The sequence below is a fragment of the Vombatus ursinus genome, unplaced genomic scaffold, assembly GCF_900497805.2.
Source record: "Vombatus ursinus unplaced genomic scaffold, bare-nosed wombat genome assembly UNPS02014775.1, whole genome shotgun sequence".
In the NCBI taxonomy this organism is placed as follows: domain Eukaryota; kingdom Metazoa; phylum Chordata; class Mammalia; order Diprotodontia; family Vombatidae; genus Vombatus; species Vombatus ursinus.
The window spans coordinates 9,881,769-9,952,249 of NW_020954553.1; the positions used below are offsets into that span (position 1 = coordinate 9,881,769).

A 70,481-nucleotide genomic window follows, 5' to 3' on the forward strand; every position below is an offset into this window, starting at 1 on the left:
GGGAGTGCATTCTAGGCAGGAGTGATGCTTAATGCAAAGGGATGGAGATGGGGGAAGGAAGGCTATAGTTGGACTGGACCATAACATGCAGGAAGGGGAATAATATATGAGGCTTGAAAGATAGATTGGAGCCAGGTTGTCACGAGCTTTAAAAGCCAAATAATGTGTTGGTATAGTCATTTCCTCTGACAATATTTTCTCCTAGAGGCAATGAGAAGCTAGTGGAGTTTGTTGAGGGGGGCAGGGGAGTGATATGGGTCAGAAGAACATTTTTGGCAGTTGGGTGGAGGGAGGACTGGTGTGGCAGAAAGAACAATTAGGAGACTGTTGCAATAATGTGGGTGAGAGATGATGTTCCCAGTGCTTAACGCTCCATCTCCTGCATGAGCCTTCTCCCGGGTGCCTGGCTGCCTGAAAACATTCCCTCTTTCTCCACACCTCCGGGCTTCCCTGGCTTTCTTCAAATCTCAGCTAAAGTCCTACCTTCTGCAAGAAGCATTTTCAATCCCCTTTAATGCTCACGCCTGGCCTCGGTGGATTATTTCCAGTTGGTCCTGTCTATACATGCTGTTTGCGCGTTGCCTCCCCTATGAGAAAGGGAACTTTTTGAGAGCAGGGAATGTTTTTTGCTCTTTTTTGGTATCCACATTGATTATCACTGAGCCTAGCACCAGAAGGATCTTCTGAAATGCTTGTTGACTGTCCAAATTAGTAGCAGCGTAAGCAGAGAAAAAATGTGAGTAGCAGGGAGAGGCTACATGGGCCAGAATCACCCAGGAGAAGGCAGGGAGAGTTTGCAATACACACAGAGGTAGAAGGGTTGCTGGCTGAGGGATGCCCCCCACCTCCCACCCATGTCTTCCTTTTGTCTTCTATGCCAGAAAACCCTGTCTGAAGGAGGAAGTAGGTTTAAAGCTGGGGCTGGACACCAAGATAGTAGAGACAGGTGCTTCGTCCCCACCCCGGCCCCCCAGTTCCATGTAAATAAATGGAGTGATCTTTGTCATGGGAAAAAAATACTTTATCCCTCAACGGCAGAGAGACAGCCATGGTAAACTTCAGTCCTGGGCCATTTCCTTCCTCGGAAATAGGTGAAGATAGATGACTTTTTTCCTTTCAGTTACTTATTCAATCCCCATATTTACTGAGCCTATGCTGTGTGCCAAGTGCTGTACACACAGCTGGGGCTGGGCTTGGGGAGGGGTGGGGCGGGGGAATACAAAATTTAGATAATCTGTGCTTGTGACGTCTAGTAAGGCAATACTACCTTGAGGCACTAGGTAGCTCAGTGGTTAGAGCACTGACCTTGGGAGTCAGGAAGACCTGTGTTCAAATCCAGCTTCAGACACTCACTAGCTACACGAACCTGGACAAGTCACTTAACCTCTGTTTGACTCAGTTTCCTCATCTGCAAAGTGGAGATAACAATAGCCCCTACCTTCTAGGGTTGTTATGAGGATCAAAGGAGTTATTTGTATGGGGCAGCTCGGTGGTGTAGTGGATAGAGCTCTGGCCTTGGAGTCAGGAGGACCTGAGTTCAAATCCAACCTCAGACACTTGACACTTACTAGCTGTGTGATCCTGGGCAAGTCACTTAACCCCGATTGCCAAAGCAAAAAACAAAACAAAAAAAGGAGATATTTGTAAAGTGCTTCCTAAAAGTGCTATTTAAATGCTACCTATTAACATATAACACACAAAAACTTATGAAACAAAATTCTATTCAACCACTTTTTAAGCACTTGCTATGTGTGGAGTATGGTGCCAGGCTCTGGAGATACAGACACTGATAAAACAGTCCTTACCTTCAAATAGTTTACGTGGGGGGGCAGGGAGAGATAGTTTTTTGCTTTTTTTTTTTTTCTGCTTTTCCTCCCCCCAACATCGCTACTGTGGAAATGCTTTGAATGACTTCTTGTGGATAATGGGAATGTTTTTCTTGCCTTCTCAATGGGTGGGGGAGGGAGAGATTTTGGAACTGAAAATCAAAATTTTTTAAAATTAAGAATGGAAAAAAAGAGAAAGTGATGAGGAGGGAAAGCATTCCAGGAATGGGCCTTAACAGCTGTTCAAGAAAAAGAATTAATAGTAACACCAGACTATGTGGTTTAGGTTCAAGTCAGCCAGAAATCATTTTATTTTAATTAAACCTTAATCTATAACATTAATCTAAGACATTTCTAGCTTGGCAAGAGATGTCTAGACTGGCAGAGCTCTCCATGCCCTCTGCTGTGACTCTCTGCCCAAGACGATTTCAGGTAACATTTATAGGAATCTTGAATAGGAAAATCTATCTTAAAATATAGTCTGGGTTAATATTCCAGAATTAAGCAACGAAGTCATCGCCCCATTCCTTCCTCACTTGGAAAGTTAAACTAAGAGAAGTCTTCCCCAAAATTTTTATCTTAATCTTTTGCCTCTGAAGAGAGCAAGTTTATTTTCTAAGAAAAGTCTTTTTGTTCTTTTATCCCATCCTAACACCCTCCTTTCTTCTTCTTCCAAAGAGGTTTAGTGACTTGCCCCGGGTCACACAGATAGTAGGAGTCTGAGGTCACCTTTGTTTGTGTTTTTTTTTTTGTTTGTTTGTTTTTGGTTGATTTTTTTTTTTTTTTTTGGTGAGGCAATTGAGGTTAAGTGACTTGCCCAGCGTCACGCGGCTAGTAAGTGTCAAGTGTCTGAGGCCAAATTTGAACTCAGGTCCTCCTGACTCCAAGGCCAGAGAGCTATTCACTGCAGTCGCCTACCTGCCCCAAACTTCTTCCTTTCTAAAAGTCTGAAAACGGCACTTGAGAGAACTATTATTTCTCAGTATTTCTAGATATACTCAGAAGGCTGTTTTCACTATGCTTCCACACGGTTTATGCAAAGGCATGGAGGTGAGAAATGGGGTATTATGTGCAAGGAACGGAAAGAAGATCAGTTCGTATGGAACAGAGTACATGAAGTAGAGTAATTTGAAATTAGTCTAGAAAGACATGTTGGAGCCAGATTATAAGGGACTTGAAATGTCAGAGGAATTTAACTTTATCTTAGAGGTAATAGGAAGCTACTTTTTGAGGAGGTGGGTGATGTGATCAAACCTCTGCTTTAGAAGTGTCAGTTTGGCAGCTATGGAGAAATGGATTGAAGAATGGGAAAAACTGGAGACAGGAATGCTAATTCGGAGGCTATGGCCAGATTCCAGGTAAAAGGTGCTGAGGGTCTGAATTAGGGTGACAGCCCCGTCCATAGGGATGGAGAGAAAAGGACGGATACTAGAGATGCTGACGTTGGGCTGAGCTAGAGTGAAGAGCAGGGAAGAAAACTCTGTACTCTATTTTAACAGGAGTCGATCAGAAACAATTTATTAATATCTGAGTGTTTCTGTTTGGATGTCAGCTCCAAAGGCATAGGGGCAAAAAGGGGCAGGAGGGTGCACCCAGAAGAAGGAGAGTAGTTGACTTTGGTTTTGTTTTTCCCAGTATCCTTGGAGGGTTGTCTGGCTCTGTACACCCATAGGAAGCCTAGGTGAGCTTGAGTCAAGGGATGGGTCTTGGAAAGCCTTGACCTCCTCATCCCAGCATGCTCTCAGTGTATTCTGTGATTGTTTCTTATCTGCTTAGGCATTTTGACACTGAGCTGATGAACTGGCTGTCGAGCTGGAAGAATTCCTACAAAAGGCATGAAAGATACAAAATCTCCCTTTCTTCCCATGTGGCTTTCAGGTGGAGTAGAGGAAGAACTTCTCTGGGCCCCCAAGTGGGGAGAAAGGTCTCAGCCTCCCTCCCTCACTCCTCTTCTCTCTCTTTTTTTTAATTAATATATTTTTAAATTAAATTTATTTTATTTTTATTATTATTTTAAGTTTAATTAATTTATTTTTATTAATTTATTTAATATAAATTTATTAATTTATCAATTTATCACTTCCATAAGCTTTTGAGTTTTAAATTTTTCTCCCCCTTCCTTCCCATCTCCCTCCCTAAGATGGCGTGCAATCTGATATAGGCTATACATATACATTCTTATTAAACGTATTTTCACATTAGTGATGTTATAAGTAAGAATTAGAACCAATAGGAGGCACTGCCAGAAAGAGGAAACAAAACACAACAGAAGAAAAAAAATAGCAAATAGTATGCTTCAATCTGCCTTCAAACTCCACAGTTCTTTTTTTGGATGTGGATAGCATTTTCCATCATGAAGCCTTTGGAGATGTCTTAGATCCTTGTATTGCTAAAAAGGGTTAAGTCTATCAATATTAGTACCTAACTGATTATGTTATTCCCTTCTTGAGCCAAATCTGATGAGACTAAGGTTCAAACAATGCTCATCTCCCTCTCTTCTTTCCCTCTGCTGTAATAGGTTTTTATGCCTTTTCCTGTAATGTAATTTACCCTTGTCTGCCTCCTCCTTTCCTTTTCTCTCAATACATGTTCTTAGTTAGATCAGATTAATCCACTTACTTGGATCCATTTAACCCACTTGATTAGATTTTTTTTTTATCATTACATCAAAGTCAATTTATACCCACCCCCTCTATGTATACCCCTTTAACATGGTGTAATAACAATACAGTTCTCAAGTGTTATCTTTCCTTGTAGGAATGTAAAGAGTTTGCCCTTATTAATCACATGTTGTTACTTTCTGTCCCGTTTACCTTTTTGTGTCTCTCTTGAGTCTTGTATTTGAAGATCAAATTTTCTGTTGAGCTCTGGTCTTTTTATCAGGAAGGTTTGGAAGTCCCCTATTTCCTTGAATATTCATCTCCTCCCCTGAAAGATCATGCTCATTTAGGCTGGGTAGTTGATCCTTGGTTGTAACCTCACTCCTCTTTTCACTCCCCGCCCCCAATACCTGGCTCCGAACACCTGGCACCTCGTTTTCCTTTGTTTCTTTGGTTAGTGTTTGTTTTGTAGATGAATAAGAATCTGAGACACAGCGGAACAGACCGGGTCCAAACCTTCTGACCTTCTAACAGAGAAAAAAGGTCCAGAAACCGTAGTCTGTGGTAGAGTTTGAGCAGCTGGACTCTACGGGGGACGTCCAGCAACTGGAGTCCATGGCGGGGTCTGCGCTTGAGGCTGGAAAAGATCCCGCTCTGAGGAGCTCCAGCGGCTCTAGCAGCACGTAGGACGTCTAGTCCTGCCCGGGAGGGACAGAACGGGCCATCCATCGGCTGCCTAGAACTTGGGGGGGAGGAATGTTTGTGGCAGTCAATTTACATGAGTTCACTCTCTTCTCCCACCGAGACCGCTCGGGGCTGTGGGGGATGTTTTTGTTATTCGGGGCTCACTTTTTTTGTTTCCAGTAAACATCCCTTTGTTAAAGTGAGGCGAAGTTAACTGGTTATCAATTATATTGAGGCGCTGTGGAGTGAACTGATATTCAAGTCAGGCCAATAAGCATTTACTAAGAGCTTAATAAGTTCGGAGCTCTGTGCTATGCTGGGGGCACATGCACAGCAAAAAGAAAGTCCTTGTCCTCAAGAAGTTTACATTCTAACAGGAGAGGACCGCACACAAGTTTGGGGAAGGGGGAGGGAAGGCACTAAGGGTAGAACGTGTTGGTGAAATCCTCACAGTGAAGAGTAGCTGCCCCCACCCTTCCTCAAACTGAAGGTTTGGAAAGGAACTCACCTGTGGGAGAAGGGGACAACGGACGGGGAGGCAAGGTGGCTCGTTCAGAGAGTAGGGCACTAACAATACTAATACCCATTAGCACATAGTAGCTTCTTCATAAATGTTGATTGATCGATAGCATTCCTATGGCATTTTAAGGTTTACAGAGTGCTTTACAATATTATTTCATTTGGTCCTCACAACAATCCTGGAAGGTTGGTATTTTGATTATCCCCAATTGTACAGGCGAAGAAACTGAGGTACACAGGCTAAGTGACTTGTCCAGGGTCACACAGCTAAATAAGTAGCTGAGACTGGATTTGAACTCATCTTCCTGACTCCGGGTTCCAGTACTTGATATAATCATCAGTTAGATAATATTGAAGAGAGAACTGGCCAAGTGATATTGGTGGGTACATACTAGCTGAGAAATCAGGATCTTCAGTGTTAGGAGAATTACCTCAACCCCTCAGAGTTACCCCTAGAACCTTGAGGGCAAGATACAGGCACTCTGGGGACCAATGCAAGTAAGGCTAGGGGGAGCAGGTTCTGAGCCTAGGCTGCTTTTAACACATTTTTCTTTATTTTTAATTCTGAAATTAACAAATACCAAATAAAATTAATATTACCATACACAAAATACAAAGAGTTATTATTATCAGCGCCTCCTTAATCTATCTGGCTGTTCACTTCTCATTCCCAAATGTTTCACAAGCTTTGATTAAATGCCCAATATGTGGGAGGCACTATGGAGGCCTAGGGTTATATGACATAATTCCTTCCTTCAGAGAGCTTACATTCTATAAGGTGAGATGTAATGGGGAAAGGAAAGATCCAGACAAAAGCCTTTAGCAAAATGTGAAGGCCAGAAGAGAACTCTTTCAGCCAAAGGGAGATTGGGAAAGATTTGCCAAAAGAAGCCATGGCTGAACCTTAGAGAAAGGAGAAAGACAGAGGAAAAGGGAGTGCATTCGCACCAAGGGAAGAGCTTTCACGAATGCACGGAGGTGAAAGATAACACATCAAATTTGGGGAAGGGCTAGTGATTCAGTTTGGTCAGAATTCAGAGTAAATGAATGTGGGTAAGATGAAATGAAGCCGGAAACACAGGTAGGAGCCAGATCATGGAAGGGCTTGAATCACAGACCCGGCCCAAGGAGTTTCTGTTTTATCTACCTGGAGAGCCTCTGAAGATTTTTGTGCAGAGGCGGGTGACAAGGTTAGTGCCACAGCTTAAGAACATTATTTTGGCTGCTATATACCACAATGCACTGGGAAGAGGAGAGACTGAAGAGCAGGAAACCAGGGAAGAGGCCAGTATCATGGCCAGATGGGAAGGATGAGGGCCTGAGTTCGAGGGAGTCAAGAGTATGGATATGAGAGATGCAGCAGAGATAACATGGAGACCAAATTCTACATGGCAACTGATCACATCTGGGAAATGCAGGTGAAAGAAGAGGATTATTTTACTAGATTAATAGCATCTTAGTATGAAAATACTTTTGACCTTGAGGACCCACTGAAAGGGAATCTGGCGACACACCCCCCCACCCAGGATGCAGGGACCACATTTTGAGAACTGTTGGTATAATGGAAAGAGCCCTGGATTTGGAGTCAGGGGATGCCGTTCAACTGACTATGCGGCTTTAAGCAAGTCCCTTTATGCCGCTGGGTCTCAGTTTTCTCATCTGCAAAATGGGAGGGTTGGACTTAGCTTTTTATCCATCTCCTTTCCACCTCTAAATCTCAGGGATGACTCCCTAAATGTGCTGAGAGGAAAGTCCTTTGTGAACCTTAAAAGGTTATAGAAATAGCTTTCTTTTGGGGGGGGCAGTGAGGCAATTGGAGTTAAGGAACTTGCCCAGAGCCACACAGCTAGTGAGTGTTACACGTCTGAGGCTGGATTTAAACAGCTCCTCTTGACTCCAGGGCCGGTGCTCCATCCACTTCACCACCTAGCTCCCCCTAGAAATAGCTTTCTATTTGGAGAGGATGCTCACCAGCTTTCTTTTTATAGCCCCAGAGTACAGGTAGCACTTTCATTGTTCAGACCTTTGAAGTCTCTGGCATATCAATCAATTGACAAGTATTTATTAAACACCTACTATGTGCCAGGCCCTGTGCTAGGCAGGGGATGCAAGCACAAAGCATGAAACAATCCCTACTCAAGCCCTAGATGCTTACAACTGAATGGGGGAGAAAAACAAGAATATATTTAAAAAATTTTCAACATTACCCTAAAGGTGATACATACATATATATGTATACATATAAATTATATAATATATAATTATATATAATATATATGATATATTCATTTGATCCTTACAACTATCCTGGAAGGTTGGTGTTTTGATTATCCCCATTGTACAGATGAAGAAACTGAGGTACACAGGTTAAGTGACTTATCCAGGGTCACATAGCTAAGTGAGTATCTGAGACTGGATTTGAATTCAGGAATAATGTATATAACATTATAATTATAAAATAGTGTATATTTTATATATAATAATAATATATAAAGGAATTTATATATGTATATGTGTGTTTGTGTGTGTGTGTATAAATACATAGGAAAGGTACAAGCTGTCAGGGGAATAGGAAAGGCTTCCTACAGATGCTGTCTGAGCTGCATCTCAAAAGGAGAGCCAAGGTGAGGAGGGAGAAGTTAGGAGGGCACGCATTCCAGATTGGGCCATAGCCAAGGATTCCATGGAGCCAGCTTGTACCGGCTCTTGAGAGACTGGCTGTTAAATTTTCAATGTGAGCATTTACACTGGGGAAATTGGCAAATACAAATCCGGACTTGATTTATTGTTTTTATTGATTGTTTAGACTTAAGAAAGTGGTGGAGAAAATCATAAGGCAGATGACGCTTGAAAGTGCTGGGTGTTCAATTCTCCCCTGCCCCAGGCCCGTTGCTGACCATCCACTAGCTTGCCCCGGGTAGGGCAGGTGCCCCGGGTATGGCGGGTGCCCAGGTAGGCTGGGAGATGGGGACGTCTTGGGCAAGGAGCAGAGAGAAGTCTAAACTGGCCTTCTGCCTCCTCCTCCTGGAGGGCAGGAGTTGAGTCTTTGCCTTTCCTCCTACGCAGAGCTCCTACTTATTGCACTGGCTGCGGGCGTCCATCTTCCATTGCGCCACCAAAGGGATTTTCCTGAAGCTCAGGTCTGAGCTCAAGAAACTCCAGTGGCTCCCTATGGTCTCCAGGATCAAATACAAAAAGCTGTGTTTGGCATCCGAAGCGCCCTCCCAACCTTCTTACACCTGGCTCCCCAGTAGGGACACTGGGCATCTCTGGGCTCTGGCTGTGCCCCATGCCCAGAACCCTCTCCCCCTCCGACCTCCCGGGCTTCTCTTCAGTCCCAAGTAAAAGGCCCCCTCCTACAGGAAGCCTTCCTCGCGCCTCCCTTCTCATTTCCTGTTTGTCCCATCTATCTTGCTCCCTACGTAGTGCTGGCATCGTCTCCCCCATCCTTTTGTAAGCTCCTTGACTCAGTGCGGCGCCTGGCATAGAGTGGGTGATTAATAAGTGTTTATTGATGACTTAATATTTGATTGCCGTGGGACTGAAGGCTGCAAGCCACAGCAAGGCTGGAAGAGTCCTCCCTCCAACAGGGCGAATCTGTGCTGCACCTTAGGGCGGTATCACGGTCTGGGGCACCGGGAGGGGAAGTGATTTGCCCAGGCCAACAAAGACATTCTTTGTGAGTGGTGGCACTTGAACCCAGGTCTTCTTGACGCCCACGCTCCCTCTTAGTGCAGAAAACGGCATACAATAAATGCTGACCCCAGCACTCCGTCTTAGGGCAGCGGGCAGGACAGTGGGGCCTTAATACGTGAATGCTGACTTTTTTTTTTTTGGCAGCAGTGAGTACACAGTAGGTGCTCAAATGTCAGTCCCCGAGCAGGCACAACAGAAGGCACTTAATGAACGTTGACGGTTTTTGACGGCAGGGACGTTCAGCAGAGGTTTTTAATCGACGCCCGTCCCAAGCACGGGGATCCAACCGACGCCTTGCCAACGGTCTTCCAACGGCCCCTCCCCGCCCCCACCTCCTCTCCCAACTGCGCCCGCGTGCAGCGGCGGCGGAGCGAGGGGGCGCGGTGGGGATGGGGGAGGGGAGGCGGCGGCAGGCGCTTGGGTCCTCCGGGGCTGGGGGGCGCTCTGGCCCCGCGCGCGTCTCTCGTTGCCTCGCCGGCTCTCGCCCGCTCTCGTGCACGCTCTCGCGCTCGCTCGCTCTCTCGCTCGCTCGTTCTTCTCGGTCGCACGCGCCGCCGGGGCTGCGTTTCGCTGCGCCGCGCTGCGCCGCGCGGGGTTGGGCTGCGCCGCGCTGCGCTGGGCTGGGCCGGGGCGGGCCGGACGGCGCCGCCCGGGGCGCGCCGTGCCCTTTGACCGGCGGCGCTCCCGGGGCGGGGGTATAAATGGGGCGCGGCGGCCTCGCGGCTGTCTCTCTCTCTCTCCGCTCCTGCCCCTTGGGTCGGCGCTCCGCGGCCTCCCACCGGCCCCCCCCACCCCCCGCAAAAAAAACCCTAAAAAAATAAACCTTGCAAGTGAAAGCCGAAGAACGGACGCGGACGCGCGGAGAGACCGCTACCGCCGCATCGGGGGCTTGGCTTGAGAGCTCCGGCGCCGAGAGAGACCTTTGCCCTGCTCCGCCCACCCGTCCGCGTGTCCGGCCCCCGCGTGTGACTTCCGTCCGTCCGCGCTCCGGTACCGCGTGTCTGAACCCGCTCCTCCCCGGTCTGTCCGAGCCCGGCCCCCACGTGTGTGTCCCCCGCGTGTTCTCTCTCCGTTCCGGCCCGGCCCCCACGTGGCCGGCCCCCCGCCTTCCTCCTCCGTCTCCGGCCCCCACGTGTCCTTGAGCCGTGTGCCGGCCCCCTCCCTGCGCTCCCTCCCCACGTCCGCGGCCCGCCGCGCTCCCCCACGTGGCTTCTCCCCCGCGTGCTGCCGCGGCTGCTGCTCTCGAGCCGGCTCCGCTCCGGTCCCCTCCCTCGGGGAAGGAGACAGCTGCCCCCGCCCGCCTGCGGCGTGCCGGCGGCCCGCGTCTGAGACCCCAGCCGGCCGGCCCGTCCTCCGGAGAAGGGCCTCCTCCCGGGGAGGGGGCGTCGAGCTCGGGCAGCGCCCGGGGGCCGCCGCAGGGGCTGAGCCGTGGGCGCCAGCCCCATCTTGCCGTGCGTGTGTGCCGCCCGACCCGCTCGTAACATGCCACTGTGATCCCGGACGTGGGTTCCACGCTCTCTGAGGCTCCGTAGCCTGCCTGCTCGGCTCGGACTTCGTCTGGTCCCTCGTCTGTTGCTAAATTTTGGCCGCGGCCAGAATTTTAAAAGTCGCGTCTTTTTTTCTCTTGGCCTTGGTTCCAGAAAGAGTTCCTCCTGGCGGGGCTCGGGGTGTTGGGGGGCGGGGAGATGAACACTGCTGCTAGCAGTTACCCCATGGCCTCCCTGTACGTGGGTGACCTGCACTCGGATGTCACCGAAGCCATGCTGTACGAGAAGTTCAGCCCCGCCGGCCCCGTGTTGTCCATCCGGGTCTGCAGGGACATGATCACCAGGCGCTCCCTGGGCTATGCCTATGTCAACTTCCAGCAGCCGGCGGACGGTGAGTGTGTGGGGGGCGGCCCGGGAAGAGGCTCCGCCGAGCCTGCGTTTGGTGGGAAGGGCTCAGGTTTACAGTCTGCAAAGCCCTTACCTTTAAACAGCCCTTCCAGGTAGATAAGGTGAGTAATACTATCGCGTTACAGATAAAGCTAATGAGGCTCAGAGATTATGTGGCTTGACAGTGGCCCCCCAGCCGGTTGGTGACAGAGCTGGGACTCAAATCACAGGCTTCTGACTCCCAGCTCTTTTCACTATGCCAAGGTGCTTCCCCAAAAGCAACTTACATGATTTAACAATTCATTCACTAACAGGTAGGTGGCTTTACTGATAACTTGAGTCTTGAGACTTGGGATTTTAATCCCAGCCCCAACACTTAGTAACTGTCCCCTTGAATAAGTCTGAGCCCAATTTCTATATCTGTAAAATGGAGATTATGTGTAATATACACTGTTTGCACCCCGGTGGGGGAAGGGGTGGGAATAAGCCTTTATGTAGCTAAGTAAGCACTTTAAAAATAACTCGTTTGATCCTCACTATAGCCCTGCAAAGTATTGGTCAAGTAGTGGTTCTCCTGCATTCCCACTATATTTTAGAGGATTTCCCATGTGAAAAATAGCTTTAGTTCTGAGACGCTCAGTGGGCTATGTAGAACAAGGAAGTGAGGTCTAGAATAAGAGTAGAACTATGTTTCTCACTCATCTGCCACACTTGAACAAAACTGAACTATCCCACAGTCCTAAAAACCCAAGAGCATTTAAAATATTAAGTTACCATAGTATTGAACTGCTGATTATTAGCTAGCCAAAGAAGTAGGGAGAAGGTGCAGCCATTTTGCTGATTAAAATTTCCATCTGCATCTTGGTTTGCACACACAGACCCCTCCCCCCTTCCCAGGGCACATGTGTAACCAATTGAACACAATTAGCAGTTTCTACACTCTTGGACATAGGAACAGAAAAACTCTTATCCAGATGGGGGAAGTGACCCTCTTGTTAAACTGGTAGTTGAAATGTTTTGTCTCTTTTTTTATCTCTTACCCAGTCAGGTAAAGGGGACAGTCCACAGGTCAGCCTTTCAAAAAGAGTGCCTTGTGCAACGTCCTCCTGAACCACAACACCAGTTTTGTCTGCTCTTTGGGTGTTTAGAGGGAATGGAGCAGTTAAAGCTGGAGCATCATCTAGAGAGGGGGAAAGCATGATGGTAACAGCACTGGGTGCAGGTCCTAGCTTAGCCACTCACTAGCTTAACTTCCAGGCCTCAGTTTCCCAAACTAAACTTTGGGAATATTTTATCCTACCTTAGGGCATCAAATGAGAGAGTGTATTTGAAAACATTTTGTAGCCATAGAGAATTTTCTATAAAGGCTATCTTTGGACTAGATGACCTAGTTCTTAACATTGTAAAAGTTGTGTTAACAATAATACAAAACGAACGTTATTTGAAAAACTGTTTTAAAACTTGAGGGGAGGAAAATCTAGATTCATATTGGCCCCTTTGGCAACAAGAAAGCACACTCCCAAGTTCTTAGTTACTGATATCCCTAGTTAGCTAATTGGGAGCCTGAGGCCCAGAGAATGTTATTTATTCAAGGTCAGAGTAAGACAGTGGAAATAGAACCCAGCCTTTTGCCTTCTCATTTAGGGCTCTAATCAGTAGTGAGATGTAGCCTTTTTTCTTGAGCACAGTGTGATTTTGAACCCTACTAGTACAAACACAAAAGATTGGGGGAAGTAGCGCTAACAGGCTAAACACGGCCTTTTTAGGGGGAATAATGCTCTCTTTGGTACATGTGTTAGCTACAGACTGCCTGTCACCTTTGAACAAAAGTACTGTTCAGTTGCAGATAACATAAGCTATTGGTTTGTGTCTTTGCCAAGACATACTTGGGCAGGTCCTCTGCCTGCTATAAATAAATGCTGCCCACTTTGACTGAGTTGTCTTTAGAAGTGCCTTCTTGAAATCCTTTTTTTCAAAGTTATTGATTCGTATCATTGAAATGAAATCCCTTGGTGCCAGTTATGTTAATTGTCCATGTTATACTAGGGGTTTTATTACTAAATACAAATATATAATAGAGTTTCAGGACTGTATTTCTGCTACTCCTGCACACATTTTTATTCTCATTTTTCTGTTTGTCCCTAACCCCACTCTAGAGTAAGTTGAACCTGTCGGGTTTTGCAACCATTGGGTAGAGAATATAACTTTCCTTAGCAGGTGTCGGTAATTTTGATGAAAAGGATACGTTTTCTATAATTTGGACCCTGTTTTTCTATATAAAGTTGAATTGACAGGAGTTTTAAAGCGAAATAAACCTTTTCCCCCGTGTTTAATATGCGACTGGAAATGAGTATAGTCTATTCTGAATTTAGTAGCATTTTTAGGCCATGGTATAGGACTGAATGGTGAATTCATCACTTTTAGGGCCACAGTACTAATTTTAAATTTGGAAATGTACTTATTGATTCTTTAGGGGCTGTGAGAACTGGAAATGTGCCTTTCTATTGCATTTTTTGGTGAAAGAAACTGAAAGAACCAAAATAAGAATTTTGGTGTTTGATCCCTTTGATGGTGTCTCTAATTGGAAATGTTCTCAGCTGGAAATTTCAAACTATCTGAAATACACTTAATACTCTGAAGATATACTGATTGAATGGGGACAGTAGGTCTAACTTGAACTGGTACTGGAGAAGGAACTCTGGACTGTCAGAAATGAGCCATCCCTTTGCCCAGGAAAACTCTTATTGGCCAGAGTGCTTAGAGAACAGGGGAAGTGATCTTGTTAATGACGGTTCAAGCCTATGTTTATGCTGCCTTTGTGTCCTGAAAGACTGAGAAGTGACTTCCCCAGTCACTAACTAGTCAGGGCTGTGCTGTCCAGTGCCTTTACCAGGCCTTTTCTCCCTGATAACTTTGGAGTGTATTTTTTTCTAAAATGTACAAAGTGAATATAGTGGAATTTTTCTCCAATCTTACTGGCTCGGATATTCTCGTTGTTCAGGACTAGATGTAGAAAATTGGACATTTAGGCTAAGTATCTATCCAGCCCAGCATCAGCCACAGATGGTGTTGTGTGTGCGCATGCATCCCACTTTTAAGTGGAGAAAACCCTAATGGGATTTTGTTGCCCCAATCCTTTTAGAAGTACTTTAGGGGAGTTCCCTAAATTCATTTGATACCATTTTTAGCATGGGGCCCTCTGATTTCATTGGTATTAAGGAGCTTCCAGAGGATGAAATTCGACTAATGCAGATCAGTACCTCTGCAACTTTTAAAGACTTAGCGGCCTAGGACTAGAACAAGGAGTGAAGCAGCCTGACCAGGGCCACAGGACCAGCACGTGTCATCCTTGGGAGGCTCCACATCCCAGCTGTGGGTCCCCTGGACTACACTGTCTCAATATTCTGCATAACTGAGATTGATAGCCTTCAAAAGTAGGAGTTGTGGCCTCAATTTTCCAAGAAAGAAAAATGAGGGGTATTGGGAAGTGGCAGGAATATTAGGTCTCTGAGGATTCTCTGGAAAGCTGCACGAGTAGGTCTGAACTGTAAGATTTGTGAAATGCTTTACATACTATCTCACTGGATCCTTAGGAAGATCTGAGTTAGGTGCACTCTATGGAAGAGGAAACTGGGGTTGGAGGCAATTGTGACTAGCATAGGGTCACAGAGCCAGTGAGGCAGGATTCGAACTCATAACTAGTATGTTCTCAGGGAATGAGCATAAGCCTGAAAGAGGCCTCAGGAATTTGAGGGGACCCTGAAGCTTCATTCATTATCCATGACATGGAAGTAGAAGGAACCCCAAGAGTACCTAGTCAGGCTCCATTTATAAAAGCGGAAGCAGAATTACCCAGGGTTCACTGACTGGAGATCCATCATGCTTTCAATTTTGTAGTCTTAATTTGTTATTTGTCTAATCAGAAGAGCAGGCCATCCAATGAGATTTTTGAAGTGCCTTTATGGTAAGATGGACAGTAAGATTACCAAGAACATATTTGAACAGGAGTATTTTGTGTCCTGGACCCTCTTGGCAGTCTGAAGCCTAGGGATTCCTTCTGAAATTAAGAACCCCTCACCCTATGATAGTTATGGCCTTCCAAAGCAGACTGGCTTAATGGCCACATTTCACCTTCATTTTCACTTAGTCCTCCTATCATCATCTCTTCCTTTTCTTCCTAGCTGAGCGTGCCCTAGATACCATGAACTTTGATGTAATTAAAGGCAAACCCATCCGTATCATGTGGTCTCAGCGGGATCCCTCATTGAGGAAATCAGGAGTTGGGAATGTTTTCATTAAAAACCTGGATAAATCCATAGACAACAAGGCACTTTATGACACCTTTTCAGCGTTTGGAAACATCTTGTCCTGCAAGGTAAGCAGTGGTTATTCTTGAGGCAAAATGGACGTTGACTTTAATTTTTAGTAAAAAGCAGGGATGATGGGGCAGTGTAATGAAATTTAAAAGCTTCTCAAAAGGCTAGAGAAACACTACTCTTAATCTGCCAAGGCTGTCTTTGAGGAGACAGTGTACTATTGAAAAGAGGCCTGCACCTGGGAGTCAGAAGACCTGGTCTGCTGTCCTCTGGCAGGCTGACGGATCCAAGGAGAAAAGGGTTAAGTACTGGATGTGTACAATGAGTCCTCTTTATGGAAACCCTGAAAATCTAGAGGCAAGGAGAGAGCCCAGAATAGAGCCCTTTTGCATGGGCTTGGATCTTGCAGGCCTTCCTTACCAGCTTGGGCCTTTTCCCTAACTTGTATTCACTTTCAGTCCTTCAGTTTTGTTATTTTTGTTTGGAACTTAACAAATGCCTGATAAAGGAACATATCCATTTCTCTGGATTCTCTCAGGATCATTACCGTCCCTCCCACCCCCACGTCAGCTGCCAACCCTTCCCTTTGGTTATCTGGCCCTGCCTCCCCACACTCCCAGATACCACCCTACCTTGGCCCCCATCTCCCTGTAGATGTGGCTTTCTGACTTCTCCCCTCCAATCAGTCCTTCTCAGAGAATCTGATAGAACACTGGGATAGTCCACTCTTACAATGAGTCCTTCCAAGGCTCTTGATTGTCGGTTAAGACCATTTACAGCCTAGCTCTTATCTTCATGTCCAGCCTCATCTTAATCCAGTCCACTACAAACATCTTTGCTTTTAAACAGCACTCCCATAGGCTGAATTCTTGTCTCTTCCTCACACTCCCAATCCCTTCTTTTATGGCACAGCTCGTTTCACCTCCATGTATGTCACTTTCTCCATCCCTGCATTCTTAAATCGTAAACCCTTAGAGGACCACGGGTATCTTTGTATTAAGAACTTAAATGTTAATTGAATTAAGACAGTAACTTATTTGCCTGTATTTTTTAGGTGGTGTGTGATGAGAATGGTTCTAAAGGCTACGCATTTGTGCACTTTGAGACCCAGGATGCTGCAGATAGGGCCATCGAGAAGATGAACGGCATGCTTCTCAACGACCGAAAAGTGTGAGTGTCACAGCCAGAAGCAACAACCATCGCATGAACCGTGGTGCATCTCAGTATTAACAGGGACACACAAGGCTACTGTTGCTCTCGGCCCAAGCCGTGGCCTCCTACCTCTCCACTACAGGGCTGGTGAGTCTCCCTGCCCAAGCCGTGGCCTGCACAAGGCGGGCTCCCTGCCCAAGCCTTAGCCTGCTACCTCTCCCTTACAGGGATCAGTGGGCCTTTCCTCTCCTGAAAACAAGAGGATGGCTAGATGAGGGCCCTGAGCTCACTCTGAATCGGGTTTATGTTGATGTCTTGGACCATTTGGGTCACTTTTAAATACACATTAGTGTGTTTAAAACAGATTCTTGTTTTTAATGAAAAAGATAACACCTTTTTCTGTAAGCTCAGGCTATTTCCCCATCATGGCTCTTGGCCTTTTTGTTATAAGAAGAGTTCTGGCCTAGTTGCAATGAATCCTTTTAAACTGAAACATAACAAATCAAGTGTGTTCACCAGTCCCTGTATTGTAGGAGTTGGTCTTCTAAGCAGAGACCTCGTTTTGGAGTGGTTATTTTAGGGTGGAGACGGTTGGGTAAAAAGCAGAGGGGTAAGGGTGGGGGGCAGGCACTTCACTAATGTTTGTATCAAGAGCAAGGAAAAGGTCCGAACGGGACTATAACAAATGGAACCTCCATGTCATCTCTGCGCGCACCTGGCTGGTAGAGGGGTGGGGAAGGCAAGTGTGGTGGTGGCAAACTTGGCCCCTGGCATTGTGGTGTGGTAGAATGAGCTAGGAAACTTGCTTTGTCATTAGTACAATCAGACAAGTCACTTTCCTTTTGTGGACCTCAGTTTATGATTCATCTATGAAAATGAGAATATCTGGGGTCCCTAAATATTTCCATGCTGTGGTTAGGTGCTGTTGCCGTCTGGTGAGATTGGGTGTATGGTATGAAGGGTAGCAGGTGGGAGGGACAATGTGACTAGCTGCTGCTGGCCCACAGAACCCAAAGGTTGTGGTACAGTGACAGATGTGTTAAATTGTGATCTCTTGGTGACTTTTCTGAGCCTGGCTTCGTGTACCCCTTTGCTATAAAAGTTGGTGGAACACTGAGGCTTGCCACTGTCATCGTGTGACTTGTCTGCCAGCGCAGACTGAGTGATTCCTGGCAGCGGCCCACTGAATTGAGCTCTTGCCACTGGCAGAATGATTTCCTTTTTCACTTTCCAGGTTTGTTGGTAGATTCAAGTCAAGGAAAGAACGGGAAGCAGAACTGGGTGCCAAAGCTAAGGAATTTACTAATGTTTATATAAAAAACTTTGGAGATGACATGGATGACGAAAGATTGAAGGAACTTTTCAGCAAATATGGTAAGTCTGTGACTGGGGTGTGGCAGTCTGTCTGATTCTGTCCTGGACCACCTGCAGTGAGGTTTGGAGGCAAGTAAGTTCCATTTTAACAAAGTCGGTTTAGAACAAAAAGCCTTGTCTTGTATCCCTTTCTCACTCCTCCAAAGCTGGTTGCTTTTCGGCTTAGTTTTCTTCAGTGTGTGGTTGTAGTCACTGTGATATTTGTTCTGACTAGTTCTGGCTCTTACCACTTCATAGAAGTCTTCCCCTTGTCTTTGTAATCTTATGTTACATTATGCTCAATTATACCCATCACGTAGAATGTTTCCAATTTTTTTCTGTTTGTCCTTTTTTCTTTTTCATGGTATTTAAATTCTCAGCGATGGGATTTACTAGGTCCAAGGATCTGTTTATATTTTGTACCAGGTCTGCTGTCCCGCAACAGTTCTTTAGCCTTGCTAACATTGAATTAACATCATTTTTGCTCTTAATTAACCAATCCGTAGGGGAAAGGTGCGGGATGTTAAATATTGATTTGCATTTCTCTTATTAGAAAATGAGTATCTGTCTATTCATCTGGTTTGTTTATTCCACCTTCAAGAACTTTTTAAAGGAGTCTTCTTCATGAATGCTTGGTGTTGAATTTGTTTATTGGTTTTACTGACTGCTTTGCTAATGATGCTTTCCTTACCTTAACACAGGTAAAACTCTGAGTGTAAAAGTGATGACAGACTCTAGTGGAAAATCCAAAGGCTTTGGTTTTGTGAGTTTTGAGAAACATGAGGATGCCAATAAGGTGAGATCACATGCAGGGGGCCTCTTAGGGACTAGAAGGGTTTTTTAAAAAGGAGTTAAGAGACTAAATGATAGAGTAAGCATTTTTGAGTAACTGTCTAGATAAGGCAGCTCACTGGTGTAGAAGTGAGACAGAACGCTGATAATGAAGGTGAGCAGTGCATTAGAAAGATGTCAGAACAAGATCCTGGGGTCCAGAGGGAGGGTGACCAACAGCAGATCCAGGGGGTCTTCCTCTCGGGTCACATAGAAAAGCTATTATGTCTCTGATGGAAATAATTGAAATCTTAAGAGGCTCTTCTTGTAGTGAGTACTTCTCAAACAGGTTGTATGGGTTGTACCCAAAGCAGTGATCTTAGAACAGATACATAGTTGAATTTGTCTTAGGATAACTGAACTCAGAACTTAACTTTTCTTACCCAGGCAGTTGAAGAAATGAATGGAAAAGACATCAATGGGAAAATGGTATTTGTGGGCCGGGCACAGAAAAAAGTTGAACGCCAGGCTGAATTAAAACGGAAATTTGAGCAGCTGAAACAGGAGAGAATTAGCCGCTACCAGGTGAGATAAGATCCCATTGGCACACTCTGGGTAGTGACTTCCAAATAATAACCTAATAGGGTGATGGAGACTGATAATGTTAGGTTCTGTTTTTCAGTTTGTTGACTGGATGTGCCCTTAGATAATTTGCAATTCGAACACGGTGTATTTGACATGAGGGTGTTTTGCTTTTTGGTGTTTTCCTTTACTTGTCAATCATACATTTATTAAGTAACCCACAGCCAGGCACTGTACCAAGTTCTGGGCATACAGAAAGAGACAAAAGACAGTCACTGCCCTCTAGGAATTTAAATTCTAGTGGGAGAGACAACATGTACAAACAAGCTGTATACAGGATAAATGGGAAATATTTAGGAGAGGAAGGCACTGGAATGAAGCTGGGTTAGGGGAGGCTTACCTGTGGAAGGTGGCATTTTAGATAGGACTTAGAGGAAGCCAAGGAGCTCAGTAGTCTGAGGAGGGAGAGAGGGTTCCAAGCGTGGAGGACAGCCAGAAAAGTCACTGCATATGTTTTTGATTCTTTTTCTGTTATTATTATTATTTCTAATGGTTCAATAATAGATTGTGATAAAATTACACAGTATATGCAGCCATTCTGCAGTTGCTGGGCAAATAATTTGTTTCCAGCTTTTTTTTTTTTTTTTTTTACCATTACAAATAATGCTGTTGTACATATGTCCATCTTTGAACATGTTTGATGTCTCCTCCCTCTCCCCTCCTGCTTTTGAAACCTTTTCTTGACAAGAGAGTTGCCCTTTGAGGGAATGGTTAGGAGTTTACACATCAGAGGAAAACCTATAATAATTGTAATAATGGTTTGACTCTTGATAGCTATCCATGTTGTTTCCTTTAGGGGGTAAATCTCTATATTAAGAACCTGGATGACACCATTGACGATGAAAAATTAAGGAAGGAATTTTCTCCTTTTGGATCTATTACCAGTGCCAAGGTAGGTTTTTTGGTTGTGTTAAATCAAGGTGGCTAAATAGGTATCTTCCTGGAAGATAGGAACCTCAGGAAAGGACGTCCTATCTAGCCCAACCCAAAAGGGTTGAATCCTGCCCAGGGTATTCCTTTCAAGTGGTCATGGAGCAGCCTTCGGAAAGGCAGCCTACAAAGAATTCCTCCTTTTAATGCTCAGCATTTACCCCAACTGCTTGCCTTCTGGGAATAGAACTAGGACCATTGGGTAGAAAAGTTACAGAAAGTCAGGTTTTGGCATTGCAGTTGTAAAATGTAAACAAGGGAAGTCTGGGTTACTGCTCGCAGAGACGCATCGTGCTTCAGCTGTAGAGGTACAAGAGGTTTCTAAGGTCCCTGCCCAACTCTGAGATTCTGTGTCTTAGAAACCACTTTCTTGAGTTTCAGTTAGTTTTCTTTTTAAATTGATTTTTTGTTTTCAGTATTCACTTTTGTAAGATTGAGTTCCAAATTTTTCCCACCTTCCTAAGGTAGAATGCAATGTGATATAGACTATACGTGTCCAGTCATCTTAAATGTACTTCTGCATTACTTATGTTGTGAAAGAAGAATCGGAACAAAAGGAGGAAGCCATGAGAAAGAACCAAAAAAGAGAAAATAGTATGCTTCGATTTACATTCAGACTCAAATTCTTTCCCTGGATGTGGATAGCATTTTCCCTCAGTGAGTCTTTTGGAACTGTCTTAGATCCTTGCATCGCTGAAAAGAGCCAAGTCTAGGAAAGTTAGTCCTTACGCAGTGTGGCTGTTAATGTGTACAGTGTTCTCCTGGTTCTGCTCACTTCACTGAGCATCGGTTCATGCAAGTGTTTCCAGGTTTTCCTGAAACCTGCCTGTTCACCGTTTCTTATGGAGCAATAGTATTCCAGCACATTAATATACCACAACTTGTTCAGTCACTTCCCAGTTGATGGGCATCCCCTCAATTTCTGATTCTTTGCCACCACAGAAAGAGCTGCTATAAATAATTTTGTACATATGTGTCCTTTTTCCATTTTTATGATCTCTTTGGGATACAGACCCCAAAGGTATGCACAGTTTAATAGTCCTCTGGGCATAATTCCAAATTACTCTCCAGAATGGTTGGTTCAGTTCACATTCCACCAGCAATGCATTACTGTTCCAGTTTTCTCACATCTTCTCCAACATTTGTATTCCTGTCTTGTCATGTTAGCCAAGCTGATAGGTGTGAGGTGGTACCTCAATTGTTTTAATTTGCATGTCTCTAATCAATTATAATTGCTTTTCAAATTACTCTTTAACAACAAGGAAGAATCTTGGGATTATGATTTATATGGCAAGACCTTTGATTTGATTTTTGGAAATGGACCAATATCTTTGGCATCTTAAACCCTAAAATTTTTTTGAGTGGTCAGGTATCTTCTATTTATGTATATTAATTTTTGGTCAAAGTTGAGGGAGTCCTAGTACTCTGTAAACTAGGTAGAGCTCATCTTCCTTCATCTTGCTGGAGAACTGTTGGTGGCAGGAGAAATTCCCCCTTCCAGCCAACGCCTGCTCCTAACCCCCCATCTCTTTGGCCAGCGGCATTTCTCATAGGAAATTGGTCTCATGGCTTGGGGATGGGCTGTGTGTGCCTTAGCCCAGTTGCGCTCCAGGGACATCAACTTGTAAGTAGTGCCTATTGCCAAAAAAGGAAGGGAAATCAGCCCCTCAGGATGCCAGCAAGAGTGGTGGTTGCACGCCACCTCGCCCCCTCCTTCCCCACTGGCCATAGCCCAGAAGCATCAGTGGTCTGGCATGAAGAGTTGCACCTGCATCTTTCCCATTCTTGGCTGCTTTGTGCCTGTCTGGGGACAGGTGGTGCTACAGTATAAGCAGAGGAAATCCAGACAGGTTACCTTCTGTTTACTTTGGGGCTTGTCTCTACAACTCTGCCACACATAGGACCCTAATGTACAGAAGTGCCAGCAGGTGTCATTGTCAAGCAGGCCTGAGGGATGGGCAGTGGGTCAGAGGAAAGTGAGGCCCACCTGACATCCTGCTCTTCCTGTGGATGGCGGTGTCATTACAAACTGTATTATTCATGTGTTAAAAGCAAAGATCTTTTCTAGCTCTCCGTAATACACTAAAGTCCACTGGATTTGGAATTCAGATCTGGGTTCAAATTTGGGCTTTTTTGAAAGTCTCAAGTGAAAAAGGTGTCAGGATATGTACAGGGTGTAGAAAACAGACCTCTTCACGACAGGCAGAACTGAGGCATTTTACCTTGTGGTAGAACAGCCACCAGCTTGGAGGTGTAAGCAAAGAGCAGTGGAGATGGTGCTGACTGGTATTGGCCTGGGGGTGGGAATGTGGGGTAAGATGTGAATCTCTGATTAACAGACTAGGCTAGGATTGAACTTGGAAGTGCATCAGAGCTTCGAGTTCATTGGGAGTTTTAGTCTGGGATCTAGGAACTTGTTTTTATCTATCATTATATCATTGTATTGCTGTATAATTCCTTTTCTTCAAAATGCAGTGTATTAATTTAAAAACACTTTGAGCAGGGGTCCTTGGGCTTCACTAGACTGCTATAGAGGAGGAGTTCGGACTTGAGGGCATTTGCACAGGCATTTCTGTCCTCATTTCCTTACCCCTTTCCTTGGTCTCGAAGACCTTGACGCCACGGACAAGGAAGAACTCAAGTTCACTGACTACATTCTATGCAGAATTTAATCCATAATTCCTTTATCACAGTTTGTTGGGCAGGCATTTGTGCTGTCCATCTCTTTATTGGTGGGCATGGAATCTGCCGTTGCTGGCAGGTTGGCCAAAAGAGATGGAAAGTCAGAGTTGGAGATTGCTTCTCGGATTTGTTTCCAGTGTTGGACCCACAAATTTGCTTTTGTTCTTCGTTTTTTTTAAGGCAGTTGGGATTAAGTGACTTGCCCAGGGTCACACAGCTAGTGTCACATGTTTGGTCTGAGGCTGGATTTGAACTTGGGTCCTCCTGACTTCCAGGCCGGTGCTCTATCCACTGCACCACCTATCTGTTCCATCCCTTTTGTTTTAAACAGCCCCTTCTGTCCGCACATCTATCCCCATCCCTCTTCGACTTCACACAATTGCAAATTGAAAGTTTTTTTTCTGGATGTGTCAGGCTTTTAGTGAAGATGAAAAAATTCACCTCTGCTCAGGCAGGACCAGGCAGTAGGATACTGTGATGTGATTCTCCACCTGCATATGTGAGGAAAAGTAGAGAGAAAACATTACTGATATCCAGGACTCTGTTCCTCAAATAGCAAACATATTTTGTGAGAAAGCAAAAACACAGGAAGACGATAGGTTGGTAGAAGGGGGAGACGTACTTGAGGAAGCCTTGTTTTCGATTGTGGCATAAATTCTAAGGACGAGGACTTGGCTTAATGCCTCCAGAGTTCTTCTGGACTTAATTACCAATAAAACTTGCGTCTTAGGTGTTCTGTTTTGCTAACATTTCACCTTCATTTTAGGTGATGCTCGAGGATGGGCGAAGTAAAGGGTTTGGCTTTGTCTGCTTCTCCTCTCCTGATGAGGCTACCAAAGCAGTGACAGAGATGAATGGGCGCATTGTGGGCTCCAAGCCCTTGTATGTCGCACTTGCGCAAAGGAAGGAAGAGAGAAAAGCCCACCTGACCAATCAGTATATGCAGCGTATTGCAGGAATGAGAGCCCTCCCTGCCAACACCATCATCAATCAGTTTCAGCCAACTGGGGGCTACTTCATGCCGGCAGTGCCCCAGGTATCTTAGAGTGGTTTATAGGAAGGAGACTTTCCAAAAGGGGGTTGGAGGCCAAAATGGAGGATCTAGAGGTTTAGAAAGAACGTGGCTAATGTCACAAGACTGCCACCTGAGAGGATCCAGGCTGCTAACTGCGATTTGGCAGATCCAGAGACAGCCTGTGGTCAATGGGTAGATGTGTGACTGGAAAGCCTTGGCTTGCCCACCTACCAACACTTGGTCTAGTGCATTTCCTTTGGGGTGATACATGGGATGAAACTCCCAGGTTCTTAAAGTTCTGATTTGTACATACAGCATAGGTGTATGGTAATATAATTCTGTAGGCTATAATAATGCTGGTAAATGTTTGACCTGTGAGATAGGACAGGTGGGCGTGCAAGGCTGTGTAAACCTGGTAAGGGAGCTCCAGAAAGCAGAGTGACATTTTTGCTGATAATAAGGGACTTGCAGGGTATCTTTCTTGTAGTCTTTGAGAAAATGATGGGGCTAAAGGAGAGAAGTGTATAAAGTAGTAATGATTTAGGATTAAATGCATGCAATTAAAAGGATGTTTTTGTGGGTTTTTTTAATCAGGCTCAGAATAGACCTCCTTATTATGCTCCCAATCAAATAGCCCAGATGAGACCTAATCCGAGATGGCAACAAGGTGGAAGACCTCAAGGTAAGCTGAGAGATGAGCTGTATTCAGTGTTGTGGAGAGGTAGAGAAGGCAGGTTGTGTTGCTGTGTAGTCAGGCACGTTCCAGAGTGGGTTAGCCCAGCACTTGGAGCCTACATGGTTCCATACTATCCAAGGCTGGGCAATTCTCAGACACAGTGTGACAGATGTTCATTCTTTTAGCATGTGATCCCTTTATTCCAAATTGACAGCTTTCTAGGCCGAGAATTGAGCCAGTCCATCAGCTCCTAAGTTGAAAACCTAAGTCTTTTGCCTAGGTTTGTTGGTTGGTAATCACTTCAGTAACTTGAACCCAGATAAAAGGAACATATAATCAGAAAATTACAAGTAAATACAGATAACTGCACATTTCTGTTCACAAAGGTCATAGTACAAGCGCATTAACTACAAGCGTGCTTCTGGGGTTCTGACCAACTGGTTAAAATACAGGTGTAAAATTATATCTAAAGACAGTGAAAGATGGTCTGCATCCTTAAAATCAAATTTTGCTTATACCAGAGATGTATGACAGCTACAGGATTCAAGTAATGAGTAGTAAGGGCTCAAGAAATTGAACCTGATCAAAAGACAGTGGAAACTTTTTTTTTTTTTTTAATGTTTTCACTGAGAGAACACATTGACTGCAATGAATAAGGATTACTGCAGAGGGGACATATTTAAAGTGAAGTCATGTAACTGTGTCCAATGTGGATTAATGTATGTAAGTGGCATGGATAACGTCAGGTGAGGGAGATGACATTACCAGCTGAGATTGAGGAAGAGACCAGGATTTAAAGACTTTTCCCATGATTCCTTTTGCCTTATCCTTTTCCCCTAGTACCCACACAAATTCAATTTTTTAATTGTTTGGAATTTTTCTTTGTGTTTTTTGTGTTTGTTTTTTGGCTAGGCAGTGGGGTTAAGTGACTTGCCCAGGGTCACACAGCTAGTAAGTGTCAAGCGTTTGAGGCTGGATTTGAACTCAGTCCTCTTGACTCCAGGGCCAATGCTCTATCCTTTGCACCACCTAGCTGCCCCCTATTTTTTTCTTTATGCTTGATGCTGATTTCCTCCCCGTTAGGCTTCCAAGGAGTGCCAAACGCCATTCGCCAGTCTGGGCCACGTCCAACTCTTCGCCACCTGACTCCAGCCAGTAATGCCCAAGCTTCTCGAGGTCTCCCTACTACACCTCAGCGAGTGGGTAAGTAAATACAAGTCATCAAGTGGAGGATGAGTACTGGATTTAGGCATCAGGTGAGAGGAGGCTTCGAGTGGTTCTGCCCCTATTTTGTGGAGGTTAGGGGGAGGGGAGGCAGGGTCCGGCTGCTCTGATCTCCCAAATTCTAGCCCTCTTGCGGCTTAGGTCCTGTCAGAAAGGACTTGCTTCCTTCTATGTTAAAAGTAAATTTTGTTAAAGATTTCCCAGTTAGATGTACAAATTTTTTTTTAAGATTTTGGTTTCCAAATTCTCTACCCTCACCCCTCTTTGAGAAGACAAGCAATTTGATTTCATTTATAAGTGTGAGGTCAAGCAAAACATTTCCATATTAGCCATGTTGCAAAAGAAGACACAAAATAAAACAAGAAAAGTAAATTGAAAAAAGTAAGCTTCAGTCTGCCGTTAAAGTTCATCCATTCTCTCTCTGGAGGTGAAGAGCATTTTTCGTCATGGGTCCTTAAGAATTGTCTTGGACCATTGTCCTGATCAGAGAAGCTAAGTCTTTCACAACTGATCCTCATGCAATATTGCTGTCACTGTGTGTGGCGTCAAATTTCCTCATCTTGTAAATGGTCTCTTCTTGGCCCTAGGTCTTTGAGCCTATGAATTTGAATCCCACCCCTGCTCTACCTGCTGTAGGGCCTCCCTGCATACAGTTAAGGAAGTGGAAGTCATGCATCGCCTTTAGGTTTGGGTCCCTTCTAGCTCCAAATGGTCCTAAGTTGTGGAGGCATATCTGTTAAATTTCATTAAGAAAATATATATATGAACAAGACAGTATTTTCTGTTTTCTGGCACCTTTGTCAAAAGCACTTTGGTATTCTTTGATCTTTTAAATCTGAGTTTGGTAAAGTGGGAAATACATGGGATCTGAAGTCACAACCTGGTCTTAAAAATCCCTGCTCTGGTCAGCTTTACGTTGTGTTTCTCTTCCTCCCTCTCCCCACACTGATAGAGGGGGATGGAATAATCGAGGCCTACTTCAGCTTAGCTGCCCAAACTCCTGCTTTGGTAGGATTCAGCACTGAGCTGGGCTTTTCTGAAATGGGGCCAAGTATGTATATAAGGCACAATAAATTTAGACCCAAAGTAATTGTGGGTGAGTGACTTTAAAAGGAGTCTAGTTTCTTTTTTTGGTGCTGAGAGTAGTGGAGATCCTTGAGCGTTTTCTACATAGTACATGTAATTTTGAATTTACAAAAGAATCATTAATCGGTTGACGTGGGCCTGCTTAGCATAGTCTTGTTGGCAACTCATCTCCATTCACAGTGGTATTGAGTTTCTTGGTTCTTTGCTGAAACCGAGTCTTTTTTTGGTGCTTTCTTTTTAGGGGTGCCCCCTGCTGTGCAAAATTTATCTCCTAGACCTTCTGTAGCTACCCCTGCACCAAGAGCTGTTCCTCCTTACAAATATGCTGCAAACGTCCGAAGCCCCCATCCAGCTATCCAGCCTTTGCAGGTAATAGGGAAACCTCTGTACTGACGTTAACCTGGAGGGGTTTCTACTGCATTTTGAAAGGGTGCCTCGCTCTGCTAGTGATGTGAAAAGTGATCTGGAGCAGGAACTGAACCTTGGTCTTGAGTGTAATAATTGCAGTACCTACTCTTGGCTGCAGCCTTGGATCATTGCTTGTGGGCAGCAATCCAGGTGCTTTGCTGAGCCTCTTAATTCCTCTGACCCACAGACGCCTCAGCCAGCCGTCCATGTGCAAGGCCAGGAGCCCCTGACAGCTTCCATGCTGGCCGCTGCTCCTCCTCAGGAACAGAAGCAGATGCTGGGTGAGTGAGCCTTGCAGCACTTCGGGGCGGGGACTGGGAGCCACGTCCCAGAGTGGGCTCTCCACGGGGAGCCGGGCTGACCTACATGTATGGTAAATTACTTTTGTAGGAGAGCGTTTGTTCCCATTGATTCAAACCATGCACAATAACTTAGCGGGGAAGATTACAGGTATGCTGCTAGAGATTGATAATTCAGAACTGCTGCACATGCTGGAGTCTCCAGAATCCCTCCGGTCAAAGGTAAGTCAGCTTGGCTTCACAGAAGGGCATTATTAGAATTAGCAAAGGGCAGCTTGTGTACTTTCTCCGTAATGAAAAGAAGACCCAAGTGTGAATTATTGCCCTGTTGCTACTCCAAACACTTTGGACTCCTGTCTTCTCATCTGTGAAATGAAGTGGTGAGATAGGTCCTTAAGGTGTGGGATCTTGTCCTGTGGCCATAGAGTAGCTTCAAACAGGACTAAGTTTTGGGGACACTGTATATATATTACAACACAAGGTCTAGCATAATACCCATTGCTTCCATTTTGGGTTTTGACTCCAGCCAATTGGACGTTGCTTTCTCAAATCCCATTATCTTGTATTTCTTATCCTTGGGTCACCCCCATCTTCCATCTTCCATCACTTCTCTCAGCTGAATCCAATGAAAATAAAGACAAACCCTTCCCAATCTGCCTCCATCTACTTCTCCTTGAGTAGAACTATATGTTATATATTTACTTTCGCACAGTATCCTGTGCATAGTAGGTGCTTTAAAAACATTGTTGTGCAGAAAATATTCTGGCCTAATATATTGGGCCCTGGAGGTGTCATGCTTGATGCCCCAGAGACTGTAAGACAAAATCTTGACTGAGGTCAGTTAAGAATATTTGGATAAGTTGGGCATGGTAGCACATGTGTGCAGTCCTTATCAAGGAAGCTAGTTCTGGTAGATCATGAGAGCCAGGGAATTCTGAAGCCAATTGGAGATCTTCACTAAGTCCAGAATCAATATGGTGATCCCTCAGGCACTGAAGGCCATTGGGATGCCTAAGAAGGAGGAAATGACCTAGGTTAGAATCTCAGGTCAAGGCTGTCATACTACAGTAGAGGGATTAGGCCCATGGGTGACCTGCATTTCCAGCCTGGATAAGATTAGAGAGACAGTCTCCAAAACCAAAAATATTTAGACAACTAGGTTTGACAGGCAAGAGCTATAGCTCAGCTTTTCCTGGTTCTCAACTACATATGTGTCATAACAAACAAATCTCTAGAGGAAAAGAGAAAGGATGATGTTTCTAAGTAATTCAAGCAATTGATCCAATGCTTAGTATTTGGATGTTAACAAACCAAAAGTATTAAAACGTTAAATTCCATCATGGGAGTATTTGTGATTGTGGCAGAAATTAACTTACAAAATTAAATTGATGCAAAGCTGTTGCCATGTACATGTTCCAATTGTTCCATGCAATTTAATTTATAATTTACATAAATAAAGCATTTGAATGTTTAAAAAAAAATGTTGAATAGCATTAATTGAACTTAATGATCTAGCTTTGAATGAGTATCTGGGCCTCTAAGCTGGAGCTGAGGTTGTCCCATATTTAATGGGGACACTTATGGGGATTCCAGAAATCTAAATGGCAAGGGCATCGAGGGCAGCTCCTGGTGGTTTTTTCCTCAGTACCCTGAACGTGGAACACCTACTTAAATGTGCTTGTTAAATGAATGAATGAATAATTGAGAACCTGGTGCAGGTGGAGGAAGCCGTTGCAGTATTACAAGCTCATCATGCCAAGAAGGAAGCTGCTCAGAAGGTGGCCGTGGTTGCTGCTACCTCTTAGACCAGAAAAACTGGTAAATAGATTTCCTCAATTCATTAGCAATTATAAAGTGTTTTGAATCCCTTAAGTCCCCAGTTAGGGAAACCCAATCAAGTCTCCCTCTTACCCGTTTGCTTCAGGTTCTTGGGTCTTTCTTAGATATATGTAGGTTGGTTGTAAGTATGTGCGCTTTGTTGCTGATTGTTGCTTTTGAGGCCTTAAGGTAAGGAGGAGAGTGAAGACAATTGTTGCTGGGACCAAAACTGATTAAAGGGTTGGCTGCTGTGTAGCTCGGCTAGTTCCTGTACGAGTAATGCCGTAGGAGGGCAACTATGCTTTTTAGAGTCGACCTCCAAGACCTGGCCTTGAATCCTAGATCATTTGTCAGGAGTGGAATGGATTTTGGTGACTTCTACTTTGTACTTTTCTAACTCCTATGATTTTGCCCTTCATAACAAAATCCCTTAAGGGATTCTTTAAAACCAGATAAACTAAATAAATCCAGTTCCCATTGCCCATCTCATTGGGCAGGGAAGCAAATTTATTGAATAGCATCAGCTTCTCTGACTGGCGTTTGTCCATGAACTACTAGGATGATTGTGATACAAGACATCATGGGAAGGAAGCCTTAGAGAATATTTTTTGAAACTAATAAGGAAATAAGTTTTGCATGACTGTACATATGTAACCTCTATCAAATTGCTTGCCTTCTCAATGAGGGGAGTGGGGAAGGAGGGAGAGAATTTGGAATTCAGTTTTTAAAATGAATTTTGAAAATTGTTTTTACATGTAATTGGAGAAAAATAATAAACTGAATTGGGTTTGAGGAATCCTCTTTTTTTTCTTTTCAGGATACTCTGAAGTTAAATAGCCCCTTCATTAGATGTTTGTTCACTCAACATGTGGAGACTTCTTCACGGTACTACAGACTGAACAAGAGATGGCAGAAGAAGCTGCTGCCATTCTGGATGTTTTTTCTTTGGGAAAAATCAAATTGAAAGGTCAATTCTTGAAAACCTAAGAAGTTTTTCAGTGGTCAAAATTCGCAGGTTTCTTGTGTGTTGCCTGGACCCTGTTAACCGTTAATTTAATTTTATTTAATTTTTCTCTTCTAAAAGCTTTTCTGACAGTATTTTTTGTTTTGGTTTTATCAGGAATTGGTTTTATTTGAAGTATCCAATTTACAGAGTCTGGAAAAGTGTTTCTCAATAAAGAAATAAAACCTTCATAAATTGCCTCTTTATTTTTATTCCTATATTTTCAGACTCTACTAGAGTTTGTTTTGCTTCTGTCAAAAATAAGTCCCAAGTTTTCACTGGAAAGGAGTCTTAGAAACATGGGTAAGTCAGAATGGAATTGCACAGATAGTTTGTTATTCCTTGTTTGTTCTGGTTTTCCAAGCAGTTTGCTATTTCCTAGGTAATGAGGAGGGCTATTGGGGGTTGTCATTAAATTGACGTGTTAAAATATGATCCTGTCACATTAGAGCCCATAGCTCCTCATAAATAGGAACTGTTTATATTGGCCATAATTGCGTACAATGAATGGTTTTATACCAAGTCTGTAGCCAGGACAGGACTTGCATGGGGAACTTCAAAGGGCATTTCAGGGGGCTGAAGGAAATGAATTTTGATTTTGAATCATTGAAACAGTGCTCCAGGATTGTAGGATTGAAACCTCAGCAGTTTTTTACAATATGCTTTTTATTCAGTTTAATGTGTAATCCATTCTAAAAGGGTCATTACAAAAGACCAGCCTAGTGACCATCTGGAAATAGAGGGGATCTGGAGTCTGCAAGACCCTGTGCTCAAATTTGGTGTCACGCGGTATCTGTGACCCTGTTGTGCTTAACCTGTCTGCCTTGTTTTATTTCTCTGTAAAATGAAGATGATCTGAAACTGTTTATAATGCTAATGTTGGTTGTAGGTAGCGTTGCCCATCGTTCCACTGACCTCATCTCCATTTTCTTTTTTTTTTACATTTTTAAGAAATAAGTTTATTTTGGTTTATCAACAATCACTTCCATAAGCATTTGAGTTTAAAATTTTTCTCCTCCCTCCCCAAGACAGCACACAATCTGATAAGAGGCTATACATTTACATTCCTACTAAACAATTTCACATTAGTGATCTTGTAAGTAAGAATTAGAGCCAGTAGGAGGAACCACCGGAAAGAGGAAACAAAACTCACCAGAAGGAAAAAAAATAGCAAATGGTATGCTTTGATCTGCATTCAAACTCCGTAGTTCTTTCTTTGGATGTGGATAGCATTTTCCATCACGAGGCCCTTGGATCGTCTCTGTCATTTTCAAGGTTTGCTGCCCTTGACGTGAAGTTGGGAGTACTGACCCACCATCACACCATTAGAGGCATGTGCTGAGTTGGTTTTGGTGGAAGTGTAGGCTTCATGCAAAAAGTAGAGATAGGAAACTTTTTTTTTTTTGGTGAGGCGATTGGGGTTAAGTGACTTGCCCAGGGTCACACAGCTAGTGTCAAGTGTCTGAGTTCAAATTTGAACTCAGGTCCTCCCAACTCCTAGGCTGGAGCTCTATCCACTGCGCCACTTAGCTGCCCCAAGAGTTGGACATTTTTAATTATGAAATGTCAAATATTGTGGTACATCACAGATCTCCACAAAGAATCAGGGTTTCCCGTAGCCCTAAAGGCGAAGTGAGAGGTGTTAGGTGAGCTCTGAGGGATCTGTAGGAGGTTGTGGACAAGAATTAAACAGGATGAGGTGGTGTGATTGGGTCACAATTTCTGCTGATGAGCTGACTACTTTTATGAACTGTATCAGTGCCTTAGCATGTCAGATGACTTGCAATTATATATTCTGTTCACTGTACCATCCAGCTGCCTCCTAGTAGGGGCTTTAATAAGTTTTTGGAGATTGATCATTTTAAGTATTGGGACCATTAAGTCTTGTATAGGCAAAATAAGATGGTAACTGAAGATTTTTTAAATTCAGTTTTATTTTCAGTTCCAAATTTCTCACACCTCTCAAAAAGCCATTGCGATTACATATAGTGATGCAAAACATTCCCTCATTAGTCATGTCCAGAAAAAAAGAAAATAAAATATGCTTCCATTTGCTCTCACAAGTGTGTCAGCTCTGTATCTGCAGGTAGGTAGCGTGTTTCATCATGAATTGTTTTGGAGTTGTAGGCGGGTAGTGTATTGGTCAGTATTGCCAAAGTCAATAGTATTCCATCACATTATCCACAATTGAAGGGCATCCCCCTCAGTTTCTAATTACTTGCCACCACTTTTTCTTCAAACTTTGGGATACAGATCTGATGCTGGGTCAGAGGGTATGCAGTTTTTTTGGAGTAGTTCCGAATTGCTTTCTAGAATGTTTGAACTAGTTCACAGCTCCACTAACTGCATGCTGTGTACCTGTTTTCCCACAGCCCTTCCAGCTGTGATTTTCCATTTTTGTCATCTTTGCCAATCTGATGGGTCTGAGGTAGTAACCTCATAATTGTTTTAACTTGCATTTCTCTAATAACAATTTAAAGCATCTATTCATGTGGTCATTAATAGCTTAGAATTCTTCCTCTGAAAATTTCCTATTCACATCCCTCGATCTTTTTATCAATTGGGGAATGGATACCAGAAGATCTTAAGAAGCAAAGAATCCTGGAATTCTGGGGTGTATTAGCTTTTGAATCAATGTGCGTAACATTTGCCAAATACACTATTAGTAATGTACCTGGAACATTCAATTATTCAGTTTGTCCCATGGAGGAATTCCCACTCAGGTGTTTACCTCAAGTGACTGAATCATTCTTTGTTTAATAAGGATAGTCTACAAGGACAGGTTGAACTGTCAACAAACCATGTTTGAAGAAACCAAATGAATGGGGCCACAACCTCTGGGAGCACGAAAAAAAACAGTCTTACAGCTGCCTAGAAATCTATAGCCAGCAATCACCGGCCTTGGCCAAAGTCCAAAACTGAGTGCATCCCCAGAAATGGGGCAAAATGGATTCAGGAGTTCTCACTGAGAATTATGAGCACCACCCACCTCATAATGATTGAGTGGTAGCTCACGAACACCACTTGGGCCAGCCACTACTCTACTGTAGCCCATCCTTACACAGATATTTTGCCAGCCCCTGTACACTTGTAAACATAAAATCTTTGAGTCCATTTTTAAATAGTTTTTGAATTTGAAGATGTTCATTAGGTTGGGGAACTGAGACATGGGTTGAGCAGTTCAAACGGTTTCCTGGCAAGTTTTTGGAATGTATGAATGGTCTTTGGAGTTAATGGCTCCGCCCTTACCAGAGTTCTTGAGCTATGGCAGGGTGATCATTTGACTGGGATGTTCAAAGAGGGGATTCTTGTAGTTGGAGTATAAGACCCCTCAGCTCCCTTCTAACTTTTGTAATTGTGAAATGACACCCTTTGGTCTAGTGCCTCCCTTTGAGCAAGATTATTCAGTGAAGCCTTAAAACTGCAGGGTTTTAAAGTAATTGAAAAAATAATTCCCTACTACAAAGTTTACTGATCTTAGCATAGACCTTTCACCATTCTAGTTGCTTTACTCTCTATGCATTGCAGTTCATCAGTGTCCTTCCCAAATCATGGCACCTAGACTATTTCGGAAGTGGTCCAACAAGGGTGGCAGACAGAGGGAGGGGCTATTCCTTGAAGCTTTGCCTGTCCATTCAGTCCAGCACTGAAGTGGGTTTTCTTTTAGTTGTCATTTCATACTGTGGACTCACTGACCTTTAGCTCATAAAAACTCACAGTTCTTTTTCAGATAAACCAATCAGAATTTTAGAATTGGAAGAATTCTCCCTGTCCATCTCTCAAGTCCCCATAACCAACATTTTGACAAATGGACATCTCACAATGCTTGTCTAACCAAGCCTGTCTTGTTGTATTTGTGACACTGATTCTTTTTTTTTAATTATTTTTAGTTTTCAACATTCACTTCCATAAGATTTTGAGTTTTAAATTTTCTCCTCTACATATATAGGCTCTACATACACTTTTATATTAAACATATTTTCACATTAGTCATGTTGTAAAGAAGAATTAGAAGCAACTGGAGGAACCTCGAGAAAGAAGAAACAAAACAAAAGAGAGAGCAAATAGTATGCTTCCATCTGCATTCAGTCTTACGCAGTTCTTTCTCTGGATTTGGATAGCATTTTCCATCAGGAGTCTTTTGGAGTTGTCTTAGATCTTTGCATCGGACATCGATTCTTTTAACCCAAATGACGTAAGACTTAACTTTCATCTGTTTTAAATTTCATCTTAATGGATTTAGGCCAATGTTTTAGCTTATGAAGATCTTTTTGGATCCTGACCCTCAATCAGTGTTAGCCCTTCCAGTTTTGTATGAGTTGCAAATCAGGTTAGCATAACTTTCTTTTTAAAGATAAATTTTTACTGATATCTTTTTCTTATGTCACCTAAATTTCCTCCTATTATTTCTTCCCCCCCCCCCTTTTTTTTTTTGCTTAGGCAGTCTGGGTTAAGTGACTTGCCTAGAGTCACACAGCTAGTAAGTGCCGAGTATCTGAGGCCATATTTGAACTTGGGTCCTCCTGACTCCAAAGTCAGAGCTCTATCCACTGCGCCACCTAGCTGCCCCTCCCTCTTCCTTTCAAAGTGTCATCACTTATAGCAGATGGATTTTTTTCCTGCGATTTTTGAGTGAGCTATCATGTATTTGCTGTATGTGTGAAATTCCAGAATGTAGTTATTAATTCCTAATGATTTCTGTTTCAGGATGGATTTGAACTAGATACAATAAATAAGGACTTATGTGTGTCTGTGTTTATATGTTCTTAAAAAAAAATCAAAACCACAATAAGGAAAAAAAATCTGACAATATTCAACAACAGCTGATCCTTCCCATCCCTCCAGCCCCCTTCTCTGCCAAGGAGAAGGGTAAGGTATCTTCTCAATACATTTTTATCAAGATCATGGATAAAAATGTTAAATAGCATAGGGCCAAGCTCAGATTCCTGGGGCCCTCTACCACAGAGTGCCTTCTGAGTTGACATCCAGCTGCTGAGTCCACCCAGTCAACCAGTTCCAAATCCAACAAATTGGTATTATCTAGCCCCCGTCATTTCTGCAAGAATAGTATGAGGTAACTATCAGAAGCTTTGCTAAAATCTGAGTAAACTATATAGCATTCTCACTTACCATTTTAGTAACTGTCAAAAAAGATCATAAAGCAAACCAGTTCTTGATAAAGCCACGCTACTCTTTGTGATCCTCTCTTCTCTAGATGTTCACTAACCATCTCTAATATTTGCTCTAGATCTTTGACTAGAATTAAAGTAAAACTCATTGGCCTATGCTTTGTCAAGTCCATTCTCTTCCCTTTTTTGAATATTGGGACATTTGCCCATCTCTAATCCTATGTACCTTTTCCAACGTCCAAAACAAAGAACTAGCCTCTGAGGTCACCTAAGCCAGTTCTGGTAGTGCCCAGTGATGCTCCTCATCTGGGTGAGGTGACCTGAACTCATTATGGTTATCTGAGTCCTTTTGTTAGCTTTTCATTCAGGCAGTAGATAGGCATTTAAGTGCCAAAATATGGGCCAGGTACAGTTGGGTGTCAAGTCCCTATTAACTGTTTTTCTCCCCCTTTCTAGTTCTCTTTGGCAGAGAAAATCAGCAAAATAAAAATTTAGCATCTATGTTTTCTGTTGTCAGTTACTGATCCATCTACATTGAGTAATGGTCCTGTCCCTTCTTTTAGCTATCCTCTTTCCTCCAATACACCAAGAACTAAAAGTAAAAAACAAAAACTTTCCTTGTCTTAAACATTCTTCACTTGCATCAGTTCTAGCCTTTTTTTTGGTGACTCCCTTTAGGGTTTTCTTGGCAAAGATAGTGGAGTGGTTTGCCATTTCCTTCTCCCGTTCAAATGAGGAAACTGAGGCAAGCAGGGTGAAGCCACTTGCCCAGGATCACTCAGTTAAGTGTCAGGATTTGAACTCATGAAGAGGAGGCTTCCTGACTCCATGCCTGGCAGTATATCCACTTACACTACTTAGCTGCCTCTATCCTTCATTACAAACTCTTAAAGATAGTGGTCATTCCCTCCCCCAACCACCCATTTTCATCTTAGTAGAGTCATCCCAGAGTTCTAGACCTCCAAGGCCCTTTTGGATGCTGACTTTTGTTATCCATAATGTCTTCACTTCCGGGTTGGCATCACCACAAATTTGAGCACCATACTGTCCATTCCCTTATTCAAGTCCTGGATAATAGGTTCTACAGCCTAATGCCCTAGGGCACTCCACTGGAGACCTTCCATTTGATGTGAATGACTACTCACTCCAGTTAACGAATACCCTGACTACCGGGCCATTACTCCTCTATATGTTTCGTCTCCCTTTATTGGAATGTAAGCTCCTTGAGGGCAGGCACTAAAAAATTTTTATGACGACTCCTTCAAGTGATTACCTCAGGGCCACTGTAAACATCTGAATGCTGTCCATTCCCCCTTCTTCACTCCCTTCTCCCTCACGAAAACGGCGATTTGTGACGCCATTCTCGCTCCAGGCTGCGCCTGCGCACAAATCCTCCTCTTAGCGTGGCCAGCCTATGGCTGCAGAGGAACCCAACGCTCTCGGCCTTCTGGGCCTGGGCGGAAATGGGGGCGGAGGGAGACGTCGACTTCCGGATGCGCAGCCCGATACAAGATGGCTGCCACTAAGCGGGTCTTATATGTGGGTGAGTAGAATTTCACGTTTCTGGGTTGGGGTCGAAGTCCAGGTTTCCAGCAGGAGTGGTTTTCTACTCGGTCCGTGGATGTTGAGCCGGTGAGGGGATTCTGGTCGGAGGCCTTTGTGCTTCAGGCCTGGTAGGACAAGGGAGGGAGCTTGCAGGGCTAGTTATCGCGAGACCTGGGGGAAGAGGGAGCGCGCGAGCCTTGCTGACCACTCGGGGCGGGGTCCGCGCTGTTTACGCTGAGGGGCGGGGCGCGCGCTGTGAGGTTGGGTGCTAAGGGCGTCCTGAAGTTCTACCCCGCATGCGTTCAAGACAGTTTGTTCCAGCTCTAAAAGAGTCTAAGGGCGCATGTTGTTCAGGGGTTTTTCAATCGTGTCCAACACTTCGTGACCCCATTGGGGTTTTCTTGGCAAAAGTACTGGAGCGGTTTGTCATTTCCTTCTCCAACTCATTTTACAGATGAGGAAACTGAGGCAAAGAGGGTGAAGTGACTTGCCCAGGGTCACCCAGCTAGTCAGTGTCTGAGGCCAGATTTGAACTTAGGTCTTACTAATGCCAGGCTTGGCCCTCTATCCACTCTGCTGCCGAGCTGACAGGGGCACATAGGGGACTTTAATAAAGGGCTGCTGAGTGACTGAATGCTTGTTCACCAAGGACCTCCCATGTTGAGGGCAACATTGCAAAAGCCTGCTTTCTTTCCAGCTTCTCTTCTCTCCCCTTCCCTGGCTCAGACTAAACTTTCTCAGGAACCCATCTGTCGTTTTTCTGCTTAAAACCCTTCAATGGGCAGGCATTTTATTTTGTTTTATTGTATATTATTTTTTTAGGCAGTTGGGGTTAAGTGACTTGCCCAGGGTCACACAGCTAGTAAGTGTCAAGTGTTTTGATCTGAGCCCAGATTTGAACTCAGGTCCTCCTGACTTCAGGGCCTGGGGCTCTATCCACTGTGCCACCTAGCTGCCCCAGGACAGGCATTTTATAAAGCCCCTTCCCATTGGGCTGTGCCCTGAGGGTTACAAAACACAAAAGGCAAAGAACCCCTGCTCTCCCAGCAGCTTACAGTCTACCCTAGGAGACAACACGTACATATATAAGTATATGCAAAACATAAAATGAGCCCAAGATAGTTTGGATGGGCAGCAAAGGCTGAGTGCAGAAGGTGGTGCGTGAGCTGCATTGTGAAGGGAATCAGGGACTTTAATAAGCAGGAGAGAAGGGTTGGTAAATTCCAGGCATGTGCAAAGGCATGGAGATGAGAGAGCTAACTAGGTGATCCTGAGCAAGTCGCTTGACCCTGTTTGCCTCAGTTTCCTCAAATGAAAAATGGGGAATATAATAGCCCCTACCTTCCAAGGTGGTTGTGAGGATCAAATGAAATAATTACTGTAAAGCACTTACCGCAGTGCTTGACACAGAGAAAGTGATAAGTAAAGGTTAGCTGCTGTTATTGCATACATGCCGTTTCCCTGTCGTGGAGGCAAGGTCCTTACCAGGGCATAGCCCGTCCGCTGCGTCAAGCACGCTGCTGGCACACGGCAGCATGGAGTTAGAGCTTTAAGCTCCAAGGGACCTTGGAGGTTGTTTTGGTCCAAGCCCGTCCTTTTATGGATGAGGACACGGAGGCCAAGGGGCTTGCCCAGCATGGCCCGGCTTAGGCCTTGGGTTGGACTCTTCCCGATGCATGTGTGAAGGGAAATTGCAGAGGAAACCTTTGGTTCATTTCCAGGCGGCCTTGCAGAGGAGGTGGATGAGAAGGTCCTTCATGCTGCTTTTATTCCCTTTGGAGACATCACAGACATTCAGATACCGCTGGATTATGAAACAGGTGAACACGTGTATTATGTCTTTTCCTTTATTTGAGGGAGAAGAGTTCAGAAGTGCCACAGAAAAGCTCAGTTATCCTCTGTGATTTGTCGGGATGCTCGGGGAGAAGGGCAATACAAAAGAACAGCCGTGCCTTAACTGAAGGGTCAGGGTTTTGGGGTGCTATCAGACCAGCGGCATGGTAGGGAGGGCACTGAACTGGGAGTCGGGACGAACAGGGTTCAGATCCCACCTCAGATACTTAAGAACTCTGTCGTTCTGGCCAAGTCATTTCACCTCAGGAAGGCTCAGTTTCCTCATCTGTAAAATGAAGCTAACAGTTGCACCAGCCTCACAGGGTCCTTGTGAAGTTCATACAGAATGAGGTATGTAAAGTGCTTTGCTGGTCTTAAGCCCTCTGTTAATGGGAGCTCTTCTAGTCAGGCCCACGGCCCACGGCCCACTACTCTCCACCCATGTCATCTTCTCTCCTAACCCCGTGCCTTTGTGCAGGCTCTCCTCTTGGAGGCCAGGGGGTATTTAGTTTTTTACTTTGTATGCCAATCAGCTAGCATGGGAATTGAATCAAATTCAGATGTGTGTTGGAGTGGGGAGGAGTCTGTCTTAGCCTTTGAGCCATTTTTGTCACGTTTGACTATTTAAATTAAAAACTTTACAGTAGGAGAAAATAATTTAAAGTCTTCATCCATTATTCCCTTGAAATCTGAAGCCTGGTGAGCCATTGACGCTATTTGGCCAGTGGGTCTCCAGTCAGTATGTTTGGGTAATCCGGCCTCCCCAGCAGTGTGGCGCAGTAGAGCGGGCGGCCACTAGGGGGCAGGGACCCCATCGCCAGGACTGCTGGGTGGCCTCCAGCCCAGCCAAGTGGATTTCCATGATCTTCCCTTCCCCTCCAAAGGTGTGGGCTGTTACCATGTCATGATGGCAGTGTCATATTTTTATATGAGATTTCTCGTAATTCTGTGGCACTTGAGTGTTTACAGAGCCCTTCCCTCACAACAACTTCTTGAGAGTAGGGAGTGCCAAAGTTATTATTCCTTTTTTCTCCATAAAGAACTGACAGCTCAGAGAGTTAGATAAATGATTTCCCCAAGCTCGCACAACCGGCGTCAGAGCTGAGAGCCGAGCCGAGACCTTCGCACGCTATTGAACCACTCTGCTGTTTGTCATGCAAGTGTGTATGTTGCTTTGTTCTCTAATTGCCACATGGGTCTGGCCTTTCCAATCAAATTAGGCCCATTTCCACATCAGGGAGCGTGCCCTAGCTTGCTTCCCACTGCGCTGTGTGGCACAGTAGTATGTGCACTGGAGGCACGGAAATTTATTTATTGAATGAATAATCAGTAGTTGATTGAATTATGATCTGTTGCCCAGACAATTTTGTAAGCAGAGGTTAGCAGGACTCATTCATAGCCAGTTACGTTTAAAATTCCGATGTCATCAGACGTATTAACACGTGTTTTCAGTTAGCTGGAGCTGCTTTTCTGCGGCGTTGCCTCTCAAGGTTTCACCATAGTGTGCATGGGGTCACGAGCTCTGGCCGGCCCTGCCGGTCTGGGAAGGCTGAGAATGGCCTTGGTGGCTCTTCGTTGGCCAGAGCTCATCCATAGGATCTGAGCAGCTCAGACAGTCGAGCACTAAGGGTTGTGATCTACCCAGTATGTCTTGATCAAGACACAGAGCTGTTGATGTATTAAAGTAAGATAGCGGCTGCATTTCCAAGATGTTGGTCATTCTTGGTGTGTCCTGGCTAAATCAAGAAAAGTTCATGGACACTGTCAATTCTTAAATGGGCTAGATAGCAGCATTGAAAAGAAATACTTCCTGATAAAGATTTTTAGCAATTTCTCATTTTTTTCTTGAACTCCATTGGTAGCAGCGTGTCTTATCATTAAGTTATATTATCTAACTATTCCTTTCTGTATTCTCTCTTAGAAAAACATCGAGGATTTGCATTTGTTGAATTCGAGTTGGCAGAGGTGAGAAACAGGAGTAAAAGGTTTTTTCGATGTTTTTTGGTTTTACATCATCTTCAGTCCCATACACGTCCTTCCTTATCCCCTGCCCATAACCACAGAGCTGTCCTTGTTAGGAAGAAAAAAAAACAACCAGTTCAGCAAAAGCGACCAATTCATTTTCTGAATCTGGTAGTATATGCAGTATTCCATGCCCACAGTCCCCCACCTCCGCAAAGAAGGAGGAAGGTGGTTTTGCTCCTGCCTTCTTTGGGGATGAGCTTGGATGTTAGAATTACCCAGTATGGTTTGGGGGTTTTTTGAGTGGGCGTTTTTTCCATCTCCATTGTGGTCATGGTATATATTGTTTTCCCAGTTCTGGTTGCTTTGCTTTATGAAGTTTGTTGGATTTTGCCGTGATTGTATCAAATCTCATTGTTGTCTTACACTTTGTGTAGCTGCTCCTCAGTTGATGGGCATCTATCTACTTGAGAAGCACACATTAAAGCTTTGAAAGCTTTAATTTCCCTTGGTTTGTCTTTTGACTGCAGAATGAGCCATTCTCCCTTGGGGCCGCTTCTTGGAATATGCTCAGACACATGAGGGTTTTTCAGTGGAGATCCAAGTGAAATGTGTGCAAGCTTTCAGGGTGAACTTATTTTCATTTCAGGAAGCCTTGATTAAGCACCTGCTATATGCAGGACACTGCCCCAAGTGCTGGGGATACTGAGACAAAAACAAAAAATTGTGTGCCCTCAAAGAGCTTATATTTTATGAGAGACTATATAATAGGCATGCAGGTAAACAAAGAATATACATCTGTTTTGTATAAAGAGTATGCCATAAAGAATATACAAAGCAATTCACAGCAATTTAGCAGGGAGAGGATGCTAATAATGGGCAGTGGCATGGAGGGAGCTGGCCCAGGAAAGGCCTGATGGAGGGGGTGGTTCTGACCTGTGCTTTGAAGGGGCCTTCTGGGAGATTGTCAGAGGGGAGGGAATATATTCCAGACATGGGAGACTCCATGTCCAAAGACACAAGATGGGATAGTGTGTGTAGAGAGCAGCCATCAGGTCCATGGGACTGCAGCAGAGAATGAAGGGGGGGTAATAGTTAAGACTTCGAAGGGAAGTGTGAGCCAGAAAGGCCGTGAAGACATATTAGAGATGGGGTATTGGCAGCTGGTTGGGCATGGGGATTGAGGAAGCCTTCAGGGATGCAAACTCCCCAAGCTGGAAAGATGGCGGAGCCATCGGTGGAAATGGGGACGTTTAGAGGAGGCGTGGATTTGGGGAGGGTGATGTATTGAGTTCTGTTTTGCATGTGCTGATTTTGGGGCATTTACCAGGCATCCTGGTGGTGAAGTCTAGCAGGCAGTAAGTAAGAGGGATAGTAGTTCAAGAGAGAAATTAGGAGTAGATAGTGTAGACTTGGGAGTCATCTGTTTAGAGGTAATAATTGAACCAATGGGCTTACTGACATCACCTAGAGAAAGGAGAGGGTCCAGGACAGAGCCCTGGCCCACCTTAGAGAGGGCCTTGCTTAGATGATTACACGAGAGAATGGTTAATGCTATCTTTTTAAAAATCATAATTTCTACTCAAATGCCCAGTTGCACTGCACTGTAGTTTTTACAGTATGGTAATTAACTTTTTTTTATTTTCTCTCTGTAGGACGCTGCAGCAGCTATTGATAACATGGTATGCATTATGTTCTTTGTTTCTCACTAACATTCCTGTTTAGTTTTATACATTTTAATGACTTAATATTTGTTTCTATATATTGCCGCTCCTCTACTAAACAAACCTCTACTTAAAATAGCCAGTTTGTCTCTATTTCAGAGCTGTTCTTGATTTTTTGGTGAACAGCGGCCTTGATTTAAGGTGGAAAAATCGCCGTATCTCAAAAGCTGTTACTTTGTCCCTGCTTAGTCTGACGTTTACTCCCATAACTTCTGAGCACAGTGAACCCACGGAAAAGATTTCACACATCCTCACGCCTTATTTTAGATCAGCCCTGAACACATCATGGCACCTGCTGGCTCCCCTCTCCATCTTCATTTTACAGTGAGCCCAAAGAGAGTTTGTTTTGTGATGGTCAAGATGCTGTGTGTGTGTCTGTGTGTCTGTGTGTGTGTCTGTGTGTGTGTGAGACAGAGAGAGAGAGAGAGAGAGATTAATGGAAGAAATCACAAGGACACCTTAGAAGAGTTTGTGAGTGGTTCCCCGTAATCCCTCTGCTATAGGAGCGAGAGAGTAGCTTTGGCGTCAAGAAGCCCCCAGTTTCCTGTCCTGCTTCTGATACTGACTAGCTGTGTGGCTGTTGCCACCAACTTCTCAGTGCCCCAAAACTCTTCAAAAGAATAAGTTAGAGACACCTTACCAGTACACATTGGGTGAGGGGAGTCCCACACTGGGAGTTCTTCCAACAAGGAAATCACTGGACTAGAACCAGAAAACCACCAATGAGTATTAAAAGTTCAGTTGTGGTAGTTGATAGACTGGGGGTCATTCTGGGTCCTTGAAACACCAGCTCTGGCAGGTTCTCCCAAGCCAGGCTCTCAGGGTAGACTTTTTGTTTGTTGGCTGAGGTGGGAGAGCTCAGCACCACAATGGCTGCAGAAGGGTGGTGGTGTCATTCAGGCCATTCTTGCTGACTTTCTGCTAAATTAGAGAGGGGGTTGTGATCTGTAGCAGAGAGAGTACTGAAAACAGATGAAATTTCAAGTCCTTATAGTATGATAATAGTGTGTGTTTATCATGTACCATTATCATAGATTTTAATTATGATAAGCATTATATGCATCATCTTTTGTTAGGAAGACAGAAAAAGCAATGACACTTCCATTTTACAGATCAGAAAATGAAGTGGAAGAGAGACAATATATAGAAACAAATATTTGTTACAGGTTAGATTTGTTACAAATTAGAAAATGGTGGGTAAGGGAATGTCCCTGACTTACATCCCTATTCTGTAAGATACTGCCAATCCCTGTTGTACAAAGGTAGATGTGACTGTAGACCCTGCTTTGGAGGAGCTTAACGTCCAATAGAGGTAAATGATATCTACCACAGAAAGAGCAGATACAAAGGATACTTTGGTAGGTGTAAGGGAATGTGCCGGCCAAGTGTTTCAGGGACTGTGAGGAGGGAGAGGTTACTTTTGGTTGCAGGGGGCAGGAGTGGGCCTGGAAGGTTTGGGTGGGGTGGGTAGGGAAGGGGGAGTAGGACCTCGAGGTATAGTAGGTTAATTGGTTCTTGAAGGAAGGGAGGGACTTAAAAGGTTTTAACATACTATGTCATTGTTACCATGGAGATGGGGTAGCAGCCTGAACATGGAGGAGGAAGAGTCAGTCTGGCAGCATATGGAGAACCTGAAGGAGTGCTAGGGGATAAGGCTGGGAAGGCAGGTTGGAGCCACGTTGTGAGGGGTGACAGTGTACTCCATAGGCATGGGAAGGGTTCGAAGTAAAGAAGCAGTGATGTGCTCTGCATTAGGAAGATTTGTCTGGGTGGTGCTAGGAAGGGTGGATTGGAAAGAGAACACAGGAGAGCCAGCTGTTCAAACAATGTGGGCAAGAAGAGATGAGGGGCCGTGGGGATTTGAGCCATTCACAAGGTCTGACCCCTGATTGGGTTCATACAGTGATGAGGTGGGAGGACGAATTAAATGTGACTTCAGTTTTCAAAGATAATGATGATGCTGTTGATGGGAAGAGAAGTTAGGAGGAAGGGTAGTTTTTTGGGAGGAGAGATAATGAGTTCAGCTTTAAACCTTTTGAGTTTGAAGTGGCAGGTTCAAACCAGCACTTCAGCAATCCTGTCTTCCCCCATCTCTGAATCCCTTGCCCGTTTGACCTGTTATCATTTTTGCTCTGTGAGGTGGAGATAGCCAAGAGACAGCCGAGCTCTGATAAAGCTCGGCAGGGAGAGAGGTCGATTTGGGAATCCCCCAGAAGGTAGCAGGAACAAAGATAGGAGTGGGTGCATTGAAGAAAGGGTACAGAGAAGGGACAGGATGGCCACAGACAGGCCTGGGGGAAACACCTACTTTAAAAAAAAAATTTCAATACATTTGATCTGGTTCAACAAACCACTTGCCAACAAACCCCTACACGGTACATTCCCTGAAACCTCCTAATGGCATTATCCCACCGATAGTATGTTTTACCAGTTGTAAAGTGATATAAAAACGGGTGCTCTGACTTTGCTAGTTTGACACCAACGTTGTCCTTTGTATCTGGCCTTGTCCCAAATTTTGTTGCTGCCTAGTGTTGACTCTGCTTACTCTGTATTTGTATATTGTTGTTTTGGTGCCATCTTTTCACTTTGTATTACTTCAGTCATAGAGGCAGCTAGATGGTGCAGCAGATAGAATGCAAAGCTTGGAGTCGAATCAAGATTCAAATCCAGCCTCAGACACTTACTAACTGTGTGAATGGGCAAATCACTTAATCCTGTCTGCCTTAGTTTCCCAGCTGCAAAATGGAGGTCATAAAGCATCCTTTCCAGGGTTGTTATGAAGATCAGTTGAGGTGATGTTTGTAAACCATTTAGCACAGTGCCTGGCACTTAGTAAGTGTTCTTCCTTTCTTCCTTCCTTTCTCCCTTTCTCCTTCCCTTCTTTCCTTCCTTCCCTCCCTCTCTCTCTTCTTCCCTCCATTCCTTCCTCTTTCTCCTTCCCTTTTTTCCTTCCTTCTCTTCTTCTCTTTCTTCCTCCCTAACTCCCTTCCTTCCCTCCTTCCTTCCTTCCTCTTTCTCCTTCCCTTTTTTCCTTCCTTCCCTCCCTCTCTTTCTTCCTCCCTAATTCTCTTCCTTCCTTCCCTCCATCCCAGTGACACAGTGGTTCTCTGAATTCTAATCAGCTTCATACTTATGCTGTAAGAAGATGCCCCGTGTTTAAGGAGGTGGGAAGAGGAAGACAAGGAGCCAGACCACAGGTCAGAGAGAGAGTACAAGTGTGGTGCTGGAGTGGAGAAAGGAAAGAAAGAATTTGATTTGGTGATGAGTTTATTAGTAACCTTGGAGAGAGCAGTTTAAACAGAATGGTGAGACAGAAGCCATGCTGTAAAGGTAATGAGGAGTCGATGGGTGTAAAAAAAAATAAAGCAAGAGTTTTTTTGGTTTGATTTTAAAGAATGGCAGAGAGCTGAACGTGTTTATAACCTGAAGTGGAAGAGTTCAGTGGGTAGACATGGGCTGAAAATGCCCAGGAAGAAGAAAGTGTGATTGACGGGGCCACGGGCATCGAGCAGGCAGGCAGGGAAGGTCCTGGTGAAAGGGCTGGTCTTGGCAAGGAGGACGTCCATGCCACCTCTGAAACTCAGTGGAGGATGAACACGTTGATAGCTTTTAGGGGAATGACCATAGGCAGCTAAGGATGGCTTCAATCTTTCCATGAGGATCTGATTAGAATAAGGAGGAGGAGGTGGGGTTAGGAGAGAGAAGGTTTGAACAATTCTTGTTGAGATTGTGATAGAGAATCTATTAGAAGTAAATAAAAGGATTGCGTCATTGAAGGCTCTGATGAGACTGGATCACATACCTTTGTAGTGGGTTCCTGACTTTCTTCTGGAATGGTCATCCACTTGAGAGTAGGAGGGGAGGAGGGCGGAGAGTAGGAGTTACCCAAGGTTAAAGGTTTGCAGGGCAGAAATGGCAAAAGGTTGGATAGTCTAGGGATTCAGGTGTGGAGAAAGAGTCTTACTGAAGTTGTTAATTACAGGATCAGGACTAGGTAGGGTCGGAAATGAGAGATAAGAACCTGGTTTACTGACCTGGGCAAATAAGGAAAAGGCAAGAGACTTCCTGGCCCCTGAGGGTGAAGAACAGGTATGGGAGGAGTCAGAGGGAGAGAGGTGGAAGAACCAGGAGAGTGTGGTCACTGGATGAAATTTCAGAGCTTAGGATGGTTGGGCTGGAGCTCAGAGGATGAGCTCTGAGGTGGAAACTCCCAGTGGGTGGGTGAGAAAGAAGAGGGCAGGCAGAGGTTGTGGGAGTTAGGAAGGAGAGCAGATTCTGAAGAGCTCGAAGGCCCTCAGAGGTCGTTGGGTCCAACCCAGAACCAAAGAGGAATCCTGGACAAATAAACGGTTGTCCAGCTTTCCCTGAAAGACCTTAGGTGAAAGGGGTAGAGAGTAATCTACCACCTACTGAGGCAGCCGATCCCACTTCTGCCCAGCTCTGATTATTAGGAGCAGCTAGGTGGAGCAGTAGGTAGAGTGCCGGGCCTGGAGTCAGGAAGACCTGAGTTCAGATCTGGCTGTATGACTCTGGGCACGTCACCTAACCCTGTTGGTCTCAGTTTCCTCATCCGTAAAATGAGCTGGAGTAGTAAATGGGAAACCACTCTAGTGTCTTTGCCAAGAAAACCCCAAAGGGGGTCACAGAATCAGACACACCTGAAAAATTGTTAGGAGAAGTTTCCTTCCCATAAGCTTACACCTGCCCTTCTGTAAGCTTCCCCTTTTTGCCCTTAGTTCTGCCCTGGGCGGGTCTATCAGAACGTGAGTGATTCCTCTTCCATATGACTGCCCTTTAGATAATTGAGGACAGCCATGGTGACCCTTCTCCACTTAAGGGTTCTCTTCTCAGGACCAGATAGTCCTAGTTGTTTCATTCTGTCCTCTGGGGGCATGGTCTTCAATCCCTGCACTATCCAGGATGCCTACCTCTCTTGTACCCGTCCTGTCGATGTCTTCTGTAGATGTAGCACCCAGAATCGAACACGAGGGACTCTGGGGACGGGCTGTTAGAAAGCTCAGCGGCGTGGGTGGGCACATCTCCGGAGACACCTGCAGGGAAGCGGACGGGGAGGAAACTGAGCTCCTTCATCGAGGAAGGCAGGAGTGTATGCCAGATGTCGGGAGGTGACAGCGGTGATGATCAGGAGAGCTTAGCTTAGGATGATGTGAATTTCAAAGGATCAAAGGTGGTTCAGTCAAAACAACCGAGTGAGGGATTCGGAGTGTTTATGGGGAGCAGGGAGTACGTTGGTTCTGTCTCCAAGCTCCATAAAATAGGGGAGTGGGAACAGAGGCTACCAGAGATGCAGAGTCAGGATTGAGAGGGAAGGGACCTTATCGACACCCAGCTCGATGGGGAAACAGCCCATGAAGATGCAGAATCCAGTGTCACAGGGGGAGCGGGCAACGCTCTTCTGACTGCACACCCAGCCTTTTGGTGAAAGCTCGATCTCACTTCCTGTGAGGCTGTGGAAGGAACGTAGTAAGGAGAGCATGGTTGATCCCAAAGCCAGAAGGGCCCCCAGTGCCCTCCCCTCTTTTACAGATGGGGATAGTGGGGTGTTGGGACGTTAAGTGACCCTGCCCAAGTTTATACAAGTGGTAATCATCACAGGTGAGGTTTGAACCTGGGTCCTCTAACTGTAGCCAGGGCCTTTCTGTGAAATGGAATGGGGGTTTTCAAGGCTCTAGTAGAAGGGCTGGGCGGGAGCTTGCTGGGTGGGGAAGGACACATGGAGCAAAAAGAGGGCATGGGTGCTTCTCTCTGAGCCTCTGGCTTAACAGAATTGGGAGGTGAGCGAGAAGAGCCGGCCAGCCCAGGAGAAAGGGAGCCAGAGCAGGAGGAGATGGCCGGGAGCAAATGCTCGAGGTGCGGGGGTTTCAGCAGCGTGAACGTCACAGGTCATTGTCACAGTAGTTTTTGAGTTTTACTCTGGTCCTTTTCAGAATGAGTCTGAGCTCTTTGGAAGGACAATTCGCGTCAATTTGGCCAAGCCCATGAAAATCAAAGAAGGCTCTTCCAGACCGGGTGAGTCCGTCTCCCCTCCGTGTCCTTGGGCGCGTCTCCCAAGGCTGATGTTCCTGTGCAGGACTTCTCCCACTCCTGACTGTTCTGGCCCAGTGGGGAAGGGATAACGATGGAGAAAAATACCTGAGCTAGTCCATCGACAGAGGAGCTGAGACAGGAACAGTTGACTTCTCTTTATAGCAAAAATGTACACGTTGCTTCTACTCTGGAGGAAAGTGTTATTTTCTTACTTCCTACCTGTGATTGCTGTTTGGCTGTAATTGGAGATGGGCAATAATATCCTCTTACAGTGATGTAGGACTTTCTGGTTTCTAAAGTGCACTTGTACCAGCCCCCACATGAGGCTGGAAGGGACAGGAATCTCCATCCCAGTTCTACAGTTAAGTAAACTGAGGCTCAGAGTTTGGCAGCTTGGCTGCTTTTGGACTGTCGCTCATCTCGGAGGACAGGCGCCCCCCAAGAAGGGACTTCCCCATCTCCGAGTGGCTGGCTTTGTCCCTCCGTCCCGTTCCTACCCACCAGTGCGAAGAACTGTTTTCTGTACAAATAAAAAAGGGATGAAGTTTTCCATTATTAGCCTCTCTTCTCTCCAGCCGTGAGGGACAAATTGTCCTTCTATACTTGATGACTAAGCAGTGGTGAGCTGGGTGTCCCCACTTAGTGGTCAGTCATCGTTCTGGCCCTCGTACCATTGACGGTGTTTCTTTTCTTTTCACTCAGTGTGGTCAGATGATGAGTGGTTGAAGAAATTTTCTGGGAAGACACTTGAGGAGAATAAAGAGGAAGGAGCATCAGAGACTCCCAAATCAGAAGCCCAGGAGGTAAATGACAGGGCTCAGGCCTTCCTGAGTAGAGACTGAAAAAATTATAGTGCTTTTGATACCGGCCATGTCAGATGGAGAGGAAGAAAGGAAGCAAGCCTTTCCTAAGTGCCTACTGTGCACCAGGCACGGTGCTGAGCCCTTTTGCAAATATTCCACCATTTGATACAATAACCTTGTGAAGCAGGTGCTGCTATTATCCCCATTTTTTTTTAACATTTGAGGAAACTGAGGCGGGCAAAGGTTAAGTGACTTACTCAGGGTCATACGGCTGGTAAGCATCTGTGGCTGAATTAAAACTCACGTCTTCCTGACTCCAGGCCTAGCTGCCTAGGATGGGAGTGGGAAGACCTCGGAGATGGGACGCCAACTTATGATTAATAATGTCAGGAACTTCTGAAGCATTGAATTTTCGAGGGTGTAAGGGTCTTGCTTTGTGGCTGTGGTCTGTAAGACGTGGGTCCTGTTTTTAGCCTTCTGAGATTGAGGCGTCAGTGAGCGCTGAGGGTGTGTGATGTGAGTGTGCATTTATTGAGCACCTGCCCCCTGCTGAGCCCTTCATGTTTTGGGGCCTTTTTTAAGGAGTAGACAACTTTCTGCATGAGGAGCTTATAGCCTAATGGGAGAGTTCTGTGGCTGGTTGTGCGCTAGTCAGCATCAGAGTGTGCAGATACCACAGTGGATCAGGGTCATAACTGTCACCTGGGTTAGATTGACTGGAAAGCCTCTTGAAGCAAGACAGTTCTGGAGGGCGTGGTGTGACAGGCTGAAGATGACTGTTCTGCCTACAGGTGGGTCGGGGAAAGAAGTGAAGGGGAGAGAGTGAGCGTGAGCCAGGTGTTTGGCCAGACCAGCTGGGCAGAAGCAGCAGGTGTAGCAGAAGGCCCCATTAGGGTTAGACAGAGACGTTAGCACCTCCATGCCTCTGTCCTGCTCTCACAGGATCGCCAAAGGAGTGGGTCATGTTGGAGGCCTTCATGGCCTCTTCTCAACACTTCATCATCAGGACTGCAGCCTTACACAAGTGAAAAAAAAATGTCTTTTTTAAAAATTATTTTTATTTATTTTATTAAATATTTCCCAATTACATGTAAAAAATTTTTTTAGCAATCTTTTAAATTTCGAGTTCCAGATTCTCTCCCTCCCTCCCTGCCTTTCCTCCCCCCTTTTTGAAAAGGCAAGCAGTTTGATATCAGTACATGTGAAGTCATGCAAAACATTTTCATATTGTAAAAGAAAACACACAAAATAAAACTATAAAAATAAAGAAAGTAAACAACAGTGTGCTTCAGTCTGCAGTGAGATTATCAGTTTTCTCTCTGGAGGTAATAGCATCTCTCATCAGGGGTCCTTTGGAATTGTCTTGGTTCATTGTCTTGATCAGAGTAGCCAAGGCTTTCACGATCCATTGTCATTATGATAATGCAGTTACTGTGAACAGTGTTCTCCTGGTTCTGCTCACTTCACTTTGCGTGAGTTTATATAGATCTTCCCCAGTAAAGAGTCTTTCTTGACAGAATGGGCAGGGAGGGGTCCCTGGTGTAAGACAATGGTCAAAAGTTTACTTTTTAAACCCAGGGATAACAGAAAGTCTCATTGTGGGTATGCACTGAAGTTTGAAAATGCTCTGTGTGTGTGTGTCTTTGTTGTCTGAAGAAATTATGTTTCTTCACAATAGAAAACAACTACTCATGTTAACATTAAAAACATTTTTACCTTTTTTTTCCCCAGGGAGAGCCTCCAGTCAAAAAGGCGAGAGCCAATCCTCAAGTGTACATGGATATCAAGATTGGAAACAAACCTGCCGGCCGAATCCAAATGCTTTTGCGTTCCGATATTGTCCCCATGACAGTAGGTAGGAGCGAGCTGCCTTAGTTCTGCCCGAATCCTAGCTCTCCTCCACAGCATCCCCAGTGAATGATTAGCCAGCATGTACTTGAAGGCCTTCAGTGACAGGAAACTCACTCCCTATTGAAGCAGCCCATGGCATTTTGGGTGGTTCTAATTGTTAGGAAGATTTTCCTTCTGTGGATCCCAAACCTGCCTTTCTGTAACTTTTCCCCACAGTGCCCCCTCTTGGGCCACGGAGAACAAGTCTGACCCTTCTTCCTTGTGACCTCTTAACATTTGGGGACAGTGGTGGGGGTTAAGATGTGGGTCAAGGATGCGAGCCCAGCCTATGCTGAGGCCAGGGAGGGAGCGGAGCAGAGAGTCATTAATTAATAGAGAATCTTGTCAATAAAGGTTCTCAAAGAAAATCATATTATTTTAAACTAAACTCATTTGATTTTCCCAAACCAGAGAATTTCCGTTGTCTGTGTACCCACGAGAAGGGCTTTGGCTTCAAAGGAAGCAGTTTCCATCGCATCATCCCACAGTTCATGTGCCAGGCCGGGGATTTCACCAACCACAATGGCAGTGGAGGCAAATCCATTTACGGGAAGAAGTTCGATGATGAGAACTTTATTCTGAAACACACAGGGCCAGGTAGGAACAAATTTGAGACTTTCACAACCTCTCATTTTCCAGGAAATCTAAGACTGGGTTATATGGATATCTTTGCATGAAATCACATATGTTGTCAAGTATTGGAATAGGCACATTGTGTGCTTATGTCTGTACACATGCCCAGAGGGCCTGTTCTCAGAGGTTTTACCAGCGGACCACCAGCTCCAGCAGGTCCTAAGGCAGACTGTAAGTTGTCAGAGCCCTGGCTCAGCTCGGGGCTGAGGGGCTCGTTACACTGGCTTGGTCACCACACAGCTCATGAAGCCATCATGGAAGGCAAGGAAGGGTGATGGCCTACCTCAGTGGAAGGAGCAGCCACCCTGAGGAAATCAGCATATGTTTGTATATCTAAATATACACACACATCGTGCTGTGAGCGCCAAGCTGAACGATGCCATAGACAGTATCTACAATTACAAAATGCTTTTAATCTAGCAGAGATGTGCTTTCATCATTCTTCCTTCTTTCCCACTTCCTCCAAAACAAAACAAAACAGCCTCTCTAGGGATATAGTAATTCTGGGATTTGTTTCGTGGGTTGATTATCAAATCGTACTTTGTAAAAAGAAGATACGGATATTGTTGAAGTGGGACATTTTAATAGCTTTGTGGGGACTGGAAATGAGGAGGCTGATGCCCCCTGCGTGGTGCGTGTGCCTGGGCTGGCCCCGTGGCCATCCGCCTGGAGGCGGGAAGCCGCTGAGGGCTCTTTCTTTCTTCCCCAGGGCTGCTCTCCATGGCCAATTCTGGCCCAAACACCAACGGCTCCCAGTTCTTCATCACTTGTGACAAGACAGACTGGCTCGATGGAAAGCACGTGGTCTTTGGGGAAGTCACTGAAGGCATGGACGTTGTACAGAAGATTGAGGTATGAGGACGGGGTTACCTCGGCTTGTTCTCCTCCCCTGGCCTGCTCGCTCGTTGTCCCTTCTGGCTCCCCTATCTTAGTTAGTGACGCAGCCGTCCCGCTTCTTCCTCACTCTCTGGTCCAGCCTTAGTGATCCTTTCCTCCCAGACTGTCTTATGTTCAGCTCCTCCTTTCTGTTCCCACTGCCACCCCCCTCCTCCAGGCTTTATCCTCTCATCCTGGGGTTTTTGCAGCAGCCTACTGACTCGTGCCCTCACCTCTGGCTTCTTTCTCCCCACGATGCAGCTTGTGTACTGTCCCCAGGGTCATCTTCTCAAGCAGGGGTTCATTATAACCTTTTTTTGTTTCCTGGAGCCCTTCGGCAGACTGGCGAAACCTGCAAACCCCTTTTCAGAATAACGCTCTTAAATACATAAGTGAAACACAAAGGACTACAGAAGAAGCCTCTGTAGATAAGAAGGCTGCAGCCTCCAGGCCGTTCTCATAACTACAGTCATTTTGAAGTAATGACGTGTGTAAAGGGTATTTTGAGATAGCTGCAACAGGCGTTTTGTGATATTTGTGATTTCTGCTCATACTGCTGTGGTTTGGGACCTGTGTTCAGAAGTGAGGGAGATGCTAGATTTCAGGTGGAGGTTCGTGACATAAAGATGTAAGGTTTCCCCCTGAGATCTATCCATGGACGCCTCTTTAAAAACCCCTGTTGAGAAGAATAGTTCTGATTGTGTCGGGGTCCTCCTAAAAAGCTTTCAGTGGCTTCTCATTGCCTGCACTACACCTTCCCAACCCTTTAGCCCAACATTCGAGGCCTTCCTCTTATTCCCCAGCGTGTACTCTCTGCCCTGGCCCAGCCGGTGCTCAGCCTCCGAGCTCATTCGTGCTTTCATTCACACTGTTCTGTCCACACAGAGGGTGCTCCCCTGTCAGAATCCTTCCCTCGGGGGCCTTCTTTGGCCAGCCAGAAGGGAGAGCTTTCTTCTTCCTCTAACTCCCAATAGTGTTTGGCCCTCACTGATGGCAGCGCGTGTGTGTGTGTGCGTGTGTGCGTCTAGCACAGAATGCTGACCCCAGCATTCTCGCCTTTTCTGGAGGGATCCCAAGCCTTGGACCTCTCTCCCCTCGGGCCCAGCATCCTCACAGTCAGGGGCCGTCTGCCCTGCCACTGCTGCCCATGTCCTCGGCGTCGTGCAGTCTGCCAGAACCTCAGTACCAGCCGGTCTTGCTGTCAGCCGTGAAATGACTGTGAGCCCCTTCCGTGTTTTCTCCCAGTTAGAATGGGAGATCCTTGAGAGCACACAGTAAGAGCTTAATAGATGCTCCTCCCTTCCATTCGTTTGTTTGTTAAACTAGCGGTTGAGTGCGTAGCCCCATGTGCAGGGAGAGCCCCAAGCTCTGCACTGAGGGGACTCGCAGGAAAAGAGTGAGATGGTCTTTGTCCTCAGAGGAGAGATGGGACCCCTAAGTCAGCAGCTCTGTACAGCGAGTACGCAGTAACTCTGCGGGGCTGAGTAGATGAGCGTGAGAGAGTACAAAGTGCTCCTGGAGGCAAGAGGAAGGAGGACTCAGCTCACATTGTGATAGCTCTGTGTGAGTCTTATCTGAGGGCAGGGCCACCTTTTATAAGAGGCTTCCTCCCAGTGCTTGGCTTAGGATCCAGAACACAGTGGCCAGGTGGGAAATGTTGGCTGAGTCCAGTTGAGCCCAGAGGCCCTTAGAGGGGGGCCTTTCTTGTAAATTAACCTAGGAGCTGGTACGTGATTAAATTTGGGGCTCATCTGGGTGACCATAAGAACACCACAGAGGCCCTGCCAGGCCTCTGTCATCTGTCCTGTTCTCTTTGTACAAGTGCTGGTGTGGTCCCCTGCAGGAGGAGGAGGGGCATGGCTACCTTCCCATAGCATTTCTGAACCTTGGTTTTCTCTTTTTGAAATTGGGCATGATCCTTGTGTATTCACACACCTCACAGGGTGGTTACGAGGAAGTATAACAGTTAAACTCAGGTAAACTGAGGCACAAAGTTTCAAGCATGGTCAGTTTATTGGTAAAGCACAACTCTACCATAAATAGGATCTCAGCTTCCCCGATAAGCTGAGACCCCAAATGAGGGGGATAGTTCTCTTTTCCAGGTTTTGGGGAAGACAGGACAAAGAACAGAATGGGGCAGGTGATTTGGGGTTGGCTCCATAACTGAAGCGTGGGGAACAGTATGATTGATTGGAAGTCTGGTAATGAAGGGCGAGCAATGACCCCTTCTTTCCCCCATGACCGCGAAGTGTTCCTTGTTTGAGTCCACCTGCAAGACAGGGGCCCAGACTTTTTGGCATCCTTGAAGGATAACTTGGTGGTGTAAAGATAATTATGGCAAACCGCTCCCCAAAAGTTAGCTAGATTCCTTGAGGCAAGAATAGAACAGTGATTAGCCAGAGAACTGGGTTTCTAACCTTAGGGCATTACAGGCCAGCTGAATTCTGAGCTAAGTTCAGAGATGGAGACCCATGACTAAAGCAGTTACAGGACAAATCAATTAACTGTAATTAGGATCAGTAAGAAAATGATACAGCATCAACCTGGATCGTTTCAGAAAGTTGATGTAAAAGAGCTCCCGAGTAGATGGGACTGTTAGTCAGGAGCAGGTAGGAGTGTTTTTAGTCCTCGAGAACAAGACTTCTCATATTGGTGGGTGATGTGCTTGGCCCGTGTTCTCCGTGTCTTCCCCTGAGGCCGAGCCTGGGGTCCAGCACATCCGGGTGGAGGGGTGCCAGTAGGTGCCCTGGGTCGGTGATCGTCGTCTTCGCTCTTTGTTTCTCGTTGCATCGAAAGGCTCAAGGCAGCAAAGATGGGAAGCCGAAACAGAAAGTGATCATCTCAGACTGTGGCGAGTACGTGTGAGGGGCTCTCTTCTTTCTCCTCCTGGACTCCCAGCTGAGTCGCACCGGCACAAGCGAGAAGGAAACGTCTGAGACGCCTGGTTGGAAAGGGCCTTGTCCTGTCTGGTGAAGGACGGCCCAAAGCGTGGCGGCCTCGTGGGCCTCCTCGTGAGTGAGCACTTTACTGCGGTCTGCCTGTGGAGACCTGGAGACCTTCAGGAAATTAAGGGGAGAAGATTGCGGATGGATTTCGTGACTCCTTGGGTCAGGAGCCCTCCTACTCGGGGTCTGTTCTGGTCCTGCAAGTGTTGTTTTTGTGTCATTTTTATTGTGTAAAAATAAATTCTAATTTTTCTACTTGTGGTCCATCCCTTCATGGAGGTTTTGCCAGTGACGAGATTGTGATTATCCATGATAAGCCTTGTCTTTACAGCACACGCAGATTGACCAAGCCCTTTTCTCCTAACAGTGCTGTGAGGGCTAGTGCTGGTGCCTTGGGGCGGTGGAAGGAGCACCAGGCCCAGAGTAAGAGGCTGGGCTGGAACCACTGTTCTGCTGCTATTCCCCTCCTGACCTTAAGCAAGTCATTTCTTTTCTCTGGGCCCCGTTTCTTCATCTGGAAAATGTAAGGTCAGACAAGTGATTTCTAAGGTCCTTTATGGCACTTAATCTTGGGATCCCTATTTTACAGATAAGAAAGTTGAGGCTCAGATATGTGACATGACTCATTTTAGATCCAAGCCCTGGACCCAGGATTCCTGGCTTCATCATTTTCCTCTTTGTTGTGTAATATTTGGAAGTAACATGAAGCCATGATTAGAGGGTTGGTCTTAGCATCAGGAAAACTCGAGTACAGATCCTGCCTCATTCACCAACTAGCCGTGTGACCTCTTAGTGTTCCAGCACATCTGTAAAACTGGTCACAGACAATAGCAGATCTGCCCTGGTGGCAAGGGAGTTTTCGTCTTGGCTGTTCCTTCTGTAAGTCGAGGATTCCCTCTGCTTCCCCCACCACGTCCCCATACCTGGAAGTGAGCCAGCTTGTCGAGGCCCCTTTCCTGACCTACCTACACTCCCTACAGCACTCAGCTAGTGAGCCCGTAAACTGACCCCAGACGCCCTCACTCTGTTGACCCGTTGGCGAGGCCCTTTTCTCCATCCTCCTTCCTTGTCAGGGGCCCCTGTGCAAGTTCTTGGCATTTGGGCTACACTTGTTTGCCCGCACCCATCTTGACCCTGATGGAATGTATGTAGAACTGGGGCTAGAGCTGGAGAAAGAACTCCCCCTGTCTAGTCTTTCTCCATCAGGTTGTGCAGCTTCTCTCTGCAGGGGGGTGCTTGAATACAAAGGGGCCCCCCACTTTTAACCTGCCTGGAAATGGAGTCGCCCACTAAGTGTGGAAGCTGGGTGTGCCATCACTCCTAACCACCAGCTCTTGGCTGGCCCTTCTCCCTTCCTTTCCCAGCAGGCTTGGTTCTGGCAGCTGCCCCTTTGGCTTTCTTACCCTTTTCCTGTCTATACCCACTGGCTCCCTGGATTGCAAGACATTTTCCCTTTCCCCTCAGAGGGCCTTCCTGACCAGGAATCACAACTCCCATTTATGCAGAGGGTTTTCAGAGCCCTTTCTCCACTACCCTGTGAGGCAGGGACTGCACGTTTTGGTCTACTCGTTCAGATGAGGAAACAGATTTGGAAAGGTGATGTAACTGAGCAACCATCTCTTTGCTAAAACAACAGTCAGAGCCAATATACAGCTCTCCTTCCACCATAGTGCGTGGTGCAGCGTGGGTCGGGCCTCACCGAGCCCTCACACTCCTAGGCCTTGATGATTGCTTTCCTCTTTGCCCACCTAGCTCTCCCCTCCCCAGCATGCTATGAAAGCAGGCAAAAGAAGAGGTCCTCTTTGTGTCTATTTAGCTACTGATCCCCCCTCCCCAAAGGCAGCTGGCTATTGCCTGAGAAATAGCTGTTCACCCCTCCCCTCATTAGTTATAATGGAGAAAATGTGGATTTGCTGAAAGCCATTTCAACCCCCTGGGGGAATCCTGGTCCTCCAGGGGACAGACCTGGGTTTGGGGCTCATTGGTGCCCCAGCTTTGTCAGCAGCAATGGGTCCTCACCAGGGACCATGGACATGTGACAGTTCAGTCCTGATTTATACACCTTTCTTTCAAAGCAAGGGGAAAAGAACTCTCCATCTGTTAAAAAAAATACATCCCCTCCTTGAACCTGTTTATATCCATTCTGTCCTCAACAAACTCTGGCCTCCCCCGTGTCTGGGGGAAACATTTCATATGTCAATCACAGCTGCATCCAGAGGCCACACGTAGGTGGTACGGTGACTGCAAACAGCTGGGGATGCCAAACAGTATTTTTCTACCAAGGTGAGGGGGTGGATCCATGATCTTGACTTACGACAGCAGGATTCCAAAAACTGGAACCACCAGCCTCAAATATCAGAAAATTCTAACCCCTTAATCTTTGCTCGGCTGAGGGAGGAGAAATCATCTTCCATCTGTGGCAAACCTTAAATTCAGAAACTTTGGCACTGTTGAACAGGTAATTGAACAGGGAGACCACAACAGTAGGGGAAGCAGCCTGGGTCTCATGGGAAAAACCCTGGCTCCAGAATCAATCCGAGGACCCAGGTTTAAATTCCACCTCTGATATCTCTACCTGCATGTCCTTGGGCAAGTTACTTAGTCTCCCTGGGCCTCAGTTTCCTCATCTGTAAAATGAAGAGGCTGGGTTAGATGAATTCTAAGGTTCTTCCCAATTCTGGCTCTATGATCCTATGATTTCTGGAAATCTCTAGTCATTGCTTCACCCCACAAGGTCTATCAAGGACGTGTGTACACACACACACACACACACATACACACACACACACACATACATATGTATGTGTATGTATATGTATGTGTGTGTGTATATATATATATATATATATATATAAATATAAATATCTGTATACACACATATATATGTATTTCCTACAATTTTTTCTACCTCTCCTCACAACCCTCACTCTGACCCCCAAGAAGAAATGTAGGGGATAAACTGGCGAATGTCTTCATGGGGAAAAAAAAAACATAAAAGACCTTGCCCAAATCTGAGATTGATTCAGGCCTTTCCATGCACCAGCACATTGAGCCTCAGACCCATCCCAATGGAATGTAATCTCAATGTTGGACTTTTATCTTTACATCTCCAGTACTTAGTCCAATCAAGTCAGCAAACATTTATTAAGGGCTTACCATGTGCCAGGCACTGTGCTAAGTGCTGGGGATACAAATGCAAGTAAAAAGATAGTCTCTGGCCTCAAGGAGCTTACATACTAATGTGGGGGAGAGGGGGAACAACACATAAGAGGAAGTAAAAAGAAGACAGTACCCTAGTGGAGGCGTGGTGGTAAAGTTCAGATAGTGAAACGTGGTGGGTCCAGGCCTTTCCTCAAAATGGAGGTTCCAGGAGGAAGTCACCAATGGCAGGAGGGAGCTGCAACTAGCCCCCATTAAAAAAGGGGACCACAAGTCCCAGCCCCCAATTAAAAATGATCTTTTATAGCAAAAAAACATAATCAAGCAAAACAAATCTACCCATTTGCCAAGTTCAAGAACATCTGTCTTATTCTGCGTCTTGAGGCCATTACCGCTGGAAGCAGCATACGTGCACTTTCACCAGCCCTCTAGTGCTCTAGCACCAGCCCTCTAGCACGCATGGTGCTCCTTGAAATGACTGGAGTTCTTAAGTCTTTCAACATTATTTTGCTTTGTAATGTTGCTGTTATCGTATAAACTGTTCTCCCAGTTCCACCTACTTTACTCTGCATCATTTCATACAAGTCTTCCCAAGTTACAATAATCTTCTTTAATATTCACATAACACAGTTTGTTAGGCCGTTCCCCAATGGTTGGGCCCCCCCCTTAGTTTTCAGTTGTTCACTACAACAAAAAGTTGCTATGAGTATTTTTGTTCATATGTACCTTCTTCCTCTCTCTTTGATCTCTTTGGTGTATAGGCCTAGTAATGATATCATTGGGTCAAAGGGTATGCAGGTTAGTATATTTAAGAGATTAGTTCTAAATTATTTTCCAGTACCAGAGAAACATGTTTTGGTAAGTGATTGAGCTTTTAGGCCAGCCCATTTCTTATTATTATTGATTTCCAATATATTCTTCTACCTCTATTGAAATAAGTTAACTAATTTCATGGCTTCAGTCCCATCACTTTTTCTTCTGAAAGCAGTGATAAAAAATGAATAGTTTTTGAAAGTTCACATATGTGTTTCTTGATCTGAGCTGGTAGACCTAGCCATGACAATAGGTTAGACAATGGGCTTAGAGCTAACATCAAAAGGAATCAATGTAAACCCTTACACTTGGGTTCCAAAAATCTACTGCACTGATACAGGAAGGAGGAGACAGGGCTAGACCAGCACCTGTGTGAAAGGCACCTGAGACTTCTAGTGGACTGCAAGCTCAATATATGAGTCAGCAGTGGAATAGGAAAGCCAAAAAGGTAAGGCAATCTTAGGTTTCATTAGAGGTGAAGGACTGTAGGTATGGAACTCTGCAAACTCAGGTGCTGCATTGATTACTTTTGCTGAGCTACTTTTTTTCTTCCTGTTTTTTCTTTGATAAAGGGGTTGGTTCTCTGGGTATGGGAGTAGGGAGAGATATAATTGGAAATGATGGTGATACAAAAACAAAAGCTATCAATAACATTTTAAAAATAGTCTTGTTAGCTCTTTTTGTGGTGGCAAAGAATTGGAAATGGAGATGTCTACCAATTGGTGAATGGCTGAACAAGTTGTGGTATATGATGTCTACCAATTGGTGAATGGCTGAACAAGTTGTGGTATATGACATGACAGAATACTATTGTGCTATAAGAAGGATGAGCAAGATGGTTTCAGAAAAACCTGGAAAGATTTACATGAACTGATGCAAAGTGAAGTGAACAGAACCAGGAGAACATTGTACATTGTAACAGCAATATTGTGAGATGAACATCTGTGAATGACTTAGTTAGTTCTTCTCAGCAATGCAATGATCCAAGACAATTCCAAAAGACTCGTGATGGCAAATGCTAACCACAGCCAGAGAAAGAACTATGGAGTCTGAATGCAGATCAAAGCATAATTTTTCTTTACTTTATTTTCCTTTTTTTTTGTCTGTGTTTTCTTTCACAACATGACTAATATGGAAATATATTTTGTGTGATTGCACATGTATAACCTATATCAAATTGCTTACTGTCTCAGGAAGGGGAGAAGGAAAAGACGGAGGAAGAGAATTTGTAATTGAATTTTTTTCAAATGATAAAAATTGTTTTTACATGTAATTGGAAAAAATAAAGTATTATTTTTAAAAAGTTTGAAAAAATAAAAGTTTAAAAATAGTGCTGCTATCCACTACCCTGGTCAGACAACCTAGAGTGTTGTGTTCAGTTCAGCACAGTATTTTAGGAAAGACATTAAGAAGCTAGAGCAGGTCCAGAGGGCCCTTCATCTTTTTGGGTACAGATCTAGTAATGGTATTGCTGGGTCAAAAGAGTATGCAGAATTTTATAGCCCATTGGGCCTAGTTCTAAATTATAACAAAGAATTTTTTAGAAAAAAAGGAGGAAAAATTCAGCAAAATTGATCAGTATATTTAAAAAAATCAGACATTTGATGTTCTACACTCAGTGAGACCCACCCTCCACTCCCCTGCCCATTCCTGCAAAGGATTTGGGTTGGGGGAGAAGGTATCCTCCCTTATTTCTTCTTTGGGACCAGGCTTGTTCTTAATTTTACAACATTCATTTTCAGCTTCGTGGGTGTAATTCTTTCCAGTTACACTGTGATAGTTATTGTATATATTGGTTTTTTGGCTCTGCTTACTTTACCAAATATCAGTTCATGGATGTCTTTCCATGCTTCTCTGTACTCGTCATATTTATTGCTTCCTGCAGCACAGTAATATTCCATTACATTCAGGTGCCACATTTTGTTTAGCCGTTTCCCAAATGATGAGCATCTACTTTGTTTCCAAGTTCTTTGCTACCATTAAAAAAAAAACCTACTACAAATATTTTAGTGTATATAAGGCCTTTCTTTTTGTTCATGACCTCTTTGGGTATATATGCCCAGCAGTGGAATCTCTGAATCGAAAAGTATGGTGGATGTTTTAGGCACCTTAGCGTAATTCCAAATCTCTTTCTAGAATGGTTATACTAGTTCACAACTCCACCAACTGCATTAATGTTCCTGTTTTCCCACAACCCCACAAAACATTGATCATTCTTATCTTTTGTCACCTTTCCAATTTGCTGGCTGTAAGGTGAAAGTTCAGGATTATTTTGTTTCATATTTCTCTTATTATTAGTGATTTGGAGTATCCTTTCATATGGTTGTTAATCATTTGCAATTCTTTCAAGAACCGTTTATTATATCATTTAACCACTTATCTCCTGGGGAACGACTTTTGGTTTTATATATTTTTGTTAGTTGTCTAAATATGTTGAATACCAAACTCTTATCTGAGAAATGTGATACAAAGATTATTTTTCCCAGCATAGTAAACTCTTAATAAATGTTTATTGAATGAGCTGACCAGAACTATTCACGTGTAAAATAACACCTGATAGTCTCCTGGAGAGGGCAACAGAAGGGCAGGCAACGTTTCTTGGTTCCCTTTATCTGAGTCTTGGCCCGTTATCTGAACTCCTTCCTCACTTCTCCCAGCCACTGAATTCCTCCATCTAGAAAATCAATTCAGTGCTTGCCTTTAAGGGATGCTGGGCTGCCCCAGCAGTGCTTTGGGCCCTTTGGAGGGAAGGCTCAAGGCTTGGAATAGGAGGCCATGTAATTTAGAACTGAGCCTACTCCTTCCTAACTATGCGATCTTGGCCAAATCTCTTGAGGTCTTTGCAAAGGGGATAATAATTCCTGTCTTACCTACCTTGCAGTCTTGTTGGGTTATATTAGAATGTAGATGGGATCGTAGAGGTTATATAATCTAGCTTCCCCTTACCCCCTTTTTACAGGTTGGGGGAAAAGATCTAAGGAGGTTGTAATATTTCCAGAGTTGCATAGTAAGTAGCACATTCAGGATTTGAACCCATGTCTTCTAGATTCAGGCCAAGAACCAATGCTCTTTCCACTAGCGAATGGACATGAAAATATTTTATAACTGTAAAGCACAATATTAACATATAATTGTATACTCAATAAACGTTAAGTGCCTACTATGTGCTAGGCATCATACTAAGCAGTGCGGATACAAATACAGTTTCTGCCTTCAAGGAGCTCACAATCTAATAGAGGAGATGGCAAGACAACAACTGTGCGCCAACAAGGGTGTGTGTGTGTGTGTGTGTGTGTGTGTGTGTGCGTGTGCATGTGTGTGTGTGAGAGAGAGAGTATGTGTATGTGTGTATGATATATGGAAAATTATGAATTCCCCAATTGATAAATGGCCAAAGAATATGAAAAGGCAGTTTTCAGATGAAGAAATCAAAGCTATCATATGAAAAAATGCTCTAAATCACTATTGGTTAGAGAAATGCAAATTAAAACAACCCTGAGGTACCACTTCACATCTATCAGATTGGCTAAAATGACAAAAAAAAGGAAAATGATAAATGCTGGAGGGGATGTGGGAAAATTGGGACACTAAGGCATTGTTGGTAGAGTTGTGAACTGATCCAACCATTATGGAGAACAATTTGGAACTATGCCCAAGGGACAATCAAACTGTGCATACCCTTTGATCCAGCAATACTGCTACTAGGTCTATCTCCCAAAGAAATTAAAAAAAAAAGGGAAAGGACCTATTTGTACAAAAAAATTTATAGTAGTTCTTTTTGTGATGACCAAGAATTGGAAATTGAGAGGATGTTCATCAATTAGGGAATAGCTGAATAAGTTGTGGTATATGATTGTAACAGAATACTTTTGTGCTGTAAGAAGTGATGAGCAGACTGATTTCAGAAAATCCTGGAAAGACTTGTATGGACTGATGGTGAGTGAAGTGAGCAGAACCAGGAGAACATTGTACACAGTAACAGCAATCCTGTGAGATGATCAGCTGTGAATGACTTAGCTCTTCTCAGCAACACAATGATCCAAGACAGTTCCAAAGGACTCATGATAAAAAAAAGAGAAAAAACTGATGGAGTCTGATTGCAGATTAAAGCATACTATTTTTCACTTTATTTTTTCATGGGTTTTTTTTTTCTTTTTGGTCTGTTTCTTCTTCTACAACCTGACTAATATGGAAATATGTTTTACATGATTGCACATATATAACCTCTATCAAATTACTTACTGTCTTAGGGAGGAGGGAAGTAAAGGAGGGAGAAAACTTGGAAGACAAAATTTAAAAAATGAATGTTAAAAAGTGTTTTTACATGTAATTGGGAAAAATAAAATATTTAAAAACAGCAACAAAAGAGAAAACAATAGAAGGTTCTAGCATTAAGGGGGATTAGGAAAAGCTTCCTATAGAAGGTGGAATTTTAGCTTGGACTTGAAGGAAGCCAGAGGGCGGAGATGAGGAGGGAGAACATTCTAGGCATGAGGGGGGGCCAACAAAAATGCCTGGAGCTGAGAGACACTGTCTTGTTAGTGGAATCACAAAGAGGCCAGTGTCTCTGGATTGAAGAGTACATGGGAGGTACAAGGCGTAAGAAGACTAGAAATGGAGAAGACAGTTATACAGGACTTTGAACACCAAATACAGGTCTTTATATTTGATCCTGGAGCTGATAGACATTGAAGTTTATTGAGTAGGGAAGAGTCATGGTCAGACCTACACTTTAGTAGCTGAGTGGAGGATGGACTGGAGTGGGGAGAATGTTAAGTTCTGGAGACCAACCAGTAGGCTATTGTAATAGTCCAGGCACGAAGTGATGAGGGCCTGCACCAAGGGTGTAGGAGAAAGACCACCTCGTTATGTGAGACAGTACTGAAAGAGGAGCTGGTGGCAGGAAACATCTGGGTGATGGGAGATAAGGAGGAGAGAAGAGGGAGCATTCAGGGAATGACCTCAATTTTTTCAGTAAACTATGAGGCATACCTATCAGCTGAGAGGATGGGGCAAGAGGAAGCCATGGGAGGTTGGAAGAGGGATGAAAAGGTTTGGAAGAGTGGGATGGCAAATAGATAAGGGACGTATAGTAGGATTGGCCAGAAGCAGTGAGGGTCCTGTTGAAGTTATATAACACATTTGTAGTGGACCCAGTCAGCATGGTCTCATAATTTTCTTCAACTTTGTTTGGCGGCACACATCTAGGATCAAAGGCAGTGGCTGGTGGGAATAATCTAGGGCATGCTCAGTAGTAAGATAAAGAGACAAGAAACTCAAAAGAAGAGGACTGAGTTGAACTGATTCACCAAGGGGTCAAGATGGGGAAAGGCAGAGATGAAGGGAGTGTGGGAGTGATGACCGGGAAAGAATTTAGGGGATGAGGGATTGGAGGTCCCAATATAGACAAAGGACAGAGTTTATGGCAAGGCAGAGGGAGAGATGGAATGATGATAGATTATGATCAGATGAGGGAACTGCAGAGTTCTTGAACATGGAAGTGGTCTGTTTTGGGGTGATGGCAAGACCAAAGGTATGACCACCATTGTGTATGACTGAAGTGGGATGGAAAAATAAGTCATGAAAAATGAGTAAATTGAGGAACGGTGAGGCTAGGTATTTGATGGGGAATCAAAATGTATGCTGAAATCTCCTAGTATGAGGGAAGGATCTGGGAAGGAGAGAAACATGAACCAGACACTGAATTCATTGAGGCAAGAAGAGAAGTCTTGGAGATCGGTACACAGCGGCTACCGGAATTCTGATTGGGTTGTAGATATGGTTTAAGGGAAGATCCCAGGGGGAGAAAACAGTGATTATTCGTGGCAGAGGGAGAATCTAGAAATGGCAGTGAGGAGCAAGGGGCATTCGGCCTTCCCCACCTCAATCAATGAGTCAGGGGAATGGGTCAGAGTGCAACCAGCGCAAAAAAGGGAGACCCAGGGAGGCTGTCATCAGGAGGGAGTCAGGTCTCCATGAGAGCCAGAAGATGGAAAGAGATTTGTTTGTTAGCTATGAAGCAGGCATTCCAGAGGGCACAGTGTACTAACCTTGTTGGAAATTAACTGTATGTTCAGAGTTTTCATGCACTTTTTTTTTTCCCATAGGCAATCAGGGTCGAGTGACTTGCCCAGGGTCACACAGCTAGTGAGTGTCTGAGGTCAGATTTGAACTCAGGTCCTCTTGACCCCAGGGCTGGTGCTCTATCCACTGCACCACCTAGTTGCCCACCCCCCATGTACTTTTAATTCTTCTCTAACTCCCCTCCCAAATTCAAAATTCAGCCCAGCCTATTCCACAGACTATAGGAACCTCACACTGTGACAGTGAGTTTTTCAGTTTTGTTCTGGTTGGGTTTTTTGGGGGTTTTTTTGGCCTGTGCCCCTAAAATAGGGGCTTCTGATGTGAAAACTTCCTCTACTGATCTTAAGCATCTCCTCTGTAATTTATAGACTGAGGGAATTACCCAGACCACTGAAAGGTCTGGTGACTTGTCTGAGGTCCAGAAGCTGGAACTTGAACCCAGAACTTCTTAACTCCCAGGCTGACTTTCTGTCCAATAAACCCCACTGCTTCTTATACTACGAATTCATCAGTATTTATGCCATCCTCAGTACTAGTGCAGAACTGATTGGTCTAAGTTTATGTAACAAGTCACCTTAATCTGATAAGTATTAGTCTTATTCTACAGATAATTAAGCCCCTACTTAGAAATTTAAACATTTTGGCCACAGGGCTGGCAAATAGGAGACAGGATTTGAACCCAGGATAGGATTTTGACAGGTGGAGTTTGGGGGATGGGGTTTAGAGCCTGAAGGGACATCAAAGTTCATCTAGTCCAATATCTACCTGAAACAGGAAACCCTCTATTATAATCCTGATGGACTGCTCTCCAGCCTTCTGCTTAAATACGTCCAGCAGCGGGGTGCTCACTACTTCTCAAAGACAAGTGTCACTTAGGAAGTTCTTCATTATATTTATACATATTTTATAACTGCTGCCATTTTGGGTCTGACCTCTGAAAGAAAGACGGGAGAAAGGAAAGAAACGAGCATTTATCAGGTGTCTATTGTGTGCCAGGCACTGTGCTAAGCACTTTCCAAATATTATCTCATTTGACCTTCACAATATCCCTGGGAGATAGGTGCTATTATCATCCTCATTTTGTAGTTGAGGAAACTGAGGCAGGTGACTTGCCCTGAGTCCCTCAGCTAGGAAGTGTCAGGCTGGATGACTCCAGGCCCTCTTTCACATGATGAGCCTTCAGCTATATGAAGACAGCAGTTATGTTTCCCCTTGGTTTCCTCCAGGCTAAACTTTTCTGGGCAGAGGGCAAGTGTATGGACGTGAACAAAGGCTGGTAGCTGGGAAGGCATGAACATGTTTAAAGGCTGGAGAGTCCTCCTGACAGCCAGGACACCGTCTCTGCAGCACTTCGGCTTCTGTTCTTGGCCCCTGGAGATGTCTGCACCTTTCCCAGACCTGCATGTGACTGAGGCTTAGCCATATGTGGGACCCTGGGCAGACATGCCTTGTCTGGTCCTCAGTCTCTTCATCTGCTCAATGGAATGATGACTTCTTACCTGAAGAGGTATCTCTTGAGCACCCACCCTTCTCTAGACTCTGAAGACTGAGTTCATAGTGGTTCCTTGTACTTTATGAAGGGAGGCAACCCATGAGCAGGGCAGCGGCTCAGTTACCGAGGTAGGTGGCATGGAGGGATCTGGTGCTGCCCTTAGGATGTGTCCTGTGGGGCAGAAGCTGCTGCCCTCCACCTCTATTGGAAAATAGATCTGTATTGATATCTTTTGTTTGGGCTTGCCTTCACTTTCCCTCTGCATTCCTCCCTTAAAACCAAGGTTTTTTTGCTTTTTGGTGAGGCGATCGGGGTTAAGTGACTTGCCCAAGGTCACACAGCTAGTAAGTGTTAAGTGTCTGAGGCTGGATTTGAACTCAGGTCCTCCTGACTCTAAGACCAGAGCTCTGTTTGCTGCGCCACCTAGCTGCCCCTTGAGGATTTTTTTTTAAACAAAAAGGAGAAAACAATTTGGCAAATTGGACCACCATGTAAAAAGCACCTCCTATCTAACCTATACATATCTTATCTCTACATCGTATGTTGTCTTCCCACTAGGATGTGAGTGCCTTGAGGATAGGGAGTATTTTTCGCTTTCTTTGTATCCCCATTATTTGGCACAGTGCCTGGCGCATAAGAGAAACTTAATAAATGCTTGTTGATGATGATAATGACTCTCATTCCTCTAGGTATGGGATGCCTCTCCCTTAGACGCCAAGCCTTGGGTTCAGAAAGTGAAATTGACTGTTGGGATGCCCATGCATACTGCGCTCTCGCACCAGGATCTGGCTGGTGGGCTGGAGTAGGTCACACCTTCATCAGAGAGAGCCTTTCCAGGGTGATGCAGCCGCACTCTGTCCACCCACGGCATAAATTATAGCCTTCACGGACCAGAAATCAAATCAACCAGCCTCCCTTTAGCCCTGTACTTGGGACCAGCTGCTTCCGGGAACAGCGGTGGGGCAACGAGGACAGCTCATGGGGCCAACGCCTTCCCCATCTCCTGGGTAATCACCACCTGTCACTGCAGCTTGCTGGGTGGGGTTCTTATCCCAAAGTAATTTACTGAGCAACAGAAACGCTTCCAAAAACTCGGGGTGCTGTAAGCTCCCTTGTGTCCTGCTGTAGCCTGGGGGCTTCAGAATCACCAACCTCATGATCAGGGAGACCCTGAGCTCATCCACCACCTCTGCTGCTCACCATCTGTGTGATCTTGGACAGCGAGATTCCCCTCTTTGCACCCCAGATTCTAGGTGTTTCAAAATCCTGGTTATGCTATGTATGAACTGTATGTGAGCTTGACATCTAGCCCTCTGGGCCTCAGTCTTCTCCTATGCGTGGCAGCGTTGACTCTAGATTGTCTCCAAGGTCCTGCCTAGCTCTCCATCCTGTGGTTTAATGGAAATCCTGGGGAAGTTATTTTTTGGGGGTGGTGTTTATGGGGGACATTCCTCCTCCTCATTCTTGTTTTCACCTCCTTTTCTCACTTCTTCCCTGCTCAGAAAATCTTTGGACTTAAAGGTAGAAAAGTAGAATATTTCAGCTGTACCAGCCAAACAGAGGTAGAGAGATTATGTTTGGGTGGAAAGTAGAGAACGGTCAGTTTTAGTGGAATGAGTTCTGGCTCAAGTCAAAGGCCCTGTGTTCAAGTTCTGGCTCTCAACCAAATGAATGTCTTTTGCTTAATGGTATAGGCAGCCCCAGTGGCTATAGCATTTTGGCCATCCTCCATTTCCTGCCTTTCACGGCACCTTCACTGGAGCACAGGGTCTCCCATCCCACCATCCACTTGTGTGTCAGTCAGCTGTGGTTTCAAAATATTCATTCTGTGGCTTAGCTCTGGTTTTTCTTTTTCTTTTTAAGGACTGCCTAGTGCAGACACCTCCTCCCTTCCATTTATATTTGGTTGAAGTAAGCTTCCAAGGAGAGACTGCACACTTGTAAGCTGAGAGCCTAATGCCAGAGGGTGCTGGGCTCAGCTCTAGACTGGTAGCTTGAGCATCTCCTACTCCCATGAGCCAGGAGCCCAGTTTCACCCAAGGCTTGGCCAAATCCACAATGGTCAAATGAGGCGTCTCACTGGGTGTGCATGTGTTGAAGAACCCTAGACTCTTGCTCCATACGTTAGAACACCTCTGGATCAGCAGAAGCACACAGCAGACTGAACAGTAGTTGTGGGAAGTTTCCAAAGAAAAGTTTTATTCTTACTAGGCAGCACAATTTTTAACTCAGTTCAATTCCACCAAGATTTATCAAGTGCCTACTATATGCCAGGCCTAGCAGCCATACCTGGATTATAGTTGAGGTTCTAATTTACCTTCCTACAACATCATGTCAATCTTGAAACACTCCTTCTAGGTACCCTCTGATCCTGGGGCTCCTCCCTCTCTCTCTCTGATTGGAGAGGGTGGCATGTGAACATCTCTCCAGAGAACTCCTCCTAGATGTTTCATTTAAGGCAGCTACCTCATAATTTCTATTTATTTTTATTTATTTATTTTTTGGGCAAAGCAATTGGGGTTAAGTGACTTGCCCAGAGTCACACAGCTAGTAAGTGTTATGTGCCTGAGGCCAGATTTGACCTGAAGTCCTCCTGACTCCAGGACTGGTGCTCTATCCACTGCACCACCTAGCTGCCCTATTTATTTTTATTTTTGGAGGCAATTGGGGTTAAATGACTTGCCCAGGATCACACAGCTAGTAAGCGTCTGAAGCTGGATTGGAACTCAATCCACTGTGCCACCAAGCTGCCCTGCATTTGGTACATAATAGTTGCTTAATAAATATTTATTGACCAACAAAATTAGAGGTTTGTTTGGTGTGTTTGGTACATGCAGAAAACCATCTCCTTTCTGTGGACTATAAACATTTTATTTATTTATTTATAACATTCGTGTTAAAATATATTTTTTCATTTATTTCTTTAAATATTTCCTAATTACACATAAGAAATTTTTTAACATTCATTTTT

The 70,481-nt window shown here is 44.8% G+C and overlaps 2 protein-coding genes and 1 non-coding gene across 3 annotated transcripts; all 3 read left to right on the plus strand.

Annotated features, from left to right (window-relative positions):
- Positions 1-10,768: 10,768 nt before the first annotated feature.
- On the plus strand, positions 10,769-30,763 carry PABPC4 (poly(A) binding protein cytoplasmic 4). The gene is made up of 15 exons (XM_027864739.1): positions 10,769-11,203; positions 15,381-15,574; positions 16,570-16,685; positions 17,902-18,041; positions 18,722-18,816; positions 19,239-19,376; positions 20,230-20,325; positions 23,812-24,081; positions 24,655-24,742; positions 25,820-25,939; positions 27,288-27,415; positions 27,642-27,735; positions 27,845-27,975; positions 29,472-29,571; positions 30,389-30,763. Exons 1-14 carry the CDS (start codon positions 11,011-11,013, stop codon positions 29,556-29,558), a joined length of 1,890 nt encoding a protein of 629 aa, XP_027720540.1. The 5' UTR covers positions 10,769-11,010; the 3' UTR covers positions 29,559-29,571; positions 30,389-30,763.
- On the plus strand, positions 22,128-22,262 carry LOC114045013. The gene has a single exon (XR_003569327.1). It is a non-coding gene; the product is annotated as a small nucleolar RNA SNORA55 (small nucleolar RNA).
- A 6,395-nt stretch (positions 30,764-37,158) lies between the features above and the next one.
- Positions 37,159-56,217, plus strand: PPIE (peptidylprolyl isomerase E). Its single transcript, XM_027864741.1, has 10 exons — positions 37,159-37,246; positions 38,970-39,068; positions 41,003-41,046; positions 42,699-42,725; positions 48,716-48,797; positions 49,518-49,618; positions 51,350-51,473; positions 51,920-52,105; positions 52,851-52,993; positions 55,814-56,217. The coding sequence occupies exons 1-10, from the start codon at positions 37,216-37,218 to the stop codon at positions 55,880-55,882; spliced, it is 906 nt and encodes a 301-aa protein (XP_027720542.1). The 5' UTR covers positions 37,159-37,215; the 3' UTR covers positions 55,883-56,217.
- Positions 56,218-70,481: the final 14,264 nt, after the last annotated feature.

What these genes read in the sequence shown, in the direction of transcription:
- PABPC4 (XM_027864739.1), top strand. Translation starts at nt 11,011, where the DNA reads ATGAACACTGCTGCTAGCAGTTACCCCATGGCCTCCCTGTACGTGGGT. An exon ending in CAGCTATCCAGCCTTTGCAG is followed by an intron (nt 27,416 to 27,641) that starts GTAATAGGGAAA and finishes TCTGACCCACAG; the next exon opens with ACGCCTCAGCCAGCCGTCCA. An exon ending in CAGAATCCCTCCGGTCAAAG is followed by an intron (nt 27,976 to 29,471) that starts GTAAGTCAGCTT and finishes AACCTGGTGCAG; the next exon opens with GTGGAGGAAGCCGTTGCAGT.
- PPIE (XM_027864741.1), top strand. Translation starts at nt 37,216, where the DNA reads ATGGCTGCCACTAAGCGGGTCTTATATGTGG. An exon ending in TAAGCGGGTCTTATATGTGG is followed by an intron (nt 37,247 to 38,969) that starts GTGAGTAGAATT and finishes GTTCATTTCCAG; the next exon opens with GCGGCCTTGCAGAGGAGGTG. An exon ending in ACCGCTGGATTATGAAACAG is followed by an intron (nt 39,069 to 41,002) that starts GTGAACACGTGT and finishes ATTCTCTCTTAG; the next exon opens with AAAAACATCGAGGATTTGCA.